Consider the following 72,089-nt stretch of genomic DNA (forward strand, 5'->3'; position numbering starts at 1 on the left):
TTTATGTTTAGAAATTTTGATATGTAATATAATGTAAGCATACATCATGGATCCATATTTATACTTGTATCTTTTGTTTTCTTTTTGACAGCTCGGATAAGCTCAATACCTATAGTTAATGATAACGGGGTCCTAATAAACATATATTCTCGGAGGTAACGGATATGCTACCAAGTTCAAGTATCAGTTATGAGCTTTAATTTATTTCATATCATATTACACTAATATAATACAAATTGATAAATTTAACCTGTCTTTGAATAGTGATATTACCTCTTTGGCCAACGGCAACGTCTATGCTCACATTCAACCTGATCAAACAATGCTGTCTCAGGTATATTCCAACCAAATATTTAGTTCGATACTCTTAAGAAATTATTTTTCACCATAAAAATGTTGGGTTTATTCTTTACCTGTTCCCGGCACATGAAATTACAATTGCCAAGAGTTAGAACAAGAAGTGTATAAGCTTTTAAATTGGCGATATTTCCATGAAAAGAAATTACGTATTCATTTTTAAGTTGCTAAACTGAGAAACGAGAATCGGGGGTACAGGTGTTAAATGAAGCAGGCCATGATCGATACCGGGTGTGCACACGCTTTGCTTCATTATATACAGTCATGGAGGTCCTCTCTGACCCAGGTTCGTATGTATAGTATGGCACGCTTGATTTCCTCCCCGAATATTTCGATCTGTCGTGTTTCTAAATGGTCATTTGCGCTCATATTTCAGGTGTGCGCCGCATTTTTGTGATTGATGGTATTACCCGGCGCATTGAAGGCATAATCACGCTAAGAGATGTGTTCAATCTGATTTTAAGCTAATATTTTCTTGAATTGGTGTTTTTGAAGCTGATATAGACATAGACTGAAATAGCAGGCCGGTAAAAGTGGTATATTTTTCCAAGTTTCAAGCTTTAGGTATACTGGTTTTACTGTCTGAAATAGCAAGTGACTTAATTGTGCCAATGATTTTGGTAGAGTGTTCATTTTTATGTTAAGTATACTTGAATTCTATAGAAAATGAACAAATTTAAACTTCCTTTTTCTTTTTTTGGAGGTATATTTGAAGATAAAAAGCGTTTGAACTTAAGACCTACCCGGCATGTTTGGTTGTGGTAAATTGTAATTCCTTTCCACTTAATTCCAAGAAGTGAGAATTTACAAATTTAGTTGGAAGGAATTACAATTTTATGAAATTACAATTCTTCAAATTTGTGAAATTGCAAATTTTATATCCTTTAGGAATTGCGATTCCATAATACATGGGAAGAAAGTTTGGAATGTGAATACTAAATTGCATTCTCTAATAATCATACATCTTTTTTTAGGAATTGTAATTACATAGATATTTTGATCGTTATATTACTTATTCCTTTTCAATTTTCATATATATCAAACAATATAATTGAAATTCTTAATAATTTTAATTCTGTCTATCTACAATTCTTACTTTATTTATTTTCCATCCACTTATAATTCATATCCCCTAATTCAATTCCCTCCAACCGCATGTCAATTCTTTGTGAATAGATAAGTGTGTTATTCATGTTTGGAGAATATTTATTCAATGGAGAGTCATTTGCATGCTAATCATAATAATGTCAAATATTAAAAAATAAAAAGTGATTAGTATGTTTTGTAAAATAATTAAATTTAATTTATTTCTTCACTTTTATCAAATTTTAGTAGGTATTAGGCTTTATTTATCACTATAATATTCTTTTTTTATGCTAAGGAAAATCATAGTCACTATTCTAAAATGTGCAATAGAAAAATTTCGCTCTTAAAAAATCAGTCAATTAGTCTTCTTGTCATATTATTATATTTGAAATTTACTTACTATTTTCTCTATATTCTTATAAGAGAAAATGACACGTTTTCTCCCTGTGCTATATACTTATAGCACTTTTCTCCCTGAATTATTTAAGTGGCTATTTTTATCCGTGATATGTTAAATGGATATATTTACCTTTAAAATAAATATTTCATTTATTTTTCTTCTCCAACAAATTATAACCACGATTTGGTTCAAACTGAACATACACTATAGCAACCAAACAGAAAGGTTCTGATGACAATTTAGAACTGGAACCCGATATTAAAGTTTATTAAAATCCCGAATCGAAACTGCCAGTTCATGTTCTGAATTGAAAAAAATAAAATACATCATTTGTTGAATTTAGAATATTTTAAAAATAAAAAATAAAATTTTAACAGAAAGTTTGAACTGGCAGTTAAAATTGGATCCAAAATCGTGAACTGACGGTTCAAAATCAAAACAAAATCGCGGTTATATATACTTATATGTGAGAATCAGAATAAATGCAAAAAAAGAACACACACTATTTACAAATATTATAATTTCAATTTTAAGCTAATGTAGTAATTGTTCTGATTTGAACCTCTGATTCACGGTTTACGATTCAGGATCCAGTTTTTTCAGTTCACGATTTTAATAAACTGAAACCCAAATATTGGGTTCTGATTTTGAATCATAACCGAAAAATTTTAATTTGATTGCTATAGTGTCCGGTTCAGTTCGAACCGAACTGTGGTCATCCCTACGTAAACAATAATTTGTTGAAGAAGAAAAATAAATAAAATATTTATTTTAAGGGTAGAAATGTCTATTATTATTATTATTATTATTATTATTATTATTATTATTATTATTATTATTATTATTATTATTATTATTATTATTATTATTATTATTATTATTATTATTATTATTATAAATGGACATTTTAAAAACAATTTGGAACCTATGGTCCCTCGAGTTTGGTGGTATCGCCATCAATGGTCCCTAACTTCCGTAATTACCATCTGTCATCCTCCGAGTTGTCAAAAGTTACCTTCTAGCGTCCTTCCGTTACTTCCTCCCGTCTCAGCCGTCAAAATGGAGGGTAATATTGTCATTTGACTTATACAAAAAGAGTTAATACCAGCCAAGGTCCCTCGAGTTTGGTGGTTTGGCCATCTTTAGTCCCAAGTTTCCATATTCCATTATTTTCCTTCTTTCATATTCTCTTCTTCATATGTATTATTATTACTATTATTTATTGTTATTATTAAATTCTTATTATTATTACTATTATTTAAAGTTATTATTGTTATTATTAAATTATTATTATTGTTATTGTTATTACTAGTATTTGTCCCGTGCGATGCACGGAAAATATGTTATAAAAATATATCCTATATGAGGTTTATTCATATATAAATTTTTTGTTATTTAATAATTATTATGTGTGAATTCCTATGATAAAATTATGAACATAAATATTTTTTTTTACTGGCTCTATTACAATGTAGTATAGAACCAATACCTTCCAAATGAAAGTCCAACCCGGGTACCATTATGAACATAAATATATTTACAATTAAAATAATATTTAAGATGGGTGATTACTACAAATGTTAAACTATATTAAAAATTTAGTACATAGTATTTAATATTACAAATTTTTAAGAACTTAGTAAACTACAATAGTAATTGAATTACAATTTTAGAGTCACCAAAGATCAAAATTTTTAGACCTTTGAAATTTCTAACTCTAAATGTAACAACATACAATTGACCTTTAAAAGACCAAACAATCACAATCTTAATTAGTTCGAACATTGATTTTTTCTTCCAAATATTATCGAATTAAGTGCGTAATCAATAAAAGATGAGAACTAATAATTCGAGAATATAATCTTAATGTTACTAAGCCTACTTCACGTCAATTAAGTTGGAGAGTGTTGTTGGATATAGTATCCGATGAATCCACGAATAACGCATCGTTGTCTCCGTAGTCCTCGATATGCACATCAACAATCATAAATATTAATTTCAAACTTATGAAGTGGTGTGCATGCATGGGTCTTGTGAAAATTAAATGGTGTTAATACAAACATTTAACCATTAATATCAACATTTAATTTTCACAACACCATATAGCTTTATTATAGTTATAGATAGATAGATAGATAGATTATATTATTAGCATTAAATTATTATTATTATTATTATTATTATTATTATTATTATTATTATTATTATTATTATTATTATTATTATTATTATCATTATTATTATTATTATTATTATTATTATTATTGGTGGTTTGGCCATCTTTAGTCCCAAACTTGGCCAAACAATATTAAAGAAAGTTGGTGGTTTCTCAACTTCCAACTCGAACTTCCTCTTCTCCTGTACAATATTAAAGAAAATTTACAAATGTATAGGGGTCGTTTACTTCATTTATCTGTTTTTCCATTTCCAATTTTTCATTTCTCCATTTCTCCAGTTTTCTTTCTCCATTTTTCCAGTTTTCCTTCTCCATTTTTTCAGTTTTCCATTTTTCCATTCCTCCAGATTTTTATTTCTCTAATTTTCTGATTTTATTAAATACACTCATCCTATATAGCATTTGCACATTTCTACAACAACAACAACAACAATAATAATAATTTAATAATTTAATAATAATAATAATAATAACAATAAATAATAGTAATAATAATAAGAATTTAATAACAATAACAATAAAAATAACAATAACAATAATAATAATAATAATAATAATAATAATAATAATAATAATAATAATAATAATAATAATAATAGTAGTAGTAGTAGTAGTAGTAGTAGCATTTGTACATTTCTACAACAACAACAACAACAACAACAACAATAACAACAACAACAACAACAATAACAACAATAATAATAGTAATAATAATTTAAAAAAATAATAATAACAATAAATAATAATAATAATAATAATAATAATAATAATAATAATAATTTAATAATAACAATAACAACAATAATAATAATATGAATATAATAATAATAATAATAATAACAACAACAACAACAACAACAACAATAATAATAATAATAATAATAATAATAATAATAATTTAATGTTAATAATATAATAATAACAATAACAATAATAATAATTTAATAATAACAATAATAACTTTAAATAATAGTAATAATAATAAGAATTTAATAATAACTATAAATAATAATAATAATAATACATTTGAAGAAGAGAATATGAAAGAAGGAAAATAATGGAATATGGAAACTTGGGACTAAAGATGGCCAAACCATCAAACTCGAGGGACCTTGGTTGGTATTAACTCTTTTCGTATAAGTCAAATGACAATATTACCCTCCATTTTGACGGCTGAGACATGAGGAAGTAACGGAAGGACGCTAGAAGGTAACTTTTGACAACACGGAGGATGACGGATGGTAATTACGGAAGTTAGGGACCGTTGATCGCGATGCCACCAAACTCGAGGGACCATAGGTGGTATTTACTCTACAAAAGTATTATTTGAAAAAAAAAATTGACAAATGTATTTTTGAATTGCAAGTAGGAAAATGCTATTTACTCCTCTTAAATTTCACTTAATATTTTATTTCGTGATGTGGCTCATATTTATTGAAAGTCACTTCATATCATTAGACCACAAGATTATTAGCACACACTTTTAATTAAATTAAAAATAACTAAATAATTCAATTAAGTACCAGGACTATGTGGTCTAATGGTACCCGGGTTGGACTTTCATTTGGAAGGTTGTGAGTTTGAGCCTCAGTGGAGGCGTTATTGGTTCTTTCTGTTTCAGTACTAATAATAATTCAATCAAGAGATTAATTTTGGAGGGAAGTTTTTAGTAGGAGTATATAAGCATTACTCTTCTAAGTAAGAATATCTCTAATAATAAAGTTAGAGATTTGACTTGAGTTTTTTGTGTGGGTAAGCTTTGAGGGGGGGGGGGGGGGAGTTAAAATATGATATTTTTAATTAGGTGTTTACTACTCAAAGCGCTTGTCAGCACTCAGCAAACAAGGGCAAAAATCTACTCACTTTGGTATGATCTTCACATTGTCATTGGCAAGTTTCGAACTTTAATTTCTTCTTTAATGTACTACTTATTAAATTAGTGAACTAAACTCGTACGAGCAACTCTCGCATTCTCTCTGCTTCGGCACATAGTCTGTTCTGTCCCTCGCATTCTCTCTGCTTCGGCACATAGTCTGTTCTGTCCCTCGCATACGCTAAAAATCTAATGAAAATCTCTCATTAGGATACTCTAATGCAAGCTTTCATTCCAAGTGAATTCCTTTTCATTAAATAACTCATTGCAATTCCCTCTCTTATGGAAAAACATGATTTCACATTTCTTACGATTTTTAATATTGATCAGTTGCTATAATCAATATCGTGCTATTTTCTAATATAGTTATAAATCAAATTTTATTAGGTCATGCACGTGACATAATTTTTTAAAGGCAAAAATATCTGGTCTTGCGGATGAGTGGATCCTTATTTGTGAGACGAGTGAAGTTTTTTATAAGTATTACATTTTTTCCATGATTAATGTTACTATTTGTTCATAAGTAACTGTTCAACCTCTAATATTGTAATTTGATTTAAAAGTATTTCATTTTTTATTAAAAATATCATATTTTTCCTAATAAGTATTATACACTTTCCTCTTATGAATAAAAATCAATCAATTTTATTTTCAAAAAAAAAAAAAAAAAAAAAAAAAAACAATCAATCAATTTACATTTTGATTTAAAAATATTACATTTTTTTTTTCCAAAATCCCTTATAAGAAACAAACAATTTAATTTTTTTTTATTAATATTACACTTTTCAGCATAAGTATTACATTAACATCTTGACCACCCCTTCTTAAATAATGTAAAACACTGACTTTGTATTTAAAAATGTAAAATACTACATGTACTCCTATTTTCTAGCCCGAACTTTTACTCTCACACACAAAATTTTGATGTAGGCACTCATATTGGTACTCACATAAAAAAAGGAGTAAATACCCAAAATGGTCCCTCGACTATAGCTAAATTCACAAATTGGTCCTCAACTTTCAATTTCACCCAATCAAGTCCTTAACTTTGTAATTTTAACACAATTTGGTCCTCTGTCTATTTGAGCGTTTGTTGACTGTGATTTTTGAGGATATATATGTAATTTCATGGTCCATCGTCGGTTTTTTAAGGTTTCGGTTGCATTTCCAGACCGCAATGTTACATTTGAATCCACTGTAGAAAGTAATCTACCAAACCCGGTCACCTTCTTCATCCTCCCTTTGGATTTAATGTAGTTGAATTCGTACCAGAGCGAAGAAGACGACGTGTTTCCGAACTGGTGCAACGTCATCCTGGAGGACTCCACGTGCTCCGACGAGAGCTGAAGGTTCTTCTGGAGATCGTCGATCACGGTCAATTAGATGGAGGACCAAATCGTGTCAAAATTGCAAAGTCAAGGACTTAATTGGGTGAAATTGAAAGTTGATGACTAATTTGTGAATTTAGCTATAGTCGAGGGACCATTTTGGGTATTTACTCTAAAAAAGTAACCTATAAGTGTCCACTACATCAGGGAGTAAAATTTAATGAGTATAATTTGAGAGTCTATGTAGTAGAACTCTTTAAAAATAAGATGCTAAACACTTATATAACTATTAGTCATGAAGAGTCACTCTTGATATGATAAAGTGTTGCCACATTCATGCAATAACTATCTAAACATACCACATAATAAATATGCAATTTTCACATCAAGAACTCTTTTTTGTGAGTGATAAATATAAAGGTGTGTAATATGATCCTTAAAATTATACACTTTTATCATGTCACCATGTGTTACGTGGTCATCGAAAAATAGGAGGTGGTAAATTTTGGTCAACAAATTAAGAAAAATGTTTTTAACACCAAATATTTTATCATTTGATAAGTTTTGATAAAAATCATAACTCTTCATATTTATATATTATGTACACCAATCGTTCAAAATCACAATGAGTTATATAAAATAATAGAGTTAGTCCCCGGAGCTATAGTCGGTTCGTCGCTTAACTTAAAAGGTCATGACTAGAGGTGGCGATGTAGAGCGTTCAAATCCATTGAAAACATGTATGTAAAAAATGCCTAAGAATGATGAAAGGTCTTGGATTGGATCCCTTGTACACACATGAAGATTAGGATCTGACCCTGTAGGCTGATTATGACGAAGTTGAGATCACCTAAGTCTTTTTTTTTTTTTTTTTTTTAAATAAAGTTAATTCTATCTTTTTAAGTGAAGTAAGAACCCTTAAGGCAGTCTATGTCGTTAACTTAACCCAAAAGGGATTTATCTCCCCACTTCTATCAACAAACTTCTGTCAATTTGGAGAGTCCACTCACTTTGCCACCGCAGTGGTAGTTTTAAATCAGGTGGTCCATCACTTAGCTATCATTATTGTATGGATCATGATCCACACAAGTTGTATGGACTATATTTTGTATACTGTAAAATAATATACATTCAATACAAAAATAGTGTACATTGTATTCAGGAGATGTACATTATATAATGTACACCCAGTACAAAAATAATGTACATTTAATATATTAAAAATGTACTTTTTGATATTGTCCGAGTAACTAATTTGCCTCTCCCAAGATATAAAGCTTTCTTTCTATATGATACAATTCAAATGAATCAAACTGCAACCACCATTCTTCTTTATGCTTCTCCCACCATCTATCACTCTCCTAATCTTCACCAACTCATCCCAACGCTCTGTATTGGCATAAACATTTGCCAGTATGGAGTAAGCCCCTCCATCTTCAGGCTTCATCTCCATTACCCTCTCAGCAGCTTTCTCTGCAACCTCCACATTCCCATGCGTCCTGCACCCTCCAAGCAAACCCCCCCACACGAACACGTCCCCCTTCATTGGCATTCCCTCTATCATCTCCATGGCTTCCTTGATCAAGCCTGCGCGTCCCAGCAAGTCTGCCATGCACCCGTAGTGCTTCAGCTCTCGGGGGACTCCATAGACGCTCTCCATCTCCCCGAAAAGCTTCCTTGCTTCGTCAACAATGCCTGCATGGCTGCAGCCCACTAGCACTCCCAGGAAGGTTACCCCGTCAGGTGTTGTGCCAGAAGCCACCATTTGTGAGAAGTAATCGAGCAGCGATTTGCCATGACCATGCATGGCTAATCCAACAAGCATGGCATTCCATGTGAAGAGATTTTTTTCGATACATGTCTCGAACACCTCCCGAGCTGCCTCTATGCAGCCGCATTTGGCATACATGTCGACCAGGCCAGTGGCCAAGTATGCATCTATAAAGACTCCATTTTGCTTGATATGATTGTGTATGTTCATTCCTTTCTCTAACTCCCCCAGCTGCGAGCAAGCTGAGAGAGCCGAAACCAATGATGTATTACAAGGTTTCAGAACATTCAAGTCAAGCATTTGATCGAACAGGCTGATAGCGTCCCTGCACTGGCCCATTTTTGCATAGCCTGCAATAAGGGCACCCCAAGAGAACGTGTCTCTCACAGGCATTTCATCAAACAACTCCCTCGCCTTCCCCGTCTCGCCGGCTTTAACAAACCCATCAATCATCACATTATACGAAACCACATCTCTGTCACAACTTTCATCGAACACCTGAAACGCATCCTCAACTCCGCCGTTCAAACAGTAGGCATGAACAAGATTATTGACCACATACACATCCACCAAGAACCCAAATCTCAGGGCTTGACAATGGAGCGCCCGTGCAAGAAAACTCGAACCCAAAGAAGCACAGGCCTTGAGCACAAAAGGGAAAGTATGCGAGTCAGGGGGGACGCCGGATCTCTGCATTTCAGTAAAGAAGCCGAGGGCAGTAGTGGGGGAAGAAAGAAGGGCGTGGGATCGAATGAGGGTGTTGTAACAGAAGGAAGACGGGGTGCGAATGAGGTTGAAAATGGCGGTGGCGTAGTTAAGGTGGGTGGCAATGGAGGGTGTAGAGGCGGGGAGGGGAAGGAGGGAAGTGAAGGAGTGGAGGATTTGGGTGAGGAGAGGAGTTTGGTTGAGCGGAGAGAGGCAGCCATTGGTGAGGGCTTGAGCTTGGAGTTGGTGGATATGTGATATGGTGTTGCATTTGAGCTTGAGAATGGTGATGAGACGCCATGATTGCTTGCAGATTAATCGCGTATTCAGATGATGAGGACACAGAGCCACCATTATAATTCCTCCATTCGGATTTCATGTTTGCCTTTCAAGAACACAATCCCCAAAAATAAACGAAGGCGGCATGCCTGTAAATCAAAAATTCAAAACAACAAAGGAAGAGGCGAAAATGGGGAGAAGTTTTAATTCCTCGCTCCGACGGCCCCCCACAGAGACCGGGAATGGGTTACAAGGTCTCTAGGAAGACTAAGAGAAATAAAAGCGTGGACGGCAGGATTCGAACCTGCGCGGGCAAAGCCCACATGATTTCTAGTCATGCCCGATAACCACTCCGGCACGTCCACCCAGTTGTTACTTTAATTATAAACATATCAATATTAGCTTACATCTTGCAACCATGGGTCAAAGTACCTATGAGATTACTACCGTGTTTTGTCCAATTTAGTCATTGTACTTTTCTTTATAAAGTGGTGCAATTAAGAACAATAGTTAACGTGTTAATATTACAGTGGTGCAATTATGACGAGTACTCTCTCCATCCCGTCCCCAAAAAATATATATGTATATAAGTATATAACTATATACATAAGCCCCAAAACGCATATATATATATATATATATATATATATATATATATATATATATATATATATATATATGTGTGTGTGTGTGTGTGTGTGTGTGTGTGTGTGTGTTGCTACATATATAATATACTAGTCTTTTTTTATGTGCAATGCACAAAAACATATGCACAATATTTATATTTTTAAAAATAACTAACAAATCATTACTAATACTAAGACTGTGTGGTCTAATGGTACCCGGGTTGGACTTCCATTTGGAAGGTTACGAGTTCGAGCCTTAGTGGAGGCGTGAGAAAGTATATGAATAGATATTACAATGTAATAGGGCCAGTAACATTCAAAAAAGAAAAAAAAAATACATCATTACTAATTAAAATCTATATGAAATCAAATTTATTTATTATATTAACCCAATATTTATTGTCTACAAATATTATTATCATTAAATAATATAAGAAACTATATTATATATATTATGGATATATGTGCATGGTAACACTAAAGGGAAAGATAATGAAAGTTATAACGGTAGGGGTATTTTTGTCTAAAAAATTATATAATACAACTCTAGAAGTACAATGTACAAAATGATTAGCACTAAAAATCTTAGGCAGAAGGGTCAAATAGAGCCATGTACTAACATTGATTATTCATCTAGCACCATGAACTAAAATATGGTCCATCTAGGCCATTATACTCTCAATTATTTTTCGTCTAGCATTTTTAGCAAGTTTCTAACAAGTAACACATCTAATTTTCTTAATTACATGGAAAAATAAAATAAAAACAAAATGCTGACTTGCTCTTTTTTCATCTAACTTGCTGTTTTTGTCACTTTTTTTAGCAGAAAAATTCAAATTTTTTTTTTTTATGTATTTCCAGATTATGTTGATTTGTTATATCGCTTGAAAGATTCCAACTCCTTCTCTGTTGTGAGTGTTGAGTGTGAAAACATGTAGGGGTATTCTAAACGAAATGCATCCATACTATTGTTACCATAAATTTGCCCTGCAAAATGTATATTTTTGTCGGGGAGGGGTACCCATCGCGTGGCCGCTTCCCTCGGGGACATATGGCAGTCTCATTTCTTCGTTGTCTATCTCTTTCTCTTTCCAGTGCTGCGCATTATACCTCATAATGCGAAGTTCCTTAGCTTTTACTTCAGTTAGATTGTAGCTGCATCTAGTAAAAGCAAACATATTCTTTTCGTATCTACACTCAGAAGTCGGTTAATTAAGTTACACCTCAAACATTAAATCAAAAGGCGTGTTAGTTATTATACCTCAAATGAAGAGCAATATACAAATCATCGTTGTCACTTAGTCTATTGACGAGCTTTTTTCCAAGCTCCTCCATCTCAAGTGTTTACTGAAGAGCCTCATAAACGCACCATCCAAAATCAAAATAAAAATCAATGCCAATAAATGGGTTCAAAAGCCACAAAAGCGGTAACATACTTATTTCACAGCCGATGGGAAAAATAGATTCACTATTTTTCTAAAAAATTCGTTGAAGAAATCAACATAATCTGAAAATATGTAAAAAAAATTAAATTTTTCTACCAAAAAAAGTGACAAAAACAGCAAGTTAGATAAAAAAAAAAATAACATGTTAGTGTTTTTTTATTTATTTTATTTTTTCAAGCAAATTAGATGTGTTACTTGTTAGAAACTTGCTAAAAATGCTATATGAAAAATAATTGAGAGTATAATGAACCTAGATGGACTATAATTTAATTCATGGTGCTATATGAACAATCAATGTTAGTACATGGGTCTATTTAACCCTTCTGCCAAAATCTTATCTTTATTTTAACTATAATCTTATCTTCTTAACTATAGTAAAGCTAAATGATCTTGTGAAAAATTCCCGCCCAATAGAAACGACAGCGTTTTGATATGGACAAAATATTAAATGAAAGATTGATTAAAGATGGAAATGGTTGATATGCCCGAATCAATTTTTTTGAGGTAATTAAATATGATAATGCTTAGTCAGATCCTTGGCATCTCTTCTCTTCTCTAAGATGCGTAGCAAAGTATTGGTGGCTGCATTTAAGATGTCTAATAAATTAATAATTGCGGCGGTTGAATACTTACAAATTCTAATGACCACATATTTTAAATTAAAAATGACATTTACAATCTCCAAGACCACCATTAATTGAATAAAGATGAATTTAAAATTTAAAATCAATATTTACAATAACCTCTATACTTACTCCAGCACTATAAATAAATCATCATTCCACAGCAAATACTACATATGAAGGAATCTGTAGACCGAAGAAAAAGAGATTCAGGAGGCATTGAGGAGTCTATTTGTCATATTAGAGAGCAACATAAACTCTTTGAGGCTACGATAAAGGGACAAGTAGAAGCTCCGGCGGGATTGCAACTGAAAAATGGAGTGCCATTTTCAGCTATATTTGCGAGTAAGTCTTCTTCTTATAATTCTGATAGAATAGTGAATGAATGTATAATCTTAGATTGTGCACCACTGTTTGTATAAAATATAATTTTGCAAGAAACAGCCATTCCAATGAAAGTGACGGAGCAAACAAATTATTATGGTATATTAAAATATAGCTTTTTTAACCCAACAAAAAGAATAAACAGGCCAACACATTCTAACCACATGAGGTACATTATTTTTTTCTTGCAAAATATATATATCATTATATTTTGAAGAAAATGTCATTATCTTCCATTTTTCTGGAAAAAAAAAAAGTGAATAGGATTTTGGTATAAACAACATATACAGACATATTTATTACAAACAAAAGTAGGTCACATTTAGCAGGCTCAAATAGCTCAAATATCACAGTTTCTACTTTTGTTCATAGGCTTAATAAAAATTTGAATAGTCAAATAGCTCAAATATCACAGCTAATACATTAATTTTCAGTTGAAGCAAATATAGTGGTGGAAAATATTAAATGAAGTACCTTACGTTGATTGAATTTCTCATCTAAATTCCTTCGTGGTGTTGAAAATTATATAGTTGTTGATGTAGCAAAAATAAGATGTGAGCTCGGGTGTGTTATGTCGTCCTCAGGGGATTGGGGTTTATGGCACGCAATATGCAATCGCAATAAACTAGGCACTAGCATAAGGAAATCAACAAGAAGCTAAGCAAACTACAAGTTTAAGGAAATGATAGGACTAACACATATACACAAAGATAAACACAAAATAAAGAAATAGGACTCAAGCTACCATTATCTTCTAGATGCATAGCACAACCTAAGGGATTAGGGAGAACAAGTAACCAAGGAATCAAGCGGGAGTGCATGTAGGTATCCTAGTCTACGAACCATTCTCGTGATTAATAAACAAGGATTAGGACAAGGAATTGCCCCACTTTCGTGGTGAATCAATTCCAAGTCCATCAAGCACACAAAACATCTAAAGCCCCCAATTTCCCCTATTTTCGTAGGAAGAAATCGGGTCTATGCAAGGGGTGGCTTGGATTCATCACCCAACTCTCGTTGAGGCAAGGAATCCTCCAAAAACAAGCTAATGAATGTGTACATCAAACATTAACAAGATATAAATATAAAGCCTTCACAAACACATGAACCCTAGGTTAGAATTCTTCCCTTTTTTGCAATAATCACAAATCAAGCATCAAGATAGAAAATACAACCCTAACTCAAGTCCATAAACTAACTACTCATGATTAAATAGCATAAAGAACACAAAAACATAAGTGTAAAACATAAACATTGCAATGGAAAAGAGATAAGGGAAAGAACACTTCTCTAAAGAAATTGATGCTAAATCTTGGAATCCAAGTGTTGAATCCTCCAATACAAGCTTGAAATATGATAAAGAACCTAAATCTACACCTAATCTAACACTAAAATATGAAAGGAAAGAGTAGAAAATAGTTAGGGTTCGAATGGGGTTCAAAACCGAGTAGAAATGAGTGAAAACTCAGCTAAAAAGGAGAAGAGGCGGGGGGCTCGACGCGTCGAGCATTTACAGAATGTAAATCGCGACCTTACTGCCAAGATTCGACGTGTCGAGAAAATTCTCGACGCGTCGAGTGCTTCTCTACAACACAACTCCGACTGGTAGGCTGATTTTGACCACTTTATGCTCAGAATTAGGCTTTGATGTGTTCATGAAAGTTGTAGATCTTCAAGTATTCTTTCCAATGATGCAAGAATAACTTCATTTGGACATTCTTAGGCCGAGATATGATCAAATTACTGAACAGTGGTCAATTTTGGACGAAATCTATAAGTTCGTAACTTCAACTTCAAAGATGATTTTGACCACTGTGGCTTCCTTTTTAGGCTTTGATGTTTGAATAGGAGTTGTATTACTTTGAGTTTTCTTCCCAATGGAACAAGAATCACTTAATTTGGATACTTCTAGACTGAGATATGGCTCGAAAACAGAACAGTGGCCAATCCATGCGAGAATTTCAGCTTGTTGACACTTGTTCCACTTTTGCCTTGGTTTAATTTGTCCATATGATCAACACCATTGAAAGCATCACTCTTTGGCTCCTTTGGAAGTGTTGCATCCATCTCCTTAACTTCACATTGACCCCCCTTGACTCCAAATGCATCCAACATGATCTAAAATCCTTCATTTCTACTCAAAGATAATGAATTGTGCATAATGGATCAAATGAGCAAAATAAAGATCATTTTGAACAACATAGTGACACCTCATAAGCAAAACAAGGCTAAATATGGGATAGACATGGGGTATAAATATGAACAAATATGCACTTATCAATTGTATCTGCAATAGTCTGTCCACTTGATAAGTAAATATAAATAGGACTGGGAGGCATGCAGTGCATGTATTCATAAATAGAAAGTTTTCAGGTAATATTGTCATATTTACATGCTGTATATATATTTTTTTGGGGGGTAATCACACTTTTGGCCCCTCAATTAGTGCCCATTCTGCAATGTCATCCTTAGTTCCCAATTTGAACATAATTGGTCCCTCAATTATTCGACCATTAAGCAGATTTGGTCCTTCTGTTTGTACGGCCGTTTAACACCGTTTAAATCATGGGTAAAAATGGAATTTCACACATCATTGTTTATAATAAGTATTGTTCTTCTCATTCCTCCGCCCCGCTAGCCATTTTTGCCACCAGTTTCGACGAACCCTAACCTTCGATGTCTACCATTGAAACCTTTCCACCTCTTCGAATAGAATACACTATTGAGGACGCCATTGCAATGTCTTCAAGCACTATCGGGTCAACACAATGGATGCCAGAAGTGCGATGTTGGTGCAGCGAAGTTGCTCCGGTAAAGATGTCATGGAGTACTGCGAATCCAGGGAAGAGATATAGAGCTTGTCCACATTATGGAGTAAGTTTACAAAACCATTATAATTAAATACCGGCCAGAAAAGTTACAAACATTTCAGTTAATTTGTTTTTGTTTGTTACACTTCCTATCAGGACAATGGCAATTGTTGGTATTTTGAGTGGGATTGACACCGATGTCTCCAAGCGTCTTCCAGAGTCATTAGAGGGATACTGAAAAGGTTGGATAAGAAGGAGATGGAAATCCAAAAGTTACAAACAGTTATTGAAAAAGAAAATGGTGTGATGAAGAAGATGAAGTTGGAGTCTAAATTTTCATTTTTTATGGGTTTGCATTTGGTATTGCATTTGCCTTGTTTGTTTAGGAATTGGGATGGAAACTGGTGAACAAAGTCCTAAGCTTTTCCAGTTGAAGTAGTATTTAGAAATTAGTGGTAGTATGTATGCATTGTTTTGATGAGAATGGAAGCGATAATTCATTCACTAACAGAATTGTGATTACATTAATACTCTTAGAGAGAGATAGCTAACTAATAGGCTTAAGACTAGATCACTAACTTAAGCTACATAATGTACACAATAAAATACATAATAATAATATAGTCTAATACTCCCCCTCAAGCACAAGGTTGGTGTGGAACCACATTGAGCTTGTCACGAAGAGCTCCGAACCGCGCTGCTGGTAGCGGTTTGGTGAAGATATCTGCAAGTTGATCTTTGGTAGACACAAAATGAACCTGGAACTCACCCGCCGACACTTTGTCCCAGACAAAGTGGTAGTCAAGCTCGACATGTTTGGTGCGGGCATGAAAAACCAGATTCGCGCATAGGTAAGTAGCACCCAGATTGTCACACCGCAGCGTAGGCGCAGTGGTAGGACCTAAGCCAAGGTCCCGTAATAAAGACACAACCCAGGTGACCTCGGCATAAACATCAGCCAGGCCTTTGTATTCAGTCTCTGTCGAAGAGCGCGCAACTGTGCGTTGCTTCCGAGAGACCCAGGAGACAAGATTCGTCCCAAAGAACATGACATAGCCACTGGTGGATTTCCGATCGACTGGACAACCAGCCCAGTCAGAGTCTGAGTAGGCATGAATATCGGAGGACACCAAAGTAAAGATGCGGAGTCCCTATTCCAAAGTACCTTTAATATAGTGGAGGACACGTTTTAGTAGCCCTCAGTGTTCTTCAGTAGGAGAATGCATAAACTGGCAGAGTCGGTTGACAGAATAGGACAGATCCGGGCGAGTAATGGTGAGATATTGGAGGGCCCTAGCTAGCCGACGATAATGCGTCGGATTGGCGAATGAGTCGGTGGACTGACAGACAGGTTGAGTCACTGATGCCGGTGTTGCTAGTGGCTTACAGTCGGTCATACCTGCCCGCTGGAGAATATCACGCATATAACGCCGTTGCGATAGAATCATACCCTCCGAAACGACAAGTGTTTCTATACCGAGAAAGAATGTGGGTTTCCCAAGGTCTCGGATTTTGAACGCCGTAGTCAGTTTCCGTAGCAAGGAATCGACCAAGACCGTGTCATTCCCGAACATAATGATGTCGTCCACATAAACGAGTAAGAAAACCCTGGAATCCCCAGTCCAGTAGTGGAACAGGGAGACATCCGTCTTCGAAGCAATAAAACCTGTGAGAAGCAAGAAATCATGCAGGCGTTTGAACCAGGCCCGAGGCGCCTGTTTCAACCCATATAGGGAACGCTACAAGTGACAGATGTGATCAGGGCGATCGGGATCTTCATATCCCCGTGGTTGCCGCATATAGTCTGTTTCAGCCAGGTGCCCATTCAGAAAGGCGTTGTGGACATCCAACTGGCAGAGTGTCCACCCGCGAGATATGGCAAATGAGAGTAATAGCCGAACCGTGGTCGGTTTCACTACCGGGCTAAACATCTCAAAGAAATCCTCGCCTGCCACTTGATTGAAACCTTTGGCCACTAACCGGGCCTTGTAGCGTTCCACTGTGCCATCGGCATTACTCTTGTGCGAAAAACCCATTTACACCCCACAATGTTCATGTCGGAGTGGCGGGCACTAGTCTCCACGTGTTGTTGTGTAGCAACGCATTGAACTCTTGGTCCATTGCGTCTCGCCATTGTGGATGGCCCACCACCTGAGAATAGCAAGTGGGGTTGTCGGTAGACACAGTAAGAGCATGAAACTGCTCCCCGGTGCCCTGCTTCATGGCCGAAGCCACATAACATGGGCCCGCTCTTGAGGCTGGGCCCTTGGCCCCCGTCTCTTGGTTGTGGGTGCATGAGCCGGTGCTAAGCCCGTGTCGGGACCAGTGTTGGCAGCAGGAGGCCGAACTGAGTCACCGCTATGAAGAACGGGACTGGACCCCCATGGTAAACTGGGCACGGCCTGCTGTGATTCTGTCTGCAAGGAACCCACTGTTGCAAAAGGGAAGTTAGTTTCATCAAAGCGGACATTATGACAGATATAAGTTTTCCCGGTGTTTAGATCCATGCAGCGGTAACCCCTAAAAGACGGTGGGTAACCTAAGAAGACACATGGACTTGACCGATATTCTATTTTATGACGGTTATAGGGGAGAAGATATGGAAAACAAAGGCACCCGGATATGTGTAAGTGGGTGGTGATTGATATAACCGGAAGTATGGTGTATCAAACTGGAGTGAGGAGGACGGTAAGCGATTTATAAGGTACGTTGCTATTTCAAATGTGTGATCCCAATGACGCTGTGGGACAGACGCTTGAGCTATCATGGCCAAACTGGTCTCGACAATATGCCGATGTCGGCGCTCGACACGCCCGTTTTGTTCGTGCGAATAGGCACATGATTGCCTGTGCACAATCCCTAAGGAGGTAAAGAGTTTGTGTAATTTTAGGTATTCCCCCCCCCCCCCCCCCCCCCCCAAATCAGACTGAATGGACTTGATAGAACGTGAAAACGTACGTTCTACCGTCGCCGGAAAAATATCAAATATTTTATAGATATCGGTTTTTCGTCGTAGAGGATAATACCAACAATAGAGGGTGTTATCATCTACGAAGAGTACAAAGTAACGGGAACCATCCACTAAAAGAACAGGCGTGGGACCCCAAATATCAGTGTAAATAAGATCTAGAACATTATTGCTAGACTTAGCTACCCTATCTAAAGGGAATCGAGTGGATTTCCCAAGTTGACACGACGGACACAAACTGGGAATTACATTTTTATTAGATTCAACCGGGTAATCCCGTAAGACGCGTTTGAGAGCTTGACCATGTGGGTGACCGAGACGCTGATGCCAAACCACGGTAGAGGCACGAGCAGAGAAGAACGCATAATGTGACTTTGGAACAGACAACGAGTACAATCCCACCGAGCTTGGACCTTTAATAAGAACCGCCTGTGTGTTGTAGTCCTTCCCAACAAAAAAGGTAAGGTGAAATTCAAAATAGCAGTTATTATCCTTAGTGAAATGATTGATAGATAATAATGAGACCGACAACTTAGGAACATCTAAAATGCAAGACAATTTTATTGATTTGATAACCGAAGGAATTACTGCATGACCCACACGCGAGATTGCCAAACCTGTTCCATTACCCACTCTTAGAACATCGTCGTCGTGGTAGTCCTCGGATTGCGATATCACGCCGGAATCTGGAGTGGCGTGCGTAGAGGCTCTCGTATCCGGTAGCCACGACGTGACCGTCGGCGACACACCTCCTTCACCTGCCACTGCCACGTGCGCTTGGGATGGTGGCGGCTCGGAGTACCTTCGATAACAGAAGGCGGCGGAGTGCCCTTGAGACCTGCAGATCTGACATGCCAAACCTCCACTCCGGCCGCGGCTTCCGCGCTGGTTGCCGCCACGACCTCCTCCGCCGCGAGGCTAACGACTGCCACTGCCCTGTCCACGTCCACCTCGGCCGGCATACAACGCCGAGGGAATGCCGCTCGCCGTCACTGGATGATAGACAGGAAAGTCATCCGCATGGATGAACTGCTGGGCCTGCAAATAGACCGCCAATTGCTGAATCGTCACCGGCGTACCGGTGACCGCCAGGGAGGCTGCCATAGATCGGAACTCCGGCCGCAGCCCCCAGAAAACGTACAGGTTCTGCTCCGACAACGTCATGTTCTGCCCGGCGAGAGCTAGGTCCTCGACCAAATGTTGCGCATGCCCCAAATATTCCGGTGTAGAGCTATCTCCCTGTCGAAGAGATTGAAACTGCCCCATTAAATTGAGGCAACGAACCTGGGAAGACAAACCAAGAGCCATCTCTGCCGCAAGCCACACACCGCGGGAAGTCGCTTGTCCAAGCGAGAGATTCATGACCTCCTCAGAGATCGACGAGATGAGCAAGGATAGGATAAAGCATCCTGCTCGACCCATACTTCATACGCCGGATTCGGTGTAGCGGAGGCAGCTTCGTCGGATTGATCGCCGACGGGGAGCTCTAGAACTGAGGAGGGGCATGGCCGAGTGCCTCAATAAAGCCGAGCAACCGTTGTCCGCGTAGGAACGGTATAATCTGCGTTCTCCAGTAGAGATAGTTCCGGTGGGTAAGTTTTAATGACACAAAATGGTGTGCACTAGGAAGGGAATTTGGGGTGGTGTTTGGGGAGGAGTTGGTGGTGGTAAGAGTACGCTGGAAACTCTGCAACATCGTCGAACGAGAGGGAGAGAGAAAACTCAACGCAGGATTCCTACTAGCTAACTGATACCAGATGAGAATGGAAGCAATAATTCATTCACTAACAGAATTGTGATTACATTAATACTCTCTGAGAGAGAGAGAGAGAGAGAGAGAGAGAGAGAGAGAGAGAGAGAGAGAGAGAGAGAGAGCTAACTAATAGGCTTAAGACTAGATCACTAACTTAAGCTACATAATGTACACAATAAAATACATAATAATAATAATAATAATAATAATAATAATAATAATAATAATAATAATAATAATAATAATAATAATAATAATAATAATAATAATAATATAGTTTAATAGTTTTGAGGTTCAATTCCAGATTTGGTTGAGTTTAATGCTAAGCATATTTATGTATGGAAGTTAAACTTTCTTTTTAGTTGAATGGCAAGTATATTTTTATATCCAGTTGAATATTAAGTATATTTGAATGGCAAGGGATGGTAACCAATTGTTAAGACCCAAAGCTACTGTCTAATTCTTCAATACAAACTGGAAAACTGCACACCAAAGTAGACAAAAGTGTTTACTGGGAAAGTGCCTAACTGGCAACCAATTGTTAAGGCCAAACTGACCTAAATTTACTGACTAAAGGCCAAAGTAGACAATAAATAAACTACCAATCAAAGTACACAATAAATAAACTGCCAATCAAAGTAGACAAAAGTAATTCATTAACATGTTAAACTGAACAAAAGTGTCAATGTTTTGGTTTAGTTATACCAAAATATCAAAGATCAAAGTTTACAAAAGTGACCACTTCTACCAAAATAGACCAAAATGCATCAAAAGTTTCATATTACTACAAAAATACACCAAAATGCACATTCAGTTTTGTTTCTTCATTTGAGTAGTTTTTTTTTTTTTTCCTTGCTTCTCTCTGGACTACATTAGCTTGTTGCAGGCTTGAGACTATTACAAAGTTTTTCCCTGCTCTTGTGATGACAGTTGGAGTAGCACTTCCACTTGGCTGTTGTGAAGAAATAAAGTTTGACAATGGAGGGACTTGGCTCTGAACTAATTGTGATGGCTGAGATGTCATTACCTCCTGCAATTCCATAACAAACAACAGTAAATTCAACTGACTGACAAACTAAAAGTATTAAATGCTGAATGCTGGTCATTAACTTACCATCTCATCAAGTACAAAAGTTGGGACTTGTGTCTCAACTGGGATATCCTCAAACTGGCCTTTAATATGTACATCACCCTGTCCAACTACTACCTCATCCATCTCAGATACCTACAAATCAATAACATTAAAAAACAAGGCAGTTTTATTTACAAAACAAGGCAGGTCCAACTAATACCTGTGGTGGATTCTTTCCTTTGCACGTTGCTTTATTATGTCCTTTTTGCCCACAAACCCTGCACCTTTTGACTTCTCCAACTTTCTTTGTTCTTAGTGCAATGTTGTCTTTCTTGGTTTCTTCAAAAGGGTTGATCTTTCTCTTTTTTTTTTTCTTTTTTTTTTTTTTTTTCAGGTCTCCCAGGTTGTGCCTTATATTTTGGGGGGAGTGGAGTTGGAAGATTGGTTTTGGGCCACAACTCAGAAGATGAAATTAGTAGTATTGCTGGCTCATATGCTCTGAAATAAGAGTCCACTGTATAGCAATTGTGTACATAGTCTTTTGGCATTTCCCTTTGTTTTCTTATAGCTGCAATTCAGACAATTGGCAATCTACTTCCTGTACTTCATCCCCTTCCAGCCCAACAGCAGGATTGACTTGCTTAGAACTAGTCCAGTGTCCATAAGATTAGAGTCTTCCTCACCTTGATCTTCACCTTCAACCTCATCCTCATCTACATTTTCAGAACTCTGGTTTATTCCATCATAGAGTAGGCAATAATCTCCCAATTCTCTAGATATGTCGACATCATAATCACATTGGTCATCAAATAAATGTTCAACAAATATTTCTAACTCCTTGTTGGGTGGAACCTCTCCAACTAAACTAACTATGTTTGCATCATGCAGTAGAGGCTTAAGATCAGTTTTTGTTGACTTCTTCCTACCCTTACCCTTAACTAGAGCCCAAAATTGCACCTTTTTATCAGCATACCTCAATTGTTTTACCATTCTCCTTAAATCTAGTATACTGCCTTCATCACAATTGAAATGGTCAAAGAAATCAACTCCACCATTCATATAACCAACAGTTGGATGCCATACTAAATCCCCACCAATATGGAGTTTTATGCTAAAGACAAAGGATTCTTCACCAACATCTATACAATGCAATACAACAATTAATTGCAGTGAAAATGGTCTACTTCATAGGTCCCAACAACATAGAACAAATGTAGGCACTTTTAAATGCACTTTGGGAAACTAACACAAAATACATACATACATACATACATACATACATACATATATACATATACATACATACATATATATATATATATATATATATATATATATATATATATATATATATTCAATTCCAGACAAGTACAAATGGTCCCCATATGCTTTCCCCATTTTCTATTATACTACCTATGCTTTCCTTTTTTTTTTTTGCTTTTTATATTACAGTACATGTGTTTCCTTGGTCCCCACCAAACATTAACATAGAACACAACAAAATGCACATGCTAACATCAATAGTAAGACAAAATACATTGCCCAGTTAAATGTGCGAACAACAAAACAAACAAGCAGTTAGAGTTAAAAAAAAAAAAAAAAAAAAGTTGAAAACTTACAAGTAGGAGTGTTGTTTAACCCACTAGTTCTCCTACTAGTCATTGCAATCGCGTCCTGAATTAGGGAAAATATTAGTAGCGGTGGAAAGCTGTCAATGGCGAAGGTTAGGGTTCTTCATGTGTGGTGGCGGAAATGGCTGAGAAGGCGGAGGAATGGACTGAAAACGAGTAAGTAAAACCAATGATGTGTGAAATTCCATTTTTACCCATGATTTAAACGGTATGAAACGGCCATACAGACAGAAGGACCAAATCTGCTTAATGGTCGAATAATTGACTGACCAATTATGTTCAAATTGGGAACTAAGGTTGACATTGCAAAATGGGCACTAATTAAGGGACCAAAAGTGCGATTACCCCTTTTGTTTTTAATACTACATGCTGTAGTTTTATCAAATGTAACCAAAAATCTTATTTACATACTCCTGGAGCATTTACATACTTAGGTTTTATTCTTTGCGGTTCGATATGTCAATTGTTATTAGTATTTTTACGGTGAAAGTAAAGCATATCATGTTAATAACCAACCAGGACTATGTGGTCCAATGGTACCCGGGTTGGACTTCCATTTGGAAGGTTGTGAGTTCAAGCCTCAGTGGAGGCATTATTAGCTCTTTGTGTTTCAATAGGTTGGTAAAGTATATGAACAGATACTATAATGTAATAGAGCTAGTAGCATTCCAAGAAATCAAAATTTCAGAATTTTCTTATGGTAGCCGGGAGGAGGAAAAACGAGATTGCCTTACTCAGTTTAGCCATGGGACTTCCGGTAAGGTTTTGCTAGTGACCCTACTTTCTACGAGTATCAAGATTGTGTGCTAACTAATGATATGTTATTGTATCGAGATCTGACATATGTTAATGTAATTCTACATTTTCTTGCCTATGAAGAACGTAGGGCTTCATTTTGAGACATGGAGTACTGGAATCCTCAGGCCAGTTTTGCTCCAAGGTCTAAATCAGGGACATAAGGATTTGTCATGACAAACATGAAAATACATGGTAAATGAATCACATAAGACATTGAATTACATATATAACATATTCTGTATAGAAATATATATGTCATATAGATGTATATACGAATATATACATATATATTCGCGTAAATAGTTGCATGTAAAAATCGGCAAACTGGAATGCTTTTAGGGTTTCAAATAAGATAGATCTATACATTATATTAGTGAAAAAAAAATTACAAGTATACAAACTATAAATACCCTAGCTAAGTATAATTTTTCCTAATTTGCGATATGAACTCAAGTTCTACATCAGAAATAATAAATCATTCAAACGACTTAAAATTTAAGAATAACCATAAGAAAATATGTTAAGAGCAATGTCAGAGAGCACTGATGTAACAGACTTGCTATAGGTAGCAAAAAAATCGACTTCTGCTGTTTTGTAAATTAATTAGGGAAAAAAATATTCCACTCAAAGGAAAAGCGACGGACTCAAATGACATGGTTTAACCTGCAAATCAAATATAATATAATAACATAACAATCATGCTTGAAAAAATCGCTAGGCGCTCATCGAGCGCTCGGGGTGCCTAAGTGGGAATTAATCGGCGCTAGGTGCCCGTGTATTTTTTATTTTATTTTTATTTTAAAAAAAATTGTTTAAATTTTTAAAATTTTTTAAGACTTGATAATTATAAACTATTTAATATTTTCATATTTAATACTAAAATATTAAATATTAATCAAAAAACATAGAGTTTGATCAATTTAAGATTATTTCGCTCAAAATGGCACATCGTTTTGAGTGAAATAACCCATTTAAAAAAAAAGAAAAAAAGAAAAAAAAAAAAAACAATAGCTAATCGGCCAACTAGGCGACCTAGTCGGTGCCTAGGAGGCCTAGTTGGTGCCTAGGAAGCCTAGGCGGTCAACACCTAGGCGATTGACCTAGGCGGCACTACAGGCCGCCTAGCTGGCCAACTGCCTAGATCACTGATTATGGTGATACGCTAAGCGGCCGGCCAGCGCCTAGCGCCTAGGCGGGAATTAATCGGTGCCTAGGTGAAATTTTTGCAACACTAATAACAATAATACTTATAATTTTTAGTTCGTGCATCGCCCGAAAAAAATACTAGTATGGACATAAATTGGATCTACATACCTTGGGATTCAATTTATATATGACAGGGAATGGGGTAGTAAGTCTCTAGGAAGAGGAGGCAAAATAAAATCTATATGAAGCCACATTTATTTATTATATTAATTTAATATTTAATGTCTATAAATATTATTATAATTAAATCATATAAGTAAATATATGATGGATGCAGGTGCATGATAATAATAATAGAAAAGATAACGGAAGTTATAACGGTAGAGGCATTTTTATTTAAAAAATTATATAATCAAACTCTAAAAGTACAATGTGCAAAATGTTTAGTACTAAAAATATGGACATAAATTGGATCTAGTTACCTTGGGATTCAATTTAGATATGACTGGGAATGGGATAGTAAGTCTCTAGGAAGAGAGGAGGCAAAGTAAAATCGTGGACTGGGAATGGGATAGTAAGTCTCTAGGAAGAGAGGAGGCAAAGTAAAATCGTGGACTGGGAATGGGGTAGTAAATCTAGGAAGAGAGGAGGCAAAAACAAAATCGTGGACGGCAGGATTCGAACCTGCGCGGGCAGAGCCCACATGATTTCTAGTCATGTCCGATAACCACTCCGGCACGTCCACCCAGTTGTTACTTTAGTTGTTAAACTTATATATTATCCCGATATCTAGAAATTATTGTTCATTACAAGTATAACCAAATCGAGGTAATAGTGTTTACTGTTTAGTACTTGACATGGGATTATATATTTATATTTTATTATATGTAGGGAGAGAGTCGAAATAGTTGTAATATTATTTAAATGAATAGAGACGATTCAATTACAATTTCTTATATTATTTATGTTAAGAATGTTCATCTAGATTAATAAAAGTACGTTAGGAGGGAAAATGATTGTTTTAGTTCATTAGTTATAACTAAATTGTAGACTCAATTCAAAAATTATTACCTTATAAAATATTTTTTCTTTAATTATGTTAAAAGTGACCATTTCAATCCATTACTTATAGATTTGTTATAATTAATAATTTATTTTGAATTTCCAAATTATTAAATGACATATTAGTCATTTTGTAAACTTTTTCTAAATTTCTCAATTAATATTCATATACAAACTACTCTTACGGTAAAAACACTTGCTAAATACTTGTCTATCTTTATTGAGGAGGAATTTATAAGCAAAACTGTGAAGCATGATACTACTTTGGATTGAAGATAGAAATAATAGCATCTTTAATAACAAGGTTGAAATAGGCGCTCATATCACGGCTACAGCTCACAACATGGTCATGGAAGTAGGGATGACAATGTGCCCCGTTCCCGTCGGGGATCCCCGTCCCCGTTGAGAACGGGGAAAAATTTCGGGGATCGGGGACGGGGACGGGGAATTTTTGAAATTTCCCGGCGGGGACGGGGATACCCCTCCCCGCCCCGTCTCCGATTAATTAATTAATTAATTAATTATATATATATATATATATATATATATATATATATATATATATATATATATATATATATATATTAGATTATTAGATTATTAGAAATTTAGATTATTAGAATTAGAATTTAGAATTTAGAAATTTAGAAATTTAGAATTAGAACTTGAAATAATCATGTACTGTGTCAAATGTCAAATATAATGAATGTGAGTTACTGTGTATGAGTTTTGAATGTACATTACTGTAAGTTTTGTATGTATTGAGTTTTGAATTTTACATTATTTCATAGCATAAAGTATGTACTGTTTCAATTTTATTTTTTATTTTCAAAATTATATTAGTTTAATATTTTAACTATGGATTGATTGGGAGTGGGGATTCCCCGTCCCCGACAAATTCTACGCGGGAACGGGGACGGAGAATTTTTTACTCCCCGCCGGGGATGGGGATGGGGACGGGGACGGGGACGGGGTCGGGGTAGCGGGGACGAGGACGGGGAGTATGGTCCCCACCCCCGTCCCGCCCCGTTGCCATCCCTACATGGAAGCAAAGTATTACATTGCAAAAAATAAAGGGGTCTCGTATGGCCAACAGAATTGGATCAGCTGGGGACTCCCGTAATCGGGTTGGATGAAACTCAACACGGATGGAGCAAGGAGAGCCAACACGGGGATGGCTAGTGCCGGAGGGCTCATCCGGGATAGTGACAGTAAGTGGGTTAAAGGGTTTGCGACTAAAGTCGGCTTTACCGATAGATTCTCAGCAGAATTGTGGGGTCTAAGGGAAGGTCTACGACTCTGTCTATGAGAAGGCCTTGAAAGGGTTTGGGTTGAAATGGATTCGGCTGCAATGATGGCCATTTTGAATGGTGGGATTAACAGGGAAGATACAATGGGCACACTTATCAAAGACTGCCTGGACATCTTAAAAAGGATTCCAAATTCGTGGGTATCTCACACCGAGAGGGAAGGAAACAAGTGTGCAGATAGGTTGGCTAACTTTAGCCAAGATGTGAGTTGGGGAACAATCATGCTTATTAACGCTCCGGACGAAGTGACGAGCCTTCTCCAGGCGGATGCCTGCAACACTCCTTATATGAGGATTAGATAGCGCTCTCTTTGAGGGCTTCAAATTCACCAAAAATAATAATAATAATAATTCATCCATATATAGTAGTGTGCAACATTAATCTTAAAGACTTTTCATAAAAGTCTTTAATAATTTGGCCTAAACATTAATTTGATGTATCAAGCTTTACAAATATAAAAAGTTGATATGATGGGTATTAATATTAAATATTACAAAAGTCCAATATTTAAAAATTATTATATAAAAATATTAATATAAAAAAATATTGTATGCTTTCAAAAAAAAAAAATTAAAAGAAAAGAAGAGTTAATGCCGCATGAAGTCCTCCGAGTATAATGGTCTTGCCACGTTTAGTCCTAAACTTTCAAATTGACCATCTGTGGTCATTCGACTTTCAAATTTAACCATTCGTGGTCCGAGTTAACCACCCATGGTCCTTCAACTTTTGAAATTTAACCAGCCGCGGTCCTTTAAAGGACCATGGTTGGTTAAAATTTAATAGTTGAAGGACCATGGGTGGTTAACTTGGACCACGAATGGTTAAATTTGAAAGACGAAGGACCACAGATGGTCAATTTGAAAATTTAGGACTAAACGTGACAAAACCACTATACTCGGAGGACCTTAAACGGTATTAAAATATGTACATGAAATCGTTTAAATCCTCACAGGAAGCTCGGCTATCCGACAGTACACATATTCTATTTTTTATTGGCGCCATTTCAAGATTTTGTGTGGGATTTTAATTACTGTTTGTATATTTTAATTTAGACACGTTCTCAATTGGAGAATCTCGCACCACACTAAATACATTTGTGATTTTAACCGGTAAAAGATTACAAAGAAGTAAATTAAAAATAAATTAGTCTAAGTTGTTTTATATTCCGGTTCAAATTATAAAGACTAATAGACAATTTATATCTCAATAACACTTCTGTCTCACTCTCAAATGGAAGGTCACAGGTTCGAACTAAGTGAGAGAATTGATTCTTTGTACTATTTCAATAAGTTGAGAATGAAAAATATGTAAGAATAGATACTATACTGTAATAAAGTCATTGATAATAAAAATATCAAGTGAACTGTCGAATTAATTCCACCGAAATTGTCACTATTTGCCCACTAATCTCATGAGTGAGAAACTTGTGCCACGTCAGATTCTCAAGAAAATTGGTGATTCGTAGGTAGGAAGAAAGAGTACAATAAGAAGTGGAAGGTGCAAAGTGTGACTGTATTCTCTGCAGATCTATTCATATTCTTTTTTTCTTTTTTTTTTTTTTTTCAAGAATAAGAACTTCTACATCTTTTATATTTTTTTGAAGGTCAATCTTACGATTGTATTAATGAATCAAAGCTGAAATAGCGTCAGGTAGGATAGCATCCCAGTACATAGCTTGATCCTGAGTAAATGCTAACGTAGCTAAAGTGTGCGCATGTAAATTAACCTGCCTAGAGATGTAATCCAAAGTAATACGATTAAACAACGACATAAACGTTCTGCACTGGTCAACTGCATAGACGGAGCCAGAGGGGAGGCAGGGGGGTCAGCTGCCCCCCCTCACCCCACCCCACCCCTACCCTATATTGTATATAATATGTATATATAGTACATTATTCATATAAGTATTATAAAACAGATTATGTAAACAAAAGCTGTGATAGACAAGGTGGTAGTGTTAATGTGGTAGCTAATGTATATGAGGTTCAGAATGGCCTAGGTTTGAGTCTTTGCATTGACAATGTATAGTCCTCTTTATTTTTTTGATTAACACAATTAAATTTTGGCATGATATATATAACTTCCACTTTCTTTATATTAATAATGAAATGTGTAATTTATAATGTGTTTTATATTCGAATTGTTTTATCAAATTAATTATGTTTCATATTTTTTTATAAATATTTTTATAAAGTTTTAATATGTTTTATTTTTCGCTATATCCAACAATATTTATTGTTATACTTCTTAAGTATTTCATTTTTTTTTAACTTTCTCTTTTATTTTAATTTTTTCCCTTCGTTCAAAAAAAATTCTGAATCCGCCATTGAATCCATCCCTACTTCTTTGCCCCCCCTCAACATATTTTCTAGCTCCGTCCCTGGTCAACTGTGACCCCAACATACGAATGGATCGGCGTGTGATGGTGCCTGATAATCGTAGCCAATTCCATGCAATCCGTGAGTAAACTTACTGATGTGTTGTCCCGTTCAAGTAGCCAGGACAAAGCCTCCTTGTATGCCTGGGCCTCCGCCATAAGTGGTGAAAAACAAATTGGTAACTTGCCATTCCTTGCTGCCACAAACGAGCCATCTGGCGCAATAATTATTATGCCGTAAGTAGCCTCGCCTGTGTCGTGCCGGAAACCCACGTCCACATAACATCGTAGACCACTCTCCCCTGGACCGTTCAAGTGGTCCGTCGCCGGTGTCGGCTCGGTTCGGCGGACATGGGCAGCGCCGTACGCCTGTAGCGCTACGGTGGCTGCTCTGACCACTTGGGTAGGCCGCATCATTGATCCCTTCCAGACAGCTGAATTCCGGGTTCTCCAAATATAATATAATACTGCTATCATTAACCGGGTCTGCTCCTCCGTCAGTGCCGCCATAGCCCCTTTTATCCATGTTGTAAACGAGTCTGCAACAATATTAATAATAGGCAATTGTGTTATACTCCAAACAAGTCTAGAATATTCACAGAGCACTAAAGCATGCAACACATCTTCATGATCTAAACCACACATAGGGCAAGTTGGGTCCACCTCCACCCTTTTTAATATCAAGTTAAGGGTTGTTGGCAAAATGTCACCAATGGCTCTCCACAAGAAAGTTTTCCATTTAGGGGGGACTTTTATTTTCCACATTGCAACCCACTTATCAAAACTCGCTGGATTATTCTCATAATCACCCACAATATGCCTATAGGCATTCTTTACTGTATATGTCCCCTTTGGGTCACTCATCCAATACCATGAGTCCTCATACTCAGGACTAACAGGGATCATATTTATTCGCTCCACATCTTCAGGAATAAATAAATCAGACAAAATATGCGGATCCCAGGTATGAGTCTGTAAATCAATTAGTCCTGCAACTCGTGCTTCTCTCAATTGTTGTGGCATTTCTGTTTGAATCAATGGGCTAGGATTATCTCGTAACCACGGGTTTCCCCATATTAAAGTTGTCTGTCCATTCCCAATCCTCCTTCGCACCCCTGAGACTACCATTGCATGGGCTGCCATTATACTTCTCCAACAGTAACTTGGGCAATTACCAATAGTTGCATCTGTAAAACCGGTTGTGGGAAAATACCTTGCCTTATAGATTTTAGCCACGAGTTTCTGGGTCTGTTAAAAATCGTCATGCCTGTTTACCCAGCATTGCTAGATTAAAGGCCCTCAGTTCTTTAAAACCCATACCACCATACTTTTTTGGTATGCACAACCTGTCCCATGCCTTCCAATGTATTCCCCTTTCTCTTCCACTGCCCCACCAATACTTATTCATAGCTCGCTCAATTGACTGACAAACAGTCTCAGGTAACAAAAAAACACTCATCGAAAAGGTAGGCATAGATTGCGTTACACTTTTCAATAATACTTCCTTACCAGCCTGAGAGAGCAACTTTTTACTCCACGAACCAATTCGTTGCCTGATTTTTTCCTCCACATACGAAAAAACAGCTCTCTTATTTCTCCCTACAAAAGATGGTAGGCCCAAATATTTTCCAAAATTGGGTGCTTGCACCACCCCCAGACAATCCGCTACCTGTGCCCTGTCAGCCTCCTGGGTATTTCTGCTAAAACATATATTAGATTTATTATAATTCACCACCTGGCCTGACAATTTCTCATACCTTGTTAGGCACTGCCTTATAACTCCTGCCTCCTGGATATTTGCTTTAAAAAATAGGAGACTATCATCTGCAAAAAATAGGTGTGATACAGGCGGCGCCCCCCTTGCAACTCTGCACCCATGTATTGAGCCTGCCAACTGTTCATACTGTAATATCATCGAGAGAGCCTCTGCACAAATAATAAATAAATACGGAGAGAGCGGGTCTCCCTGCCTGAGTCCCCTGGTTGGTTTTACATGCCCCCTGCTATACCATTAACCATTACAGTATAATTAACAGTCGTTACACACATCATAATGAGCTTTATCCACTTCTCACTAAAACCCATAACAGTGAGCATCCTTTCCAGAAAGTTCCACTCCATTCTATTATAGGCCTTTGACATATCTAACTTCAATGCACTCCATCCCACTATACCACATTGCTTTCTATTCAGATAATGCCCCACCTCTACTGCCACCAGGATGTTGTCAGTGATTAGCGTTCCCGGGATAAAAGCACTCTGGGATTCTGATATCAATCCTCCCATTAGTGTTTTCATCCTATTTGCTATCATTTTAGCCATAATTCTGTAAATGACATTACTCAATGCGATTGGCCTTAAATCTGCAACTGTCTCAGGCATCTCTTTTTTCGGTATCAATACAATGTTAGTATCATTCAATCCCTCAGGGAATACACAGGAATTCAAAGTATTCATTATAAAGCCAGATACATCACCTCCCACTATCTCCCAAAACTGCTGGTAGAAACCCGGGTTTAAACCATCCAGGCCCGGAGCCTTATCCGGATACATTGAAAAAAGGGCCTCTTTAACCTCATTAGTTTCAAAAGGGCGGTCAAACATCATATTTTGCTCCAACGTTACTCGTGGGGTTAGGACCCCAAAAAGTGGATCATCACAACTCAATCCATTAGAGGCAAAAATATTTTCAAAGTAATTCTGTATAGCAGCATGCATATCAACCCCCTCCACCCAGTTACCAGCATCACATTTAATACTAGAAATAAAATTCTTTTTCCTACGTGCAGAGGCATACCTGTGATAAAATTTTGTATTTGCGTCAGCCCCGCGTAGCCAGTGCTGCTTGGCCCGCTGCCTCCAAAACACATCCTCCTGGGCCTCTACTCGTTTCATGGTACTCTCAATCTGTTGGTACTCAGCTAGCGCTGCCAAATCTCGTCTATTCCGTATGGCATCTTGCCTCCGCTGCAGGTGGTTAATTCATTTTCCGAATTTATGAAACTGATCACCACCCCACCGCATCAACTTTTCTCCACACAACTGCTGGCAATGCAGCAATCCCTCCGTTCTCCCCTCTTGCCAGGCCGTTTCTACTACTTCTTTACACCCCTCATCTAATAGCCAAGCCATTTCAAATCTGAACTTCCGCGGCCCCCTTCTCCTTGGCATGCAAATCGCATTAATACTGAGGAAAAGGATCGAATGATCCGAGGCTCGGGTTCGAATATTCTCCAGCCATGCATTCTCATTGAGCAGACCCCAATCATTCGTTATTAAAGCCTTGTCCAATCTTTCCTCTATCCAATTCGGCGTCCCCCTTCCCTTCTGCCACGTATACTGATGGCCTCTCATTGGCATTTGCATCAAACCACAGTCATCCACAACATCAGATTATATAAATATAGATTATATATAGTTTTTTTTCAACATCAGATTCGATCCTGTAACCTTTTCTGGAAGGTTTCAACTAAGCACATTTGTACATGGGTATACTTAGACCACGAGTTGTACTGAGCATGTCTAACTATAGGAGGCACCTTTAAGCCCGTACCCAATCGTTATACCCTGCACCACAGTACGCGCAGCACTATGCACCCCGCGCCTCCCAAAACGACGTCGTTTTAAGAGGCGCGGAAGGAAGTTGACGTGATTATGTGTATTTGTTTATATCATTATGTGTATTTGTTCATACAATTTATGCGTATTTTTTTATACAGTTATGTAAAACGATGTCGTTTTGCATCAGGGCGCACAATGCAATGCGCGCCCTGGTGCACGATATAAATTGCCAGAAACCATACTCAAACTAATCTCCGTCCTCACCGGGCCGGCCCAATTAAGTGAAGGGGGTTCAAACTCCCGACCTCTCTTAAGTCTTAAGGGACAAGAGTGCACTACCACTCACGCCAACCAAGCTGGTTAAATATTTTTTTTATTTGACTTATTAATGCTAATAAGTTGAGAATAAAAATGCTACTTTGAGTATTTTTTTTTTTTTGTGAGAAACTTTGAATAGTTTATTGATACCAACTTATTGCATTTTTCATTTTGAAAGTAAACTAAAAAAATGTTGGTCCAATTGTTTGTTGAAATAATTGTTCATATTATTTTAATTTTAATACTTTTTATTATTTTTTCTACTTTACCCTCTATTATAATCATTTACTTTTCCTAAATACCTCACATTCCGTCAGTGTAAACTTTAGTGACGGAATATTCGGTTAACTATTTATTATTCTTAACTTATTGATTTCCATAAGAAATGTCTTAGGTTCAAACCTTATCCTAATCAGAGCTAGCATAATTGTTGAACGGGTCACACTTGTGTGACCGTCTAACAAATCCTTATCTGTGAGACGAGTCGAGTCGGATCAATATGCCAATGTAATACTTATACTAGCAAATGTAATACTAATAAGTAATAATATGTTCCCCTTCCTTTGTAATAAAAAAAACAAAATAAGTAATAAAATGTGTGTCACTTATATGGGAAACGTAATGTAATACTTATACTAGCAAATGTAATACTAAATCATTAAAATATTTATTACTTATATGGGAAAATATAATACTTTTGAAGGTAGACATGTCACTTTTGGTTCAATTGATTGATTTTACATTGTTCAAGGACCTAATTGTAATTTTTTTTTTTTTTTTTGAGTTTGATAGCCTAATTGCAGTTTCGTGTATAGTTTGGTGGCCTATTTGACCCTTATATATATATATATATATATATATATATATATATATATATATATATATATATATATAATTCAGTTCCCGTGCGGTTGGGTATGTTCCGTGGGGTTGTGCGGTTAAATTTGAGCCATTGATCTTGCCTAAATCAACGTCCAGGATTAATAATGATTAAAAAATGTGGTGGCAATTTGGCCTTTTTGCATCTAGGTCAAATTTGATGTGCATAATTTTCCTTCTTAAGGTGCGTGGTTTTTGTGCTTAAGGTGCGTGGTTTTTGTACTGTGTGGCTTAAGGTGCGTCAGTTGTTGAAAATGTAACCTAAGTGTGTCGATTTAAAGCTTTAGGTGAGTGGTTTTCCTTCATAAGGTGCGTGATTTTCCTTCTTAAGGTGCCTGATTTGTGTGCTTAAGGTGCGTCAGTTGTTGAAACTTAAGGTGTGTCGGCCTAAAGCTTTAGGTGCATGGTTTTCCTTCTTAAAGTGCATTGGTTTCCTTCTTAAAGTGCGTGATTTGTATGCTTAAGGTGCATCAGTTGTTGAAACTTAAGGTGCACCATTTTAAAACTTTAGGTGTGTGATTTGTGTTCGTAAGGTGCTTTGTTTGTGTGCTTAAGGTGCGTGGTTTGTGTACTTAAGGTGCGTCATTTTAATGCTTAAGGTTCGGTGCGTCAATTCTACACTTAAAGTGCGTCTTTTTGTATTAATCGCACAACCGCACAAGAAGTTATCTTTGCACATGATCCACTCCCTATAAATTTCTGTGCCTATGTTGGTTACCGGTGAGCTGTCAATAATGTCAAAGCTAGAATGCTTGAAACTGATGCTCATCAGGTAGTAGCACCCTTGTGTATTATGGGGAAGATATACTGCCAGAAACAAGTATAGTAGCGTAGATTAGGACAGTTGAGACAATAAGCCACATGTGCATACTCACTAAATTATCCGAGTATTGTATCCAAATCAGAGCAGTTCGACCACAGAGTTCATAGAGTTATACGTAGGGATAAATAAAGTGCACGACTTAAATAGATTATAATTTCTGTTATTAGGTAAGGGTTTAAACTTCTGGAGTCTGCTATCTCCGGAATGTAACATTAATGGTGATGCATTGATAGAATATATACACATGGAAGAATATAAGTTTTTTTCCTTAAGTGCATGCGTAAAATAGAGTAACATTATGTTATTAGGTAATGGTTTAAACAACTGGAGTATACTGCATCATTCAAGAAGGCCGGGGAAGTTTTATAGTCGGAGGCGGCAAAAGAAATCTTCTGCTCGACGGCTTCGGCCCTCTCTCTCAAAGCCTCTTTGGCCTTCTCGAGGTTGTGGATTTTCGCCTCTCATCGGGCGATGGACTTCTTCGCATTCTCCATATCCGAGTGGTAGAGAGTCTCGGAGGCCTTGACATGCGTAAATAATTGGGCCAGAGTACTGTAGCCCATCTACGTGTGGTCGGACCAGTCAGACTGAGCATGAGATAGTTTATGGGTAAGGGAAACTGGGAAAGTCATACATGTATGAAGTCCGGCGCCCCTCGTTCCTCGAGCTAGTTGGTAGTCCATCCGGTTGTGTCATCTACGGTTGGTACGGTCACGGCAATCCGGTCGATGAGTGTTGCCGGGGGGCTTCCAAGAGCAAGGCGTCAATGATTGGGGGAGCTCGCCTTTTTGGCCCGTTTGGTCCGACATTTTTCTCCCGAGTCGACCGCCGGCTCCTTACCCCTCTTGGAGTAATTCTTCGTGACTTGGCGATCTCTCACAAACCCAATCGGGGCGACCGTGGTCAATGGCAGGCCAATCGGGATGGTAGGGGCGACCTCGAGAGTATGGGCTTTTTTCGCCCCGAGAATAGTCTTCGCCCGAAGTGCTCGAGGGGTTGAAGTTGCGGCATTGGAAAATTCCTCTAATCCCATATATACAAAACCAAGAACGGAGGGTTAGCAATTAATTAAAACCTTAAGCGTATGCGGGCAACAAGAGTATGAGTAAAAACCTCTCGGGTTCGGATCGGCTTCCCATGGGGAACTGCTACGGTGACCTCCATTGTCTCGGGCACATATTTCTTCTTGAGGTCATACCGGGGAGGTTGCAAATTGGCGGCCATGTACTCCATGGGCGTCAGGAATACCCGGTAGTCGTAGATCACGCTTGAAATCATCCCGGCATGAGCAATTAGGCACTTCATCAGTTCGGGTTGGCATGTTTCCTAAACTGTGAACTCCAGTTGTTCGGGACTGGGAGACGCCACTTGTATTTCAACGAAAAGATCTTGCGCTTCCACCCTTTGTTGTTGTCGGGAAAGTAAGTGATACTATAGTTCGGACCTTTTGCCTGGGCGTCCGGAATACCCGGTAGTCGTAGAACTCGCTTGAAATCATCCCGGCATGAGAAGTCAGGCTCTTCGTCGGTTTCGGGTAGGCGTGTTTCCTAAACTATGAACTCCATCTGTACGGGACAGGGAGACACCACTTGTATTTTATCGAAAAGATCCTGTGCTTCCACCCCTTGTTGTTGTCGGGAAGGTGGGTGATACTACAGGTCGGACCTTTCGCCTAGATAATCAAGAACCCCCCCCCCCCCCCTGGTGTTTTAGGGGTAGAGCTCGGATCGAAATAAAGAATCAGAAAAGCTCTAGAGTGCAAGGAATGTTATGTCGAGCGCATATTTGAGGGAAACATGCTAGGATCCTGTGGGCGTTAGGGCAAATTTGCCCGAGCACGACCCCATAGTATTTCAGGAAGGATGACAAAAGGGGAGTGAAAGGAAGGGTGATTAGGGCTTTAAGGGGTCAAGGTGTAACCAGATCCAATCCCCTTGGTGGCGGTAAATTATTAATCCGAGACTACGATGGGCGTCATACGTAGCCCGACCGCGAAGGAGGGTCTTTAGATCCTGTAGCTCAAAATTTTTTAGAAGGGGTTGGTAGGGCTCTACTTGCTCGGGATTTAGATATTTATGTTTCCCGGTCATTAGAGTTGGGGCCTGAACTTAGGGGGAATGGATTGAAGAAGGTCGGGAGGTGGTAGGGATTGCTGCAGAAGGTAGGTTAGAAGTTACCCGAGTTGAAGGGCCTGCTTCCTTAGGCTGCAAAGGGCCGGTTGCAGCAGGTCCATCAAGCGGTTGTCCGGCAACTATGCTCGGCGACTCACCCTGAACTTCCGAGAACTGCTCGACCTCCTCTATAACGGTGTCGTACGAGGACACCGAGAAAGAATCCACCTCGACCATGGTATCGTAGTCCTCGATCGAGACATTTTGGCTATCCGAGTAACTCATTGTACCCCTTCCTCTAAGTAGGAAGATCGGGGGAGAGGGTTTAGTACTTATAAGTTAGTCGAACAAGTTAATAGTTTCTAAGGATCGACGATGTTGGGAATCTAAAACGCAACGCTAAGCAATAAATCGAAAAGTGAAGAATTTAAAAAGATACAAAGTTAGAAACCTTACTGAGAAAGCTGGTTGGAGGCATTCAGTTTGGTTTGATCACACTTGATCAAGATACTCTTTGTGCCCAGGCTCGAGAAACTCTCAAAATCTCCAAAGGACAACTCAATTTAGGCTTTCCTTACCACCTTATTTATAGGCTGGCAAAGCGGGAATTTTAAAATTCGAAAACCAAATCCCAATATGAGCATTCTCAGCACGACGTGTGGGGAACGGTTTGATTTGGGTGGTGATCCGTGTGGAATTCCATAGACAAGCGTCGCACCAGATCCTGTCCCGATTAAAGCGACTTAACCTTAGAATGCTATCGGATTTTATAGTCCGAGCCCCTCGTCATGTTACCCCGACTCTGGGCACGGACTAGAGGGCTACTTGATAAGGAATATACCCCAGGCTACGACGCTCCCCATACCCAAGACCCAATTGGGTACGGGTCACCCCAAGACTTGAGTTATTTCTCGACCTAGCTTGACCCGAGAGCAGCATTTGACCGGTCCCCGATCTAAAAGGCTACTAAATCTATGGCTTAATGAGCCACCTTCCACCTTTCGAAGATCGGTCCCGACCTACTTGTCCGGCCGAGGCCCCAAGCCCATATACCTAGCACCCGAGCTAAGCCTAGGGGGTAAATAGCTTCACAGTTATGTTATTACACGTGCTCCTTCGTCCTTCTTCCTTCGTTGACCCGACTCCCGAGTGCATGAAAGACACGTGGCACATATGCTGGCCCATTGGCATGTGTCCCTTGAATTTTCTATAAATACCCTCGCGACGCGACGATAGAAAGGATCTTTGGCACCTACTCTATCAATTAAACCAATCAACTACTAACTATCAACTAAACCAATCAACTAACAACTAATTTACTCTACCAACTCTTCTCTTTTCACTGTCTTTTTTGTTCAAGTTCGTTGTAAGTATACTATGAGTGTTAAATTACTTTACCACACTATATTTTTGACTTTTTTTTTTTTACTTGTTGAATTGGAGAAATAGAATCAAGTAATCACAAGGTTTCTAGTTCAACTTCTCATGAGTAAGTCATCTATGGACAACCTAGATTGATTTGCCTCTTTTTATCCTTTGTCGGGGTAAATAGTGGCTGTGAGTTTTCGCAGTTGTTATACCATGGACCAAGGTCCACCTTGCAAACTGGACCCTGGTTCTAAATTGTGTATTTTTAGTATTGAAATTGTGAACTTCTAGATATAAATTGTGTTTCTAAGTTTTGGAAAGGAAAATGGTGTACTCCCATTTTGTACTCCCAATTTTTATTCCCACACACAAAACCTTGATGTAGACCCTTGTATTGGGACCCACAATTTAGACATAAGTGGGAGTAAAAGTTTGGAGTAAGGTTTTGGGAGTACATCTAGTATTTTCCTGAGAGAAATTAGTTTCTTAGAGCCCACCATATTAAGGAGTAAAATTGAGGGAGTAGTAAAACTCTTTTGGAAATTTGTGAATACAATACAAGGTCATCACAAATTATAAATTTTTAAAAAGTAAATTATAAACATTTAGTATGTAAATTGTGTATCTTTGGACCCAGATCCACCTTGCAATGTGGATATGAGTCTACACAGTAATTTGCGGAGTTTTCCCGTAAATCAAAAGAGCAATAGAGTCAATGCCCAAGTGCAGCTTTCAAGATCTAATACTTACACAACTGGCCAAAGATCTTGCAATCATTATTGTGTGGACCATGATCCACACAAGTTGTGTGGACCATATTTTGTCTACTGTAAAATAATGTACATTTAGTATATTAAAAATGTACTTTTTGTAATGGTCCACATAACATTGTGTGGATCATGGTCCACACAATAATTTGTCAAGATTTTGTGGTCCAATGGTACCAAGTTGCTCCCTCATAGGGGAGGTTGTAGGTTTGAATCTCAGTGGAGGCGATATTGGCTTTGTAATAGAGTCAGTAGTATTAAAAAAAAAAAAAAAATACTTACACGACTGGCTAATTATGCTAACCCATCACAGAAAGGCATCTTAAAGCTATGAAAAGGAAGTTTGGTATTTTGAAACTATATAGATTCTCATTAACTTTCTCTTGCTTTATAAAGTTGAAATTCGATAATAAATATTTTTTTTTTCCCGCAAATCAAACGGAGCATAAGTCTCCTTGCGTCTCTTAAGTCTTAATAGATCAACCAGAAGTTCTCCACATCACACACCAGCCACTAATCTGCCTCATATTCATCTCTTAATGGATCAAAGAATTTTGCACTTTGTCACTAACACAGCTACTTTTGACCTAAAATTCTTTTTTTAAAAGGGATAAAGTATTTTTTTTTTTTTCTCATTTGCATCTTATTCTGACCTGTCAGACATACTTTTGCCTCATGACTTTACTGTAAAGATTTAGTTTATCCATTGAATTGGCTTTCCTCCACATGGATAGTGAATAGATCTGCTGTGTCTTTAGTAAATCTGATTGTAATAAAAGAATTGAAGAATAAAAATATTATATTCTTGGTTGCCATGTGCTTAAATACTAGGGGCTTGGAAGAAGAGGGGAGACACATAACAAGAAGAATTGGTTCAACTCTCAGTAAGGTGAGATATGAGGAGAAAGAAGAGAAAGAAGAGAATGGTCCAAGCAAGAATTGCTTCTTGGTTGTACAAGTATACCCTCCTGCAGCTCTTTATCTGAATGTGAAGGGTAGAAACTATACAAACTAGACAACAAAGGCAAGTCATACATAGGCAAAGGGAAGGCAAATGCCTTTCTTCCAGGTTTCTTCTTTTGTTTTCTTTTGTGTATTGGATGTATTGGGATTTTGGGATTTGAGGTTTCAGGTGTGTACCTGTGTATATTCTGTGTTGTATTGTATTGCAATTTGCAAATTCTGGGTTGGGTATAGCCCTAGTGTGTTGTTGTCCACCTGTCTAATACTATGCTTTTAAGTGGCAATGGTTTCCTTCTCTTTATATGGATGTCCCGCATGGGCAGCTCAATTGGTCACAGTGGTAAAATTTGTCACAAGATACCAAAGATCGAGTCTCACCAATAGTAGTGTGAGAGTAACCTCTCAAAATGAGGGGGTTCTTTGTTGATTAGTTAAGTCACCATGATTTACCCCTACACAACCTGCCAGGGTGTTTGAAGTGGGCAATTCCACCTTTTGTCATAAGAAACAGAAGAAATACTTACCAGTTATCACTTATCACCTGCTAAACTGATGATGAGTATCCACCAGGACCACCATTTGGCAATGCCCTACCATTTAAGGGCCAGTCACAAGTAATCATAGCACATCAATGCATACAAAAAACATGAAGCTATGGAACCATTTAGTAAATGGCTATGCAACAGATTATCTGCACCGAAATCGGATTATCAGGGTGGCAGAGGTTCAACTTGTCTGCATGTTTATTTTTTATGTAACAAAAATTTTAAGGTTCACCAGGCTTTAACATTTTCATTATGGATATAACTAATCAAAATTGTACAAGGATATCCTATTACTTGAAAGACACCTCTTTTGCATACGAACTTCGAACTATACTAGTCGCAACCATAGATACTAGTCAGTTAATGTGATAAACATAATGATTTATCCAATCGCTTAATCTATCCAAACAGAAATTAAAAATAAAAAATAAAAAAAATCAAGTGTATGGCTTCATTAAAGACATCACCCAATCTCCAATTTGACTAAGAATTTTTATTCGTCATCATCGCCTATTACCTCTTTTAATTCTCAATTGTGCCGCCTGTAAAACCTTGTATCAGCTAATCAAGATCTAAAGTCTTTTTCATGCTTTCGTAAACCAGATATGTAATGCTTGCTGCTGGTACAACCTTAAGAAGATTTGGGAAGAGCCCCTTGTAGAAGCCCCTTAATCCTTCATGTCGAAATGTTCTGAGGAATACATCAAACATTCCTTTATAAGCAGTACTTGTATGTGTAGGTTGAGCTTGCATTCTGTGGAATTATGAAACAAGTTAGGCATGAATCGAAAAATGTTACACTCAACGGAAGGATGAACTGTTGCCAAAGCCAATCGAGTGTACGCAGATTTACCTTGTTCTAACAACTTGCAATGGATAAACACATGTTGCTCCAAGAGCTCCCGAAATTGTACCAGAACCCAGTTGCACAAGAGGACCAGGTTCTGCATTGAAAACCAAGTAGCTAAATGAGCAATCTTCAGAATATATTGTACAGGATGAAGAGAGAAAAAAGCATAATCTAAATAAGGAAGAAACTAGAAGCCTCACCACTATCTTGTAGAATATATGTCCTTGCAAAATTCTTCAAGGCATCATAGACAGCTAAATCAATGCCTGCATAAGGGATAATCCCAAGAAGAGAGGGTACAATTCCTCTGTAAAATGCCCGGGGTCCCTCCCGAAGCCATATATCTTTTGACAATCTTCCCAAGTGTGGGACCTTCCCACCTTCACAAGTATACGTTTGTAACCTTGTTTTAACAAGGTCCATTGGATATATAGCAGTTTGTGCTACTGCACCTGCCAAACCACCCGCAATAAGTCGCCCTGAAGTCCCTATATCACCCTCATCTCCCTTGGCATGTCCAATAGCATTCTTTAACATTTCGTAAGTGTAAAATTTAATGGCACTCTCAGGTGCAACCTTCAAAACATTTATTCCATTGCCCCGAAAAAATCCCGAAATTCCACCCTCTTTCCATATGCTTTTCACTGCTGGCATGATGGAAGCACGTGTAGTCTGAACTTGTAAAACCACTTTAAGACGATCAAGGGGTGCAGTTGCTGTACGAGAAGCAGCTCCCGCAACCCCTCCTGCAATTAAATATTTACTTGCATGAACATGCTTGCTGATGCCTTCAGGAATCACTGCCTGTTCACCAATATCTACAAGACAGACCCTTTCCAAGTACCGGTAAATATTCTCAATGGTGGCATCATGCGGATAGAGAAGAAGAAAATCCCTCCATTCTTCAAAAGTTATAATGCCATCATTATCCTTGTCAACATGCTCGACAAATCTTGCAAGCTCATCATCATCAATTTCAATCCCTGCAAAAAGAAACTGCCCCAACTATTAAGAGAAGACAACTCACAGAAAAAGAAACCGTCCCAAATGAAATGCAAATTCTCCCAGTAATAACTAACATATAGCTAGTTGGATAAAAACTGCAATCAATACAATTCATCTGAGTAACTATTCATGGACGAAAGAAAGTAAAAGGAAACAAAGTTCAGAAAAGGAAAGAATAACAAAGTTCAGGATTGGTATATTCACCACCAATTTAAAGCTTAGCCACCAAAGTTCACTGCAGACAACTTTACATTGGAGAATGCTCACAAAAATAAAGTATGACTAAGACTATAATCTGTGGAATGTTCAGCAACCGAATGCAATTATTCAACTTAATTCTTCACTTATCCTACAATTTTAATTTTAATTTTTTGTTCTGACTTCATTGGTTCCAGTGATTTATTTCTGTTGTGTGTCCAGAAAGCTATGAATAATGGACAGCTAAAGTAAGAATATTCACGGAAAAAAAAAACACCATAACTCCAAAACACTATTTTAGATACAACTTTTGCAATATCCCTACATTAAAATTGTCTTGTGAGGGTGACATATTACATTTCAATGATGCTTACAAAAGTTCATGTACTATCACTAGTATTAATCATGGATATTTGAACTAAATGTCACTTAATACAATGTATATTTGAACTAAATGTCACTTAATACAAAAGGAAATGAAAGAAAAACAATACTTCTTAAAACAAAAAGAAAAGGCACTGACTACTATGTCTATGAAGATAGATGCACTGCCAAATCTACTACTCAAGGGTTTTCTCATTAGCACCTTTAACCTTTTGTTTGATATTAAAATTCCAAGAAGAGAACTTGTTCAACTCTCATCAACCAACAATATGGACCAGAAATTCATATTACACAAATCATCAAGCTTTAAAAAGAGTTTAATACCATAATTGGCCATCTACAGAAAAAAAAAAAAAAAAAGAAGCAATTTTCTCACGATTTCTGGATAAGAACTTAGAGGAACATATGTGTCATGAACAATATGCGATATTCTAACCTCAAACTTATATTTAATGTACCACCCCTTTTATGTCCATTAATTTCTATGCCCCTATGTCTTAGTATGTGTTGATGATACAGTGTCCTTATATGCTATGTTGTAAGGAGAACATGTTACATTTCAGTGAACATTTCAAATATCGCAAGTGGATGCTGCTATTAGAGAATCCACTTCATTACTTGTAAACGTCTGTAATGCTAAGTCTATAATTGAAGCAGCTGAGCAATTAAGCTGATAATTGAAGCACCCTATCAATGATGTGTATGTGGTAATATACTAATGTTCAGGTAGCACCTAAACCACCTGAACATCATTAACAGTGTATTGGATTACCACATGAACATCAGTGGCTCAAGAAATCAATGTTGTTAAGGCATGCCTAGGCATCCGGTCACCTAACGAGCTCACCTCGCCATAAAATAAAAAAATAAAAAATAAAAAATAAAATTAAAAAACCTACTAATACATAGCTGAGAGCCTGAGACGCTGACTCCCCCCTTCTAGCCTCACCTTAGTGGTTGTTTACTTTTTTAGTGACAGGTTATGGCTGAGAATGAAAATAACCCCAATTATGATCCATCAATGAATCCTAAAAGGAAGGCTAAATCTAAAGACCCATGCCGGAAATGCTAAATTATTGCATAATTTAGTACTTATTATTGAGATTTGAGAATATGTTTATATGCTAAATTATGAATTGATATATATATATATATATATATATATATATATATACTCATCGCGTAGACAGTAGGTGGCACCTCGCCTTTAACAACAATGCAAGAAAATATTAGCCTAACACTAGAGCAGTGCTCAAACTCATTGGAGAAAAGAAAAAAGAGAGCTTTAAGGGGGCGTTTACTAACAGGAAATTTTCAAGAATTTTCGGAAATTGGAAAACAGAAAACAAAAAACATGTTTACTAGCACAGTTTTCAAAATATAATTTTCCAGTTTTCTTTGAACACTCTTAAAAACTGTTTTCTAAATGGAAAACAAAATCATCTATCATCAATTTGGTATGTCACTATAACCACATTATTATGATTACATTCATTATCATCTTTTTTACTTATCACCATCTTCTATATTTTCTACTTACTTTACTTATTTATAAGTAACTTATTTGCTTACACTTTAAAGTTAGACATTATTTACATTAGCAAAATTAAGAATTGAACTCTATACAATGTTTTAGATTTTGATTGAACTCAAAAAATTATTAGTTCGGATATTTTTAGTTATGTTATATCGTAATACAAGTTACGTCCGGCTATCGGATATTGAAATCTCACATATATTAAAATTCAAAGTAAAAATATTCAAAAAATATTTAAATATTAGCTCAAAAAAATATTAATATTATTTAAACTAAATTTTGGGTGAACTTAGTATGCTATTGGTTTGGATATATTTTTTAGTTTTTATGTTATATACAGATATAAATTTTGTTCGGATATCAAATGTAAAAATCTTATATTACTTAAAAGTAAAAAAAACAATTAAATCTATTCCATTTAAACCAAACATATAAGATCTAAAAATTACTCGAAATTAAACTTACTTGTGTTAATTTTTACTTGTGTTAATTTTATAACGTTAATCTAAAAAAATAAATTTGAAAAAATAAGTGTTAAAAGTAAATAAGTTTTCTAAACAAAAATCAGAGAATGGAAAACAGGGAATGAAAACTGAAAAATTAGAAAACAGTTTTCTGTTAGTAAACGGGTTAATGTTTTTGTTTTTTTGACAAGTAAAAGAAAGAGCTTTTCTTACTACCGGTCTAACACTACTTATCAGAAGTGTCTTGAAAAAGACAATCAGTGAACTTTGTGCAAAATATGTAAGGTTGACTATATGCTCATGACTGATCTTCCTGAAAGTGCCAGGCAAAGGCCATTGATTTGCAAATATCTTAGTGATCCCACAACGGATGAGGAATACTAGGTAGCACAGAATAATAACTCAATTCCACTGCTACTTATGTAGTTTTTCTAATAACTTTTCCACTTTGAATATGTTCACCCACAATTTCCATAACAAGCAATCATTATTCATAGCACAGAGCATTGATAATCAACGATCAAATAGCCTTTTATATATAAGAAATGAAAAAAAGTAAGCATCGTAAGTACCAGCATTTATAAGAGCATCCAAGAGCTCCTCGGGCAAAATGCAGCCGCTATGTTCGACATCAATAGCCTGAAAAATCTTATACAACTCCAGCTCCTTATCATCCATATACTTTCTGAATTCCGGATAATCCACTCTCCCATCCTTATTGGCATCAACCACCCTCAACAGCTCCTTGGCAAACTTGTACTCCGCGGGGATTTGCATAGCGGACAAGCCCTTCTCGATTTGGGCGTAGCCCAAGTAGCCTGCATTGTCGGAATCAAAGAAACTGAAAAGGCTCCGGATTCTGGAATCCCTCTCTTCCCTAGTCTCCTGGAGAGCTGCCATCACGTGGTCCATGGAAACCGGGCCAGGCTTCTTAATCGGATTGCAGCATCCCGACCGGTCCTTCGCAGCCATTGCTGGGAAATCCACATGCCCTACAGCCTCCCCAGCCCCAGACATGCCCGACACTAATCTGGGTCCTTCCTTCACTCCTCCTTTCCTTCACCACATGAACTATAAGAAAAACACGCGAATTCTCAGCGGGTGGCAGATCTAACGCAGCGCGCGTTCGATTGATGCAAATTGGGTTCCAGTTTCCAGTGGAAAGTGCTGGAAATTGACGATCACGATGAGAGAGAGAGAGAGGTGAGAGATGGGGAATATTAATTTGAGGGTGGGCGTGGGGTGGAGGAAGGAAAGAAGGAAGATCTTTTGGCCCGCATTTTGGTAACTCTCTCTCTCTCGGGTCAAAAAAATGAAAGGGTCAAAACTTCAAATTTTCAAGCGAGTCGGTCACTGCTACAATAACAATAATTTATTGGGTAACTGTTGCAAATACTTGCATCTAACGTTGACCCGCTCCGACTGGAAAGAAAGTAAATGACTGATTTCACCACCGCCGATTTGTTTGAAGGCCTCAAACTTATTTATGAGAACTGAAAGTCTGGAATGATTATTGAGAGAGAACTGTACAGAATATAAATGCAAGTATATATAGGAATAGAGTTCTAATATAATACAATAATTGAGTTCTTGTTGTAAATATTTATATTTATGGCCATTAAATTATTTAGATTTTTCACTTGCTTATCATTTAATCATGTATTGATGTTGTGTATTTGAAAGGTTGTATATGACCACTATATAAAATGAGTGAAGATGAATGAAAGAGACACACTTACATTATGGTTATACTATAACTTGGTGTTCTTCCTCTCCTCCTTTTTCTTCTCTTTACATATACAAACACACATACATATATATACGCAATTCTGGGTGTATAACTGTGCAAGCATCACGCGGGGACTAACGAGTGAATAGGCCAAAATTTAACACGTTATCAGCACGCTCAACCTCGGTGAACGGTATGTTTATTTTATAAGTAACATTCATAACTGTTAAAATTGCAACAAATTGCATATTTACATTCTGAAATCCTGTTGATTTGAAGTATATGCTTACAAATATATATGCAATTTATATTTTCGATCTTATGAATGTTTGTATACATACGGTGATTTAAACATGTGAATATTTGTTGTTCATTCTATGTATATACATATTTGCAAGCTATCATTCTATTTATCTTATGAATGTTTGTATAATGCCGTGATTTATAAAAATATGAATTACATATATTGGTTCGTATGTATATGTGCTTGAGAATTCCTGAATATGGATTTCTAATTTGTTTTGCTTTTGCGGAAAAATGCAATTTTGCTTCTGTGTGTATGTATTGTTTGCCCAGCACCTATATTCAGAATGTTTTTGTTGTCTTGCTTAGTCCCATTAATTCGACAAAAAAAATCATAGTACAGGAGGATATTCAGAATGGTTTTGTTTGCATGTGATGTTTTTGCTTTTTGAAGTATTCAAAATTCCTATTTTTTTTTTATTCAAATAAAAGTATGAAGATGTAATGTATGTTCACAATGTTTTGGTAAAGCATGATGATTAAGCACTAATTTGGCATTAAGTTGGCACCATTGCTCTAATGAGCACTAATTCAATACGGAAGGTGAATAATGTCAAAACTTGTGTGCTAAATCATTACAGTAACTAAGGTTGATGGTACTAAGTTGTTAAATTCATGGATGTTGTTACTAATTTACGTCCTGTAACAAAATGATTGATCATGATTATTTTGTAATCTATTACCGCAATATGAGCATGTTACTAGTAAGGTTGCTATGCTTCAATTTTTTTTTTTCTTGTTTAAATATGAAAGTTTCCCTCTTGCGTGAATCCGAAAGGATAATCTGTTATGTAGAAAAGCTTGTATGGCCTTGGGCATCAAAGTGGAGCATCCTGTACCTTATGTCCATACTCAGAATGGTCTGGCCGAGTCCCTGATTAAGCGTATTAAATTAATCGCTAGACCATTACTTCAGAAGTCTGGTTTACCAGTCTCATGTTGGGGATACGCAGTATTACATGCTGCAGCTTTAATTCAAATTCGACCTAGTGCATATCATGATTATTCCCCTTTGCAACTACTACGTGGTGTAGAACCTAACATTTCCCATCTGCGTGTATTTGGGTGTGCAGTTTATACCCCCATACCACCTACAAATCGTACCTCCATGGGCCCGCAGCAAAAACTAGGTATATATGTTGGTTATGAATCTCCCTCCATCATTAAATACCTAGAGCCCATGACAGGAGATCAGTTTACCGCGAGGTACGCTGACTGCATTTTTGATGAAGATCATTTTCCGGCATTAGGGGGAGATAAAAGACCTTATTTAACGAAATGCCAAGAAATCTCATGGGATGAAAAGGATCTTCAGTATCTAGACCCACGTACTAGTCAAACTGAACTAGAAGTTCAGAAAATTATTAATTTGCAAAATTTAGCAAATAACATGCCAGATACTTTTACTGATAACAGAGGAGTGACTAGGTCTCATATCCCTGCTGTGAATGCTCCTTCGAGAGTTGAAATCCCCGTGGGACCAAGTATGCACACTGACACTCCCCATCGCCAGAAGCGCGGAAGACGAGAATTGGTAAAATATCTCAGTCACTCCAGAAAAATGTTAACCGTCCTGAAGACGACCGTCCCGAAGACGGAGAACCCAGTGAACCTGCACGTGCTCTAAATAATATGAACACTGGGAATGCGGAACATCCAGATCAAAATATTTTGGGAAATGACGATGATCTGGTTGATGTCAATATAGAAACGGCCATAAATTTTGTTGATACAGGGGAAACATATAATAGAGATTTAATAGTCGTCGACGACACTTTTGCCTATGCAGTTGCCTGTAATATTCCACAAAATAATCTGGATCCAAAACCAAAGTCAATAACCGAGTGTCGGAAGCGCTCTGACTGGTTGAAGTGGAAACAGGCAATTGAGGCAGAGCTCAACTCGCTTAATCAAAGGAAAGTTTTTGGTCCCACCATACTTACCCCAAAAGATGTGATCCCAGTAGGATCCAGGTGGGTATTCGTACGAAAGAGGAATGAAAACAATGAGGTGGTTAGATATAAAGCGAGATTGGTAGCTCAGGGGTTCACGCAGAGACCCGGAATTGATTTTGATCAAACATACTCTCCTGTTATTGATGGCATCTCATTCCGCTATTTAATATCATTGGCAGTAAGTATGAAATTAGATATGCAGTTGATGGATGTAGTGACAGCTTACCTTTATGGGTCACTAGATGCTGATATATACATGAAAATACCCGAGGGTATTCAAAATTCCAATATGAGGGATAAAGATCGAAACATGTATAGCATCAAACTTCAAAGGTCATTATATGGCTTGAAGCAATCTGGTAGAATGTGGTATAACCATTTGAGTGAATTCTTCTTGAAGAAGGGATACGTTAAAAATGATATTTGCCCTTGTATATTCATTAAGAAGTCATCTAATGGCTTCTGCATTATATCTGTCTATGTCGATGACATGAACATTATTGGGACAAAGGAAGACCTTATAGAAGCATGTTCATGCTTAAAAGCAGAATTCGAAATGAAAGACTTGGGAAAAACCAAGTTCTACCTCGGCCTGCAGATCGAGCATCTTCCAAATGGAATTTTCATTCACCAAGCTAACTACATTAATAAATTATTGGAGAAATTCTATATGGATAAATCTCATGCCCTTAGCACCCCAATGGTAGTCCGGTCCCTTGAAGCGGAAAATGACCCATTTAGACCTAAGGAGGATAATGAGGAGGTACTAGGACCTGAAGTTCCTTACCTAAGTGCTATAGGAGCCTTGCTTTACCTGGTTAATTGCACAAGACCTGATATTGCCTTTTCAGTGAATTTACTTGCTAGATTTAGTGCCTCTCCAACCAGAAGACATTGGAGTGGAATAAAGCATATCTTTAGATATCTCCAAGGGACAAAAGACCTTGGTCTTTATTTTGAAAACAACCAGGACATTACTTTGAAAGGGTATTCAGACGCTGGTTATATGTCTGACCCTCATACTGCTAAATCGCAAACTGGTTATGTTTTTCTTTGTGGAGGTACAGCTATATCTTGGAGGTCCATTAAACAGACCTTAGTTGCTACCTCATCTAATCACTCGGAGATAATTGCTTTATATGAAACCGCACGTGAATGCGTATGGTTGAGATCACTGATACAGCACATTCATCGCTCATGCGGAACAATGAGCAATGTTGATTCCCCGACTGTCCTATATGAGGACAATGCGGCATGTGTTGCACAGATGAGTAATGGGTACGTTAAAGGAGGTCTTACTAAACATATTGCTCCTAAGTTCTTTTACCCACATGAACTCCAGAAGAGTGGTGAAATACTCATTGAAAAGGTTCGCTCTAGTGAAAATCTGGCAGATTTGTTCACTAAGTCCCTGCCTACATCCACTTTTGAGAAGTATGTTTATAAAATTGGGATGCGGAGTCTAGGAAGACTGTTGTCTTCAGGGGGAGCGATAAACTCGGTCTAGGAGACTTTTAAATCCTGAAGATGATGCCCAGAAGGCTTATGGTTTTACTCTTTTTCCCTTAGCTAAGTTTTTTTCCCACTGGGTTTTTCTTAGGCTAAGGTTTTTAACGAGGCAACCGATGCAACACATGATTGATACTACATGTACTCTTTTCCTCGACTAGGTTTTTCCCACAGGGTTTTTCTAGCGAGGTTTTTAACGAGGCATAAGTATAATTATTTAATGGCAAGGGGGAGTGTTGTAAATATTTATATTTATGGCCATTAAACTATTTAGACTTTTCACTTGCTTATCATTTAATCATGTATTGATGTTGTGTACTTGAAAGGTTGTATATGACCACTATATAAAGTGAGTGAAGATGAATGAAAGGGACACACTTACATGATGGTTATACTATACTTGGTGTTCTTCCTCTCCTCCTTTTTCTTCTCTTTACATATACAAACACACATACATATATATACGCAATTCCGGGTGTATAACTGTGCAAGCATCACGCGGGGACTAACGAGTGAATAGGCCAAAATTTAACAGTCCTAACATTATTTATGTGTGAAAAAGTATATATATTTTTGGATAATTTATCCTAAGTTGGGCACATAATTAATCAAATAATCATAAAGTTTTCAAGTTTGATTATATTTTCCGTGAGAGCTATTTATTGATCTTTTGTTTGATTGTGGTCATTCGTCGGCTAAGGTCACAATGCGAGATGAATTATTAATCAACCGAATTAACTCTCATCTCAAAATTTCAAACCATCGCAAATACATACACTTTAGACCTTCTTTTCATTTTCATTCTTACAAATCAAGCTAGGGAAATAGCCATTGCCATCCTATATGTACTTTTAAATTATTATTATTATTATTATTTTTTTGTAATTCACTTGCACAAATCCAATTCTAGCTAATACTAGAGACACTGAAATGACCAATGACCTTGTGATCTAATGGCATGAAGTGACTCTCCCAATCCCAAATGAGAGGTCATGGGTTTGAGCCCTTCTAACTAGATGTCCTCATTGCATTGGACTCTATCTCATATATCTTGTATTCTAGTATGTCATTCTGGATTGTTGAGTAATATACGTAGACTCCTACATTCACCTGGTATCAGATTCCCAGGGTGATTCTGCTTTGGCGTCTTTTCTCACTGTCAAAGGCGCGGATGTGACGATCGGCAAGTCTTCTCTCACTGTCAAAGGCGCGGCTGGGTGATTCTTCTTTGGCGTTTTCTCTCACTGTCAAAGGCGCAGATGTGACGATCGAGCAAGTCTTCTCTCACTGTCAAAGGCGCGGCTATAACGATCGGATCGGGCAACTCCTCTCATTGTCAAAGGCGCAGATGTGACGATCAGGCAAGTCTTCTCTCACTGTCAAAGGCGCGGCTGTGACGATCAGATCGGGCAACTCTTGGACTACCTGACGGCACACCAATTCATCTGTGCAGATGACGTTGATGAGGCAGCGCGTGGCTTGCTCTCTACTCCGGCTGCTATGGTGGCTTGGATGATGGTGCTTTTTCGCACACTTGGCTGCCGGATACGGGAGCCACTGATCACGTGACTCTAGATGTCAATGCCTTGTTTAGTGTTGATTCATATCACAGGGGTGATACTCTTCGTGTTGGAGATTGCATAGATTTGCCTATTTCTAGAGTTGGTCATTCTATTGTCCCTTCTTCTTCTCGTTCTTTGTCTCTATCTCGTGGGTTTCTTGTGCCTGGTTTATCGCATTCTTTACTGTCTGTTCAGGGCTTTGCTACTGATAATAATGTCTATTTTAAGTTTCACCCGTCTTGTTCTTTTGTTAAAGATCGCGAAACCAGGGTCGTTTTACTTAAAGGTGGGAGTTCTGGTGGTCTGTATACTCTTCCAGTTTCCAATCTCGTGGCTTTTCTTTCGGCTAGAGCTTCCTCGCCTGTGTGGCATTGCCGTCTCAGCCATCCGCATTCTCAGGTCCTTAGGTCTATTCTTCATAGTTTTTCGATTAATGATTCTAGCTTAGTTAGTTCAGAGTCTTTATGTTTAGCATGTCAAATGGGGAAGCCTTCTCGCTTTCCCCTTCCTCGTGTTAGCAATAATAGTACCAATGTTCTTGAACTTGTGTATATTGATATTTGGGGCCCTGCTCCTATTTTGTCTAGTGATGGATTTCAGTACTTTGTTTTGTTTGTTGACGACTATTCTCGGTTTATGTGGATTTATCCAATGTGTTTAAAAATTGAGATTTATGATATATTTGCTAAATTTTGTGCTTGTGTTGAGCCTCAGTTTCCGCGTTCAATTGTTTTTATTCAATCTAATCTTTGGGGGGGGGGGGTGTGGGGGGGAGGGGAATACAAAAAGCTTGGCAAGTTATTTTCTAGTCTTGGTATTATACATCATTGGTCTTGTGCTTACACGCATGAGCAGAATGGGCATGTTAAGCGCCGACATCAGCATGTTGTCGAGACTGACCTCGCTCTTCTGGCTCAGGCGTTTGTTCCTTTGCATTTTTGGTTTTTTTTTTTTTTTTAAATTTTTTTTGCGTTTGAGGCTGCCACGTTTCTGATTAATTGGTTGCCTACCTCTATGTTAGCTAATGTTAGTCCGTACTCTGTTGTGTTTGGTTGGCCCCCTAATTATACGTATTTGCGTGTTTTTGGGTGCTTGTGTTTCACATATCTTTGTCCCTATAGTCGTCACAAGGTCAAGTTTCGGTCTTCTCGGTGTGTTTTACTCGGGTATCTTAAGTCGTTTCGGGGGTATCGGTGTCTTGATCTTCAGACTAATCGTATATTTATATGCAGGCATGTGAGATTCAATGAGGGTTCTTTCCCTTTTGTTGCTTCTGTTGCACCCTCTTCTCATGCAGATCCTACATCTGTGTCGTGGGGTGTCTTGCCCGTTGCTCCTTCGGTTGGTAATGTGTCTAGTGTGTCCGAGCCTATGCCTACTGGTGTTTTTGGTGGTTTGGTGGCTCCGGCTCCTCCAGTTGTGTCTCGTAGGAAGCGAGCTCGTGTTCGTTCTTAGGTCCGTGATCATCCTATGGAGCTCAAACACACTACTCGGGCGGCTCGGGCTGGCCGGGCCGTGGCGTTTCCCGAGTGTAGAGCGCTTAGTTCCTCCCCGTCCGGGTCAGAATGTTGTCGGTTGTAAATGGGGTTTTCGGGTTAAACGGAAAGCTGACGGGTCTGTTGAGCGCCATAAGGCTCATTTAGTAGCGAAGGGCTTCAGTCAGGTGGCATGTGAGGACTTCTTTGACACTTTTAGTCCTATGGTGAAGCCCACTACAGTTCGTTTGCTGCTTGCATTGGCTGTGTCTCGTGGATGGGCTGTGCGTCAGTTGGATGTGCACAACTCCTTCCTCAATGGGCGTTTGACCAAGACAGTATACATGCGGCAGCCACCCGGTATGTTGATAAACAATATTCTGATCATGTTTGTATCCTGTAGCGGTCTCTGTATGGCTTGAAACAGGCTCCATGTGGCATTTAAGATACATGACTTAGGTGCTCCGCGGATTTTCTTGGGAATTGAGACTTTGGATGTTGATGGCGCGATGGTGTTGTCGCATCACCATTATATGACTGATATTCTGCGTCGTGCAGGGATGGAGGACTTTAAGCCTATCCTTACTCATGTTACTACTTCACGGTCTGTGTTTACTGGTTCGTCTAAGCTACTTTCGATCCTACTACTTATCGTTGGTTGGCAAGTGCACTATAATATCTCACCATTACCCGGCCTGATTTGTCTTATGTGGTTAACAGGTTGTGTCAGTTCATGAATGCTCCGACGACTGCTCAGTGGGTTGATCTGAAGCGTGTGCTCCGTTATGTGAAGGGCACTTTGGCTCTTCGGCTTCGTATTTCCAAGTCCAATTCTTTGGATGTTCATGTCTTTTCGGACTCAGATTGGGCTGGCTATCCTGTTGACAGGAAGTCTACGAGTGGCTTTGATATTTATCTAGGTGGTAATTTGGTTTCTTGGGCCTGGTGGAAGCAGAAGACTGTGGCGCGTTCATCCACGGAGGCTTAGTACAAGGGGATCACAGATGCTTCGACTGAGCTTATGTGGTTGGTTTCCTTGCTAACTGAGTTGGGTATCCAGCTTTCTTATCCGCCTCACCTATGATGTGATAATTTGGGGGCGACATATCTCTTTGCTAATCCCGTCTTTCACACTAGGACCAAGCACGTAGAGATAGACTATCATTTTGTAAGGGACAAGGCCGCTTCCGGGGAGCTTGCGGTGCAGTTTATTTCTACGAAAGACCATCTGGTAGATATCTTCACGAAGGCTCTTGGTTCAGCTCGGTTCTCCGTCTTGCGTGACAAACTTAATGTTGTTGCTCTACCAACATGATTTTGCGGGGATGTATTAGTGATAATTATATCTTATGTTATATTGTAACTAGATGTTCTCATTGTATAGGACTCTATCTCATATATCTTGTACTCTAGTATGTCATTCTGGATTGTTGAGTAATATACGTAGACTCCTACATTCATCGGGGTAGTATTGACTTTTTGTGCTTTAATAGGTTGAGAAGTAGATATAAACATATACTAATGGGGGTCATGTTTGTTGTTTTACTTTTCCTTGTATTTTTTAGTAGTAATTGTTGGCTTCTTGGTACTAATAGGAATAAATACTAATTAATTTACATTAATTCATAAAGATAATCTCAAAATGTAAACTAATCTATGTTGATATAAGAAAATTTTAATCATGCTTTTCTGTTTTTTTGACGAGAATCATGCTTTTCAGTTTTCATACAAAAAATGGTTAATTGTAATTATATAGCATGCACGAATACTAAGTAAAGTAGCTTGACATGATTTTCTAAAAATAACTCAATAAAAATAAATAGCAATAGGAGTGAAATGGAAAGATTTTAAAGAGAAAATGATTCCATTAATTCAAATCAGCATACAAGGCATCTAACAAGAAAGTAGGAGGTTGAACTTACCATTCCTTGCAACCTAACAAAGAAGCGGACTCCCTAATCACTAAGTGGACAGTTCGATTCACAAGTCGCTTAACAAAAGAGAAATCAACATGAACCAAAGAACTCAACATTTATTTCACATATAATAGTAGTAAATCAAAAGAAGAATCTCCACTATCTGATGGATCTGAGAGTTGCACTATGCTTACTTTCCAGTGGGTTACCCATCATGTGACTCTTGTAACTCAAGCACGCTTGTAACACCCCAAAATTTTTAAACTTTAAAAGCTTATGGAATAAAGGCAAATCTAATAATAATTCCGAAACAGAGCATAAACCAAACATGGTAGTCGGGGTGCTATGCCACACCTGAGCTAGAGAACTCAGATGCACAGGCTAAACTAACTAACAAAGCGTAATTAATATCCAAATACAAATCAAGGCACGCAGGCTATCTCATCAAGCTAGAACTATCTAAACTAAGTCCACGGATCCAACTAGCGCACTCCAAAGCTACTCATTGTTCCTGAAAAACATTCAGTGTAACAACCGTCAGCGAATAATGCTGGTAACCCACTCCAACGCGTTAAGTACAATATAGGTAGATATAGGAAAATCATTTTCAAACTGGAATGCATATATAACTTACGAGACTCTAATTTAAATCCAAGATCAAGGCACAAGACATAACAATAGACTCAACACTATAGAACAATCATAAAGATTAACATGCGTCCTAAGAATACGATACAAGACATAATAGACAAATAAGCTCATAAATAGCAAATAGAGACAACCAGGGCATTCAAAGACAACTAGTTAACAAGTAATCATCAAAGCACACAATTCATCTTCCAACCTTATACCAAGTTCCAACCTTGTAGCTCCCCTCCGTCCTTATATTAGTTCCAACTTATACCTCCAGGCCACCCTTATATCGCCTCACTTATTCCTCGGGGCAACTACATGCCCCCACCGACAAACCACATTTCAACCACAAACATATCAAGATAGCGCCGCAGTGCCATTCGCATGATCCGTACCTCTAGTACCAATACCAAGGGGTCAGCGCATATAGCCCCGACATGGCACCGCATCACTTATAACATGACCCATGCTCAACGGCAAGCAAGTCAAAGGTGGGTTTGTGTCTTTAGCACACTAACCGCTAGGCATGTACCTTTAGTACAATGACCGGGCACTCGTTGTGCCAACCGCCAACAATTCATTTCCATCAATCACAATCTCAACATCATTATCATCTATCACACCGGCCATTGCGCAATGACCACGATACTCATCATCATTCAATCAAGCAACACATAATCAATCAATAGCAATCAAGACATAACAACAACGACACGCACTACACATAAATTCCTAGAACGGTAAAACATCAAACGAGACTCATACACGACAGACAGGGTACAACGGGATACAACGGAACACGGGGAAACAACAAACGGGGGAAAATACCACGCCCCGTACCCACTTTCCAGCGGGTGGGTGACGGGTGGAGGACCCCCCCGCCAGCCACCCGCCGGGGGGGCATCCATGATTCCAGCGGGTGGCCGGCGGGCAGGCCACTGCCCACTGGAGTTAGGCACGTCGGGCAGCGGGTAGGTGGTGGGCGGTCATCCCCCCACCTACCCCCCAATGGTACATAGGCAACTTTTCGGTCCCGGGATCTCTCGTGGAACCCGAAACCATGTCCAGACACATTCCAACACACCACAACAATATCACGGATTCAATTAACGGGAATTGAACCAAGAATCATTCCAAATAAGTTCTAATACGATTTCTAAACATGCCAAGACTCGACATCAATCATATAACGGTTAGGAGCATCCGGAACCACAGGGACGTCAAGAAATCTATATGCAAAGTCCTAAATACAAGTCCTAGGCTAGACTCAACACCCGATCATGCATAAACCCATCCAAATATACCAAGAACATCACAACAATGAGATTCACGATACAAACCCTAGGGACAAGCTCTAGACATAATTAAAATACAAGATCATTCATATAATCAATCACAATATCAAGAAAATTGATAAGCACAATTTATATGTTTAATTTAGATTAATTTTTATAATAATTTAATTTTATTTATTTAATAATATATTTAATTTAAACTTTATTTTATGTTTTGAAATAATATAACAAATATTTATATAATTAAGTTTAATGATTATTTTAGGCCATTAGGATTGTATATTGATATTGTTATTCTATTATTAATAAGTTTTGACTTAATTAGTTGATGGAAGAATAAAATAGACTTAGTATTTAATTGGGCCATTTAAAATCACTTAATCCTTTTTATATGTTCAGGAGCCCAAGTTCAAAATTCCTTTTAAGCTTTTTCCTTTGCAATTCTGTATGCAAGAAGTAAAGACAGGGGGCAGCTTCAGTAGATTCGAGCGATCCCATCGGCAACTATGGCGACAATCTCAATTGACGATTACGGCAATTGCGAAGAAGACTTCGTATGCGTTATTTGCGAAGGATTTCATTCACGAATTGCTTCTACGAACGAGCCGGGTGAAATTATATTGCAGAGATTACTTTGTGCCTAATCTTCTAATTCTCTCTAGTTAGAAAAATAAAGATTATTTATTTTTCAGATTTTGTGTGGTTGAGTAAATGAATTTAATTTGTGGATGTTAGAGAAATTAGGGTTATTTTGAGCTGATTAGGGAGCCTGAACTAGTATAAATAAGGCTGAATTTTCAGTAAAAGACAATCAGTTTTAGAACAATTTTATTTCTCTACATTATGATTTGTTGCTAAGTTTATTTTCCAACTCAAGAATAATTGAAGTTTTGTTCTTTTAGGATTGTGAGACTTAATTTGGTTTTCTTTTATGCTATATTATTTATATATCTCCTATTATCTTGATATATTACTGCTTTGATTAATTGTGCAGAAAGGATCCGTTGTTCAATTTTCATTCCAGTAAATTGCCATTTAGAATTCTTGAATCCGTAATTGTTTAAGTATTCTAAACCTTAGTGGTAAAATAACATAGTTGATTATAAATTAGATTTTCAATCTTATGTTATGAAGATGTATAATCTAGTTTAAATGGACCGAGCTTGCGAGTCTGTTGGCTAGAATTGGTAGTCTTTCTAATTTTTAATGCTGGTAATTAATTAAATCCTAAGAGCTTGTTTAGGGTTGTTAATTGTCTAGGGAAGTAATTGAAGAGCCTGTTTTGATTACCGATAAAGTAAGGAGAGATAGGTTGTTAGAGCTTGTTAATAACCATAACCAGTTTGGTGTAGGATAAAAGGATTTACACTTTTTTCAATGATCACTTCTTTGAATCAATTCTGATATTATACCTTGGGTTGGATACTAGTTTTCTATTGATTCATTTTATTTGATATTAATATTTTTGTCATTTTATTATTTGCATTTTGAACTTGAATCGCCATTCTATTCTTAATTTAATCTTGGCATAAAATTAAATCAAACCAATCGCTGTGGGTATGACCTTACTCATCACTGTTGCAATTTTATTAGAGTAAGTAAATTATTATTTGTTGGATTCGACACCCATCAAACATCAAGATTATCAAATAAACACAATATAAATCCTAGGCAAGGGCTCTATCAAGACTCAATCACAAAATCATCCATACAATTATCAAAGGAGCTAATGAATAAGATATAGCAAGGAAAATAGGTTTTGTAAGACATGGGTTACCTCCTTAGCCCTAGTCAATATCCTTGGCTACTAAGGTTCTTCTCTAAGATCTCCCTCCAATGGATTCCTCTAAGTTTGGTGGCAGGGAATTTCTTTGCTAGGCTTCCTCGGGGAATATCTCGCGTGGTAGAATTAATTGTGGTAGGGTTTCTAAATGCTTTCTAATTCCCTATATATAGATTCAGGAGTCCTAACTAGAATCTGGATAGTAAAAGCCCACTTTTTCTATTCCTTATAGAATTAAAGACTTGGTTAAGGTTAAGGGTCTACGATCCATTGTGGACCATACTAATTAATTAATGGGAATTCTAGTCTAATTAAATCCTTTTTAATTATATGCTAACGGAATTAATTTCATAATTAGTCTGGATACGGAGGTCGTAACACGGGGTGTTACAACGCTTACCCATCATGTAACTCAAGCACGCTTAACCACAGAGTTCTTTGGCTATATGGTTGTCATATCCTACTTAAAACTAATTGGTGATAAGTAGGTGGACATTAACCTTTTAACCACATCCCTCCATGGTAAGCCATAACGTCACGTCTCGAATCGAGTAGGGGCTGAACTCGGCTAACCCGAGCGATGCCCAATAATCCCCCTCCCAGCACCTGCTACAACCTTTGATCACCAAGTCAACCTTTGATCACCAAGCCTAGTTGCATAGCATGCCTCACTCGGTCCTTAGCCTCCGCATCCATCATCCCCCTCCTGGGACTAGACTTGGCCCAACCTATGCCCGTGCCCATCACTCCCCTCCTAGGACTAGACTTGGCCCAACCTATGCCCACATCCCATCCGAGACTGAACTCAGCTATCGCCTCGCCATCGATTCGAACCCGTGACCTCGACTCTAATACCAAATATTGGATCTGAGCGGTGCACTATGTTTACTTCCTAGTGGGTCACCCATCCTGTGACTGTTGTAAGTCAAGCACGCTTAACCACAAAGTTCTTTAGCTATATGGTTGTCATATACTACTTAAAACCAATTGGTGATAAGTATGTAGACATTAACCTTTTAACCACATCCCTCCATGGTAAGCCACAACACCACGTCTCAAATCGAGTAGGGGCTGAACTCGGCCAACCCGATCGATACCAACACTAGCTAATTTGAGATTTTTGATAACCTACAAAGCATATGATTCTACCCTTGTTGGTCCCAAAAGAGGTAAGGTAAAAGTCTAGTGGGAGGGGGATGAATAGACTTTTATACCAATTTCGTCAAATGCGAATTGCTAAGTCAATAAATAGAACAAAACTCTTAACCAATTGTTAGAGTCTTGTGCACAACAGAATATTAAAATGAGTGTTGTGATTGTGCCAAGTGAATATCACGTGAGAAGCAAGCATGCAATAGTAAATAAATAAAGTAGTAAAGAACACAGAGATTTAGAGTGGTTCGGAGGTGATGTAATCCTCCTACTCCACTTTCTCCTATCTCCAAGAGGAATTCACTATATCCACCAGTTCTTGGTTACAAGATACAATGAATTTCGTGATCTAGTGCATGTCCCTAAGTGCTTATGAACAAGTTGAGGCCGTTGGTTATTCACAAGGACCCCATGGACAAAGATACAACTACGAGGGTAGTGGTAACCATGGGTGGAAACAAGGTAATGGTTGGAATCAAGAAAGCTGCAACAACCAATGGATACTACAAGCTAATTAAGGTGGCAAAACCACCTATGGACCTAATAGGGAAGGAGGCCAAATTGCCTACGACCCACCTCAAGGAGGAGGTAACAATGCTCCCTATAGGCCACCTCATGTTTCCCAAGGTGATGTGTATGTTCCTAGAAATGAGATTCGAGAGTTGGATAAAAAAGTGACAAGGATGCTTAATGAATGGAAGAATGATAAAGTCCTCCTCAAGCAAGAGATTACACAAGATTACCGGCAAGAATTTTCTGCCATGCGTCAAGAAACTCAAACATCCATGAGGATCTTAGAGACACAATTGGCACAATTGGTGAAAATCGTTTCAAAGAGACCATGTGGTGCTTTACCTAGCACTACCGAGAATAACCCCAAACAAATGCCATTTTATTGAGGGTTGAGGAAGAAGAAATCGTTTCTTGTGAACTGAAGGTGCAATCCGATGAGAAAGAGGCCACCTCAAGTGGCCTAACAATCAAAGAGAAGGGGGCCATTTCAAGTGGCATAACCAACAAGAAAGATGGGACTAAGGAAAAATCAGAGACACCACATTACTAGCCACCCATTCCATTCCCACAAAGGCTTGTTAACATGGATGAATTGGAAAAGAAAGGTAAATTCAATGTTCTCTTGCATAAGCTACACATTGATATGCCATTTTTGCATGCCCTTGGTGAAATGCCAAAATTTGCTCGCAATCTTAAAGAATTGTTGAAACATAAGAAAGGGTTGAGTGGTGTTTCTAAAGTATGTCTGAATGAAGAATATTCTACTATCCTTCACAAGGGGTGCCCACAAAAAATGGGTGACCCTGGTGCATTTGTTGTTCCATGTATGGTCAAGGACCTAGATTTTGACAATGCACTAGTCGACTTGGGTGCTTCCATTAATGTGATGCATGCATTCATTTGTAGCCGATCAATTAGTGTTGCCATCTTTGACCCCAACACGTCTAAGCATCCGCCTTGCCGATGGGTCCATTCGGTATCCTAAAGGCATTGCGGAGGATATGTTGGTGCAAGTCAAAGGGTTCATAATCCTAGTCGATTTTGTTGTTGTTGATGTTGGTAGTGATGATCTTGACATTCCTTTGATCTTTGGGAGACCATTATTGGCCACATGTAGGGCCATCATTGATGTTGGGACCGACAAGTTGACCCTTCGGATAGGTAATGAAGAAGCAAAATTTGCTTTGGCTTAATCGCAGGAAAATGGAAATGTGAATGTGAAAGGTAAGGCCAAGGCCAAGGCTAAGGCCAAAAGCTTGCGGAAAAGTGAGGATTTGTTGTGGAGAAAACATTGGATGAGTCCTTCGTGCTTTCAACCCAAGGGGTGTGATGTACATTGACAAGAGTGTGAAGGTTATGTCGGGTTAAAGACGTTAAACTAACATAGCGCTTCTTAGAAGGCAACCCAAGGTTTTTGATTTATTTGTGGATACTTTGTTGTGTATTTGGTGTTTTTAGTTTGTTTTGTATGGGGACATGAGTTTGGAACACATTGGGAGAAGCAATTTTGCAAGAGGAAAACGGAAACACCACTACTAACATCACCACGATCGTGGTGGAGTCGTGGTAGGTGCAGAACTTTGGCTACGACGACCACCATGATCGTGGGGTTTGTCATGGTGGCTACAGAAGTTTGGCAACGATCACCACCATGATCATGGGGGAGTCGTGGCCGCTGCAAGATCTTGTGCACGAAAGGGTCATGATCGTGGCAATGTATGATGAGCAAAGAAGAAGAAAAATCAAGACCACGATCTCATGCACGATCGTGGCCGTGATCATACAGAGCCTAAGACGGGTAAAAGTTATTTAAATACCCCTTCCCTCCCTCACTTTCTCCCTCACCACGAAAATCTAACTCTAGGTGAAGAATTTTTGTTGATGTTGTTGATGTTTTGTCTTAGTTTGGTTACTTTGTTATTATCATTTGTAATAAGTGTCTTCGGCTAATCCATGTTTAGCATTGAATTCTCTTGAATGAAAAGACTTGTTGTTTTTTTGGTCCAAAAAGGATTTGCATTGCTCATATTAATTTTGTATGAACAATCAGCATTGCCATAAACTTAACAAAGGGGCGAGGGGGGGGGGGGGGGGGGGGGGATTGTGAATAAAATATGTTACAAAAGAGTTATCTGTTATCCCTCTATGTTGTTAAGTTTTTATGGAACAAAGCAGTTGTTCAGTCCTTGTTCTAGGATAGATAGAGCCTGAACTACTCCGTAGTATTTAGAATAGTTCAAAGTTGTTCAGATGTCAGACTCATTGAAGTGAAGACTGAACCAATTTAGAAGATTGTTCGAGCAAATGTTCAAGACAATTATTCAGTTAAGATCTTTGTGGATCAACTACTTAAGGTATTATCTCTCACTTTATCAGTTGATCAAGGGATTTAAAGAGAGGATCAAATACACTTTCGAGAGAGTTTCTGGAGCTAAATTGAATGACTTGATAATTCTTCTTGAGTTGATAAAAGATTCCTACATCAAGTCAATCATCAATTTGTTGTTGATTACGGGTTATTCACTCACATGGATTTTACACAAGTCTGCTACAATTGGTGGGGAACCTCAATTTGAGTGATCGGAAGATCTCACACCGGTTCTTCAAAGAAGGAGCTCGTCTTGATTAGCTAAGTTGTAGCTGTATATTCTTCAAGTCCTTCGTGTTCTTCACTGTGATTCGGTATATCGCTTCCTTTGATATCAATGAAGAATCGGGGAGTCATTTCATGTTATGCCCCCCAGATGTAGGAGTTGAATTCTCCGAACTTGGTTATCAAACTCTGTGTGTTCATTGTTGTCTTCTTGCTATTATATTCTGTTAGAAATAATATGTGGCTCAAATTAGTGCATGAAGACCATTTTCCATATTGGCGTCTTCCACTCACCATGCAGCTTCCCACGTAGCAATTGCCGCTCACGTTCTCCACTTAAGCTTGCGCAAAGTTCTCTTTTCTTTGAGTATAAATAGATTAGTTCTTTGCTTTGTAAACCACACATCAATTCAATACATTTGTAGACACTTAAATTTTGATAAATATTGATTATTTATCAATATTAGTATATTTGAATATATTTAAAATATTTTGGATAATATTGATATTATCTAATTTTTTAATTAGATAATATTCAAAGAGTTTGAACCTATCAAAACTCTTTTATCCTACAGCTATAAATAGGACCTATTATTTCTATGTAAACAGATCCTAGGAAAAATCATAGAAAGAACTCTAAAGTTTATTCAGAGATCATAATAAAAATGTGATCCTGAAAGTAAAAGCCCCCCTCCTCCATATGTTGATGCATGTTGATCCAAATCTCTATTGAAGATCAAGCCATTTGAACCCGGAGGCCCTTCAAGAAGAACAAGCTATATATACAAGCCCTTCTTTGAAGATCAAGCCACTTGAAACCCGGAGGCCCTTCAATGGTGGAGTGTTCAAGACATCAATTGAAGAATCAGAGGATCATCCAGAGACTTGTACCCACACCGCATTGATTTATACTACTATACCTAGAATTTTGAATTCAAATATATTTTATTCAATTTTCTTTGTTCACAAATTGGCACGCCCAATGGGACAGCTCTGCCTCTCATCTCTTCATAGGCACATACCATTCAACCGGTATGGGGGAAAACCCCATATGAAATTTGAAATGGAGGGGGCTAAATGATACTCCTTGGCACGAGTTTAAACGGCCTCATATTCAGGCTCCTTGGCACGAGTTTAAACGGCCTCATATCTTTCAAGGCTTCTTGGCACGAGTTGAAATGACCTTATATCTTTAAGTTGTAGTTTCGTGACTTTCTTACACTACATACTTTCGAGTGTTATATGCTCTCAAGTGGTGTACAAGCAAGTTTCGAGGGGGCATTTGTAGACACTTAAATTTTGATAAATATTAATCATTTATCAATATTAGTATATTTGAATATATTTAAAATATTTTGGATAATATTGATATTATCTAATTTGTTAATTAGATAATATCAAAAGAGTTTGAACCTATCAAAACTCTTCTATCCTACAGCTATAAATAGGATCTATTATTTCTATGTAAACAGATCCTAGGAAAAATCATAGAAAGAACTCTGAAGCTTATTCAGAGATCACAATAAAAATGTGATCCTGAAGGTAAAAGCCCCTCCTCCTCCATATGTTGATGCATGTTGATCCAAACCTCTATTGAAGATCAAGCCATTTGAACCCGAAGGCCCTTCAAGAAGAACAAACTATATATACAAGCCCTTCTTTGAAGATCAAGCCACTTAAAACCCGGAGGCCCTTCAATGGTGGAGTGTTCAAGACATCAATTGAAGAATCAGAGGATCATCCAGAGACTTGTACCCACACCGCATTGATTTATACTACTGTAATCAGAATTTTGAATACAAATATATTTTATTCAATTTTCTATGTTCACAACATCATTTTGAATTCATTCTCTTTCTTTCTTTGTCCCTCACGTAGAGTGTGTGTATATATATATATATATATATATATATATATATATATATATATATATATATATATATATTTCATATTTTCCCATTTTATTTTATATTTATTTATTTGTCATTTATTATATTCTCCCTATTATTTAACTTCTATAATTCTCAATTTTTGATTCTTCGCTTCCGCATTATTCTGCTATATTCCTAACAAGTGGTATCAGAGTGGTTTAATTCAGAATTATTTTTAAAGATGTCGACTGCCACCAAGTTCGATATCAAGAAGTTCGACGGGAAAATTAGCTTTTCTATCTGGAAGGTTCAGATGGAAGCCGTTCTAACCCAGAATGGTTTGAAGAAAGCGCTAGCTGGGAAGAAGAAGAAACCGGCTACAATGACAAATGAAGATTGGGAAGATTTGGATGACAAGGCATGTTCAACCATTCTTTTGTGCTTGTCTAAAGAGATTCTACATGAGGTAGTAAGTGAGACGACTGCGTCAGATTTATGGTCCAAGCTGGATACGCTTTACATGGCCAAAACTCGGGCGAACACGCTACGCCTGAAGGAGCGTCTGTACACAATCCGTATGACGGAAGGTACTTCTATTAAATCTCACTTGGATGAATTCAATTCTATTTTGTTAGACTTGGAAAATATTGATGTCATAATTGAAGATGAGGATCGCACTGTTTTATTGCTTGTCTCTCTCCCTAAATCATACAAGCATTTCAAAGAAATTATGATGTATGGTAATAGTAGTGATACCTTTACTTTCGACAGTGTTAAGTCAAACCTATTGTCCAAAGAAAAGTTTGACTTTGAAATTAAGTCTGAGGACAAAGGTGAAGGCTTGAGTGTAAGGGGTCGTTCACTTGAATCAGGGAGTAGCAATAAAAATTCTAGATCCAAGTCCAAAGGCGATGTTATGTTATCTGTCAGCTCCGGTTGCAAACGGAGCGAAACCGAGTGAATTTTGGACTCTGGTTGTACATTCCACATGTGTCCTCACAAAGACTTGCTCGTCTCCCTGGAACAGGTTGATGGTGATGCTGTCTTGCTGGGTAATGATACCCAATGCAAAGTTCGTGGAATTGGAAGTGTGCAGATTAAAACTCATGATAACGTTGTCAGGACTCTTACCAATATTCGGTATATTCCTGATTTGAAACGCAATCTGATATCCTTGGGCACCTTAGAATCTCTGGGGTGTAAGTACATAGTTGAAGGTGGAGTTCTGAAGGTCATAAAAGGTTCTCTTGTTCTCATGAAAGCTTCTCATTCTAGAAGCTTGTATGTCTTGCATGGCAGTACTGTGACAGGTTCAGTAGCGGTATCCTCATCGATGTCTAATGCGGATCTCACTCAGTTATGGTATATGCGTCTGGGGTATATGAGTGAGAAAAGACTGCATATCTTGAGCAAGAAAGACCTCCTTGGTCGTTCAGGTACGGGTAAATTACAATTTTGTGAGCATTGTGTTTTTGGGAAACAAAAGATGGTGAGTTTCTCTACTGCTACACACCGTACCAAAGATGTATTGGAATACATACATTCCGATTTATGGGGACCAACTAAATTCCAGTCTATGGGAGGTTGTAGATATTTTATGTCTATTATTGATGACTTTTCTCGTAAAGTCTGGGTCTATTTCCTGAAACATAAAAATCAGGCATTTTCTGTTTTCAAGAAGTGGAAAATACTTGTTGAGACTCAGACAGGTAAAAAAGTCAAGAAGCTCATGACAGACAATGGCTTGGAGTTCTGTGAGTCAGATTTCAATGACTTTTGTGCGGCAAATGGAATTGCCAGGCACAAGACCTTGCCTGGTAAACCCCAGCAAAATGGTGTTGCCGAACGTTTGAACAGGACTCTATTGGAAAGAGCTCGTTGTATGCTCTCTAATGCTGGGTTATGGAAACGATGTGATTTTTGGGCCGAGGCCATTTCTACTGCTTGCTATTTGGTAAATAGATCTCCACATTCATCCCTTGATTTCAAAATTCCAGAGGAAGTTTGGTCAGGTAATCATGTTGACTACTCTATCTTAAGAGTTTTTGGATGTCCTGCTTATGCTCATTCCAGTACGGGTAAATTAAACCCGAGAGCTATCAAATGCATTTTCCTTGGTTATGCTTCTGAATCAAAAGGGTATCGTCTATGGTCTCCTGATTCTCAAAAAATCATTTTGAGTCGAGATATCACTTTTGATGAAAATGCATTACTTTCTTCTGGAATAGTTCCAGTACAAGTGAGACGCATAGTACTGGTGAGAAGGTGGAGTTTGAGTTCAGGACTATTGATAGTATTGCTACCACTTATGGTAATACTAAAGATGATGCATCTACTAGCACCGCACCTCTCGTCGAGCCACAATGTGACACCCCGTAAATCCAAATTCTATTTAAGGATTAATTAAGTAATTAATCCTAGCTTAATTGATAGTTTAATTCCTAAAATCCTGAAAATTCAATAGTCGGGGATTAGTAATTGACTAGTCAACCCAAGTCAATGAGTGGTACTCTAAGCTTTGTGAATTGTTCCCTTGTATCCTTACACTTTTCCATCTTAGTAAGGGTAATGAAGACATTTCACCTCATGATTGTATCCCAAGCTAACCTAGAGTCATCTTTCATTCTTTCCCTAACACTCTCAAAACAAAAGCTCCTCCTTCTCTCTAGAATTTAGCTAGCTTCTTCTTCAAGCCAAGTTTGGGCATTCCAAGATCTTCCAAGTTGGTCTTCAAGATTCCACCTTTCTTACTCTTGAGCATATAGGAGGGTAAGATCTTTGGTCCTTTAGTGTTTTTAGTGCCTTTTAAGGTGTCTTTTTCTAAAGATGAAACTTTTGTTGTCTTTTGCTGTGTTTGTGAAGTAGAAGTTGAAGGAGAACCTTGTTAGATGCTTGTAAAGGTGTGAAAAGTGAAGTTGCATTGTAGGCTACAAGAGGTAACCCATGCTCTACAAAATCTATTTTACTTACCTATATGATGATTTCTTGGATTCTACTTGTGATTTTTGCTATGAAATGTGAGTGTTGATGCATTGTCTTGTGAGAATGCATATCTAGAGCTTGTTATTAGGGTTCTTGCATGCCATTGTTTGGCTATTCCTTTGATTCAAGTCATATTATTGTATTTTGTGAGATTTTGGGTGTTTTGGACTTGAATTTGGACTTGGAGTTGAAAATCCCCGAAGGGATTATTTTGGTACAGGGCATATACCCGCGGGCGGAACGGCAGGTAGGGGTCCACCCGCCGCCCCACCCGCGGGTACAATATTGTGGTTGTTTGGGGATTTGTTCCCCGTGATTCTTTTGACTCGGTAATTGATGTTTTGACTTCCCAATGTTTTTTTGTTGGGCTATTTGAGTCTCCCTTTGATGTTTCGTATGTCTAGAACGAGATGTTAGGAATCCATGTAAGATTTTTTGTCTTGAATCGTGATATGTGTTCAACTCTGTGATTCGTTGAACCATGATGAGTCTTGTGTGTTCTTCGGAACTATGTTTTGTTTACCCGTTTGATAAGCATGTGTAACACCCCGTGTTACGGCCTTCAATCCCGGATTAATTATTAAATTAATCCCGTTAATAATAATTAAATATGATTTAATTCGGTTAGGTTTCCTTTAATTAATTAATAAAGGTCCACCATGAACCGTGGACCCTTGCCTAAATTAGAGTCCTAAGCCTATTAGGAATAAAGAAAGTAAACCCTTTACTATTCAGATTCTAATTAGGAATCCTAGACCTAGTTATCTATTAGGAATAAAGGAAGTAGGCCTTTTACTATTCAGACTACGATTAGGATTCCCTTTAATTAATTAATATGGTCCACTTTCAAAAAAAAAAAAAAAAAATTAATATGGTCCACTATGGACCATGGACCCTTATCCCTACACCCAATCCTTAGTTCCAAAAGGAATAGAATTAGCAAGCCTATAATATTAGTTCCTAACCAGGACTCCTAAATATATATTAATAGGGGACTTAAGAGGCACCTAGAACCCCCCACCACAATAAACGTTCCACCACCCCAAAGTGCTCCAAGAATCCCCTAGAAGAAATCAAGAAAGCAAGAAAGCTTAAAGAAAGACCCTTCATAGCCAAGGAATTAATTAAGAGGTAACCCATGTCTCAACAAAACCTATTTTCATAGCTATGATTTCCCCTTAGGGTTTCCCCCATATTGTTGTAAATGACGATTGATGATGATTATTATTGATGTCGATATAATGATTCCATGAGGAATCTTGATAATCTTGATATTGGGAGTTTCTTGATAATTATGGTGTTCTTGATGATTAATTGTGGTTTTTGATGATTATGTGTTGTTCTTGATGATTATGATGTTTTTGATGATTAATTGGTACCCTTGATGATTATGTGTTGTTCCTACCGAATCTTGCAATTAGAAGACGAATTGTATCCTTGTTGATATAAAAGTGATTAGAACCCTAGGTTGTATCGTATGATATTATTCTTGGATTATCGGGTGGGGAAATCGCATGTTTGGGTGTTGATTATGCATGATAGGTTAGGTGCCGTTCGTTTCTCGTATTTGATCCGTTAATTGCCTACGTATTGTCGTTAATTGCGTTGTAAAGTGTCTAAGCATGGTTTCGGGTTCCACAACGGTTCCCGGGGCGAAAAGTGATGAAAAGAGTCAGTGGGGGGTAGGTGGGGTAGGGGACCCGCCACCTACCTGTGGCATTCTCGGGCAGTTCCGGCAGCGGGCGGGCAGTTGCCCGCCGGGCACCCGCTGCCCGGAACAGTGATGACCGGCGGGCAGCCGGCGGGTGGACCCCCACCCACCGGCTACCCGCTGGAATCTTCCCTCCCTCGGGACCCCGGCTTCCCCGTTTGATGTTTCCCCGATCCCCGTGGTGTCCCAACGGACCCCGTTTGTCGTGCCTATGTCTAGTTTGGTATTTCGGGTACCGTTCGTAGGTTTATGAGTCGATTATATTGCATGCTAGTTGAATTGGTATCCCATTGACCTAGGTGGAAGAAGTATGAACCCCTTAGGACTATTCTTAGTTGGTGATGGTTCACACATAGGTTTATTTATACGTTTATTCCCCTTCCCAACGTGTAATGTGGGTTGTATGTGCTTGCTATGTGTTATGTGTCCGTGTTGCCCCAATTCGGTTGCGATCGGATTGGTTATTCCTGAGCTGCGGTTCAGAAGCCGGCTACAGTCAGATGGGAATTCCTGGCTGCAGTCGGATAACGGTATCCTGGGCTGCGGTCCAGAAGCTGGTTGTAGTCAGATGGGAATTCCTGGCTGCAATCAGATGACATTTTCCCGAGCTGCGGTTCGGAGGCTGGCTGTAGTCAGATGGGAATTCCTGGCTACAGTCAGATTACACATTCTTATGAGCTGCGGTTCATCGGTCGGTTGCGATCGACCCCTCCGTGTTGCGATACGGGGCAGGGTGCTGCGGGGCCGTGTCAGAGCTATATGCGCTGACCCTCATGTATGGGCATGCGATTGGTCCTGTGGCGCCAACAAAGTGTGTTATGTGTTGTGACATGGACGAGTTGTGATTATGAGTGTCTTGGGGGATGTGACTAAGGGATTTATATTGGGGATTGCTCATGTTGGGTTATGATCATTGTTTATGCTCTGCCTTATCTGCCTTATCTGTTGTGAACTGCATATGCCCGTTATAACTGTTGCTTGTGTCTGACCTTATCTGTCGAGTCATTTCCGGTTTTAAAGCTAGAGTTCGTAGGATATATTCTCATGCTCAAAATGGTTTTCGTATATCTATATATATCTCTATATGTATTGTATTTCAACGCGTTGGAGTGGGTTACCAGCATCTCTCGCTGAACAGATATATTTGGCTTTCAGGCACAGAAGATTAAGTCACTGGAGTGCGCTACAACTTAGAAGTAGATAGTTTCCCTTTTGGCCTGCGTGCCACGTTTACGTATTTACGCTTTGAGGATATTAGTTAGTTAGCCTGTGCACTTGGGTTCTCTAGCCCAGGTGTGGCATAGCACCCCGAACGCTTGTATTTATATCTTGGGATTTAATAAGATTCTACCTT

The 72,089-nt window shown here is 38.0% G+C and overlaps 6 protein-coding genes and 2 non-coding genes across 9 annotated transcripts in view; 3 read left to right on the forward strand and 5 right to left on the reverse strand.

Moving 5' to 3' along the window:
- The window catches only part of LOC109183086 (sucrose nonfermenting 4-like protein), a 4,845-nt gene extending 3,892 nt beyond the window's left edge, over positions 1-953 (forward strand). Inside the window, exons 10-13 of one of the 2 annotated variants that reach the window (XM_019333307.1) lie at positions 92-155; positions 265-336; positions 549-643; positions 734-953. In XM_019333307.1, the coding sequence (XP_019188852.1) occupies positions 92-155; positions 265-336; positions 549-643; positions 734-825 (323 nt within the window). In that variant the 3' untranslated portion in view covers positions 826-953. The remainder of the gene's footprint in view (positions 1-91; positions 156-264; positions 337-548; positions 644-733) is intronic. The other variant, XM_019333308.1, reaches the window with a different exon arrangement.
- Positions 954-8,441: 7,488 nt separating this feature from the next.
- LOC109183084 (pentatricopeptide repeat-containing protein At5g61800-like) lies at positions 8,442-10,190 on the reverse strand. Its single transcript, XM_019333306.1, has one exon. It carries the CDS (start codon positions 10,048-10,050, stop codon positions 8,506-8,508), a length of 1,545 nt encoding a protein of 514 aa, XP_019188851.1. The 5' UTR covers positions 10,051-10,190; the 3' UTR covers positions 8,442-8,505.
- A 68-nt stretch (positions 10,191-10,258) lies between these two features.
- Positions 10,259-10,340, reverse strand: TRNAS-AGA. Its single transcript has one exon. It is a non-coding gene; the product is annotated as a tRNA-Ser (tRNA).
- Positions 10,341-17,062: 6,722 nt separating this feature from the next.
- Positions 17,063-17,899, reverse strand: LOC109183048 (uncharacterized mitochondrial protein AtMg00810-like). The gene is made up of 2 exons (XM_019333264.1): positions 17,614-17,899; positions 17,063-17,529 (listed from the first exon to the last, which is right to left on the reverse strand). Exons 1-2 carry the CDS (start codon positions 17,897-17,899, stop codon positions 17,063-17,065), a joined length of 753 nt encoding a protein of 250 aa, XP_019188809.1.
- Positions 17,900-25,894: 7,995 nt separating this feature from the next.
- On the reverse strand, positions 25,895-25,976 carry TRNAS-AGA. Its single transcript has one exon. It is a non-coding gene; the product is annotated as a tRNA-Ser (tRNA).
- A 15,501-nt stretch (positions 25,977-41,477) lies between these two features.
- LOC109183077 (calcium-binding mitochondrial carrier protein SCaMC-1-like) lies at positions 41,478-47,061 on the reverse strand. Its single transcript, XM_019333298.1, has 4 exons — positions 46,326-47,061; positions 42,366-43,148; positions 42,169-42,259; positions 41,478-42,069 (listed from the first exon to the last, which is right to left on the reverse strand). Exons 1-4 carry the CDS (start codon positions 46,768-46,770, stop codon positions 41,877-41,879), a joined length of 1,512 nt encoding a protein of 503 aa, XP_019188843.1. The 5' UTR covers positions 46,771-47,061; the 3' UTR covers positions 41,478-41,876.
- A 7,449-nt stretch (positions 47,062-54,510) lies between these two features.
- On the forward strand, positions 54,511-55,274 carry LOC109183050 (uncharacterized mitochondrial protein AtMg00810-like). The gene is made up of 3 exons (XM_019333265.1): positions 54,511-54,646; positions 54,746-54,890; positions 55,007-55,274. The coding sequence occupies exons 1-3, from the start codon at positions 54,511-54,513 to the stop codon at positions 55,272-55,274; spliced, it is 549 nt and encodes a 182-aa protein (XP_019188810.1).
- Positions 55,275-62,161: 6,887 nt separating this feature from the next.
- LOC109183051 lies at positions 62,162-62,771 on the forward strand. Its single transcript, XM_019333266.1, has 2 exons — positions 62,162-62,402; positions 62,485-62,771. The coding sequence occupies exons 1-2, from the start codon at positions 62,162-62,164 to the stop codon at positions 62,769-62,771; spliced, it is 528 nt and encodes a 175-aa protein (XP_019188811.1).
- The last annotated feature ends 9,318 nt before the right edge of the window (positions 62,772-72,089 follow it).

This window comes from Ipomoea nil, unplaced genomic scaffold (genome assembly GCF_001879475.1).
Source record: "Ipomoea nil cultivar Tokyo-kokei standard unplaced genomic scaffold, Asagao_1.1 scaffold1096, whole genome shotgun sequence".
Classification (NCBI taxonomy): Eukaryota; Viridiplantae; Streptophyta; class Magnoliopsida; order Solanales; family Convolvulaceae; genus Ipomoea; species Ipomoea nil.

What these genes read in the sequence shown, in the direction of transcription:
- LOC109183051 (XM_019333266.1), top strand. Translation starts at nt 62,162, where the DNA reads ATGGATGAATTGGAAAAGAAAGGTAAATTCAATGTTCTCTTGCATAAG. An exon ending in TGGTGCATTTGTTGTTCCAT is followed by an intron (nt 62,403 to 62,484) that starts GTATGGTCAAGG and finishes ATTCATTTGTAG; the next exon opens with CCGATCAATTAGTGTTGCCA.
- LOC109183048 (XM_019333264.1), bottom strand. Translation starts at nt 17,899, where the DNA reads ATGGGTTTTTCGCACAAGAGTAATGCCGATGGCACAGTGGAACGCTAC. An exon ending in CGATCGCCCTGATCACATCT is followed by an intron (nt 17,530 to 17,613) that starts GTCACTTGTAGC and finishes TGCTTCTCACAG; the next exon opens with GTTTTATTGCTTCGAAGACG.
- LOC109183084 (XM_019333306.1), bottom strand. Translation starts at nt 10,050, where the DNA reads ATGGTGGCTCTGTGTCCTCATCATCTGAATACGCGATTAATCTGCAAG.
- LOC109183050 (XM_019333265.1), top strand. Translation starts at nt 54,511, where the DNA reads ATGGTGAAGCCCACTACAGTTCGTTTGCTGCTTGCATTGGCTGTGTCT. An exon ending in ATACATGCGGCAGCCACCCG is followed by an intron (nt 54,647 to 54,745) that starts GTATGTTGATAA and finishes TACATGACTTAG; the next exon opens with GTGCTCCGCGGATTTTCTTG. An exon ending in ACTCATGTTACTACTTCACG is followed by an intron (nt 54,891 to 55,006) that starts GTCTGTGTTTAC and finishes TGTGGTTAACAG; the next exon opens with GTTGTGTCAGTTCATGAATG.
- LOC109183077 (XM_019333298.1), bottom strand. Translation starts at nt 46,770, where the DNA reads ATGTCTGGGGCTGGGGAGGCTGTAGGGCATGTGGATTTCCCAGCAATG. An exon ending in GGATGCTCTTATAAATGCTG is followed by an intron (nt 43,149 to 46,325) that starts GTACTTACGATG and finishes TTCTTTTTGCAG; the next exon opens with GGATTGAAATTGATGATGAT. An exon ending in TTGCAAGTTGTTAGAACAAG is followed by an intron (nt 42,070 to 42,168) that starts GTAAATCTGCGT and finishes ATAATTCCACAG; the next exon opens with AATGCAAGCTCAACCTACAC.